This window comes from Phyllobates terribilis, unplaced genomic scaffold, assembly GCF_046119375.1.
Source record: "Phyllobates terribilis strain yellow unplaced genomic scaffold, ASM4611937v1 Scaffold_7__3_contigs__length_470593459, whole genome shotgun sequence".
NCBI classification, from domain to species: domain Eukaryota; kingdom Metazoa; phylum Chordata; class Amphibia; order Anura; family Dendrobatidae; genus Phyllobates; species Phyllobates terribilis.
In genome coordinates, this window is record NW_027362767.1 from 7,595,775 (window position 1) to 7,667,863 (window position 72,089).

The following is a 72,089-nucleotide window of genomic DNA, read 5'->3' on the forward strand; positions in this document are numbered from 1 at the left end:
GCCTTGTCCACCGCTCCGGCGGTTCCTCTCTGCTCTGCCTTGACCACCGCTCCGGCGGTTCCTCTCTGCTCTGCCTTGTCCATCGCTCCGGCGGTTCCACTCTGCTCTGCCTTGCCCACCGCACCGGCGGTTCCTCTCTGCTCTGCCTTGTTCTCTGCTCCGGCGGTTTCGCTTTACTCTGCTTGTCTACCGCATCTGCGGCTCTGTTCCTGTCTCCAAGTCTGTACTGGACCCTATCCAGCCTGCGCTCCAACCTGCTAGTACCTCCCTGTCTGCACTCCAGCCATGCTTGCCAGTATCTCCCTGTCTGCACTCCAGCCGTGCTTGCCAGTATCTCCCTGTCTGCACTCCAGCCGTGCTTGCCAGTGCCCACCTGTCTGCATACCAGCCATGCTTGCCAGTGCCCACCTGTCTGCATGCTTGCCAGTACCCACCTGTCTGCATACCAGCTGTGCCTGCTAATACCCACCTGCCTGTATGCCAGTCTAACCTGCCTGTTCCTGCATTCCCCGGTGTGGGTCAACAGCTGTGACCGGGGTCTGACCTGGAGTAGCACCTGGTCCCTCTGCTCGGTTCCACTTTGGTTCACGGAGTCGACTGAGCCGCCGTGCGACCTTGGTCGGATCGGGATGATACTTAGTTACGCCCCTCCAGGCACTCCTCGGTTCATGGTACAGTGGGATCACTAATCACGCTCACGCCAGTCAGTCCGGGCGCGAGCGTAACACTTTGCAACTTCTCTCATGTCATTATTGGTGGCCAACCATGTGAAAGGATATTGTGGAATTCGTCTCAGCTGGTCTCTCTGTTAGAACCCTCCTGTTAGTTTTTTCTATTTTTGCTGGTCACATGACTTTTTGCCTTTATATCCAGCTCCGCCCTCCTGGCCTTGCTGGACTTCAGTGTTACATTTACTCTTAAGCTAGCCAGGTGCCTTGTACCTTGCTCTGTAGTTTGCTTGGTCTTTTGACCACTAGTTCTTCTGTTTGTTTGTTTGTCTTTTCTCTGCTACAATTTCTGCTAGGAGGTGTCCAACTATATCTCAGTCCTTAGTTCTTGTAGGGACCCCTCCCTTATATCTATAGGTCTGCGTTCAGACTAGCCGAGGACTTAGGCGGGTCTGTTCACAAGGAACAGGTCCCCCGCTGCATCGTAGGGAATCAGCTTAGTCCTATTGTAGGGACAGTTTTCCTTTCTTTCCTTAGTGTTTGTAGCAGTTCATAACACTCTCCTGTGCTCGTAACAAGGCTCCCACGCAATGTCTGTATGGGCAGCTTTTACCATTTCCTGTGCCTTCAGCTCCCTGGCAGGACGTCACCATATACTTTATTACAGATCTCCCTGTGTCCTCTGGATGCTTCATTATCTGGGTGCTGGTGGACCGCTTTGCAAAGATGGCTCACTTTACTCCATTGTCTGGTCTTCCGTCTGCTCCAGAGCTTGCTGAGAGGTTTATTCAGCACGTCTTCCGTCTTTATGGGTTCCCACTTCATATTGTGTCCGATAGGGGCGTCCAGTTTGCATCCAGGTTCTGGAGAGCCACTTGTAAACTTTTAAATGTAATCTAGTACTTTTCGTCTGTTTATCATCCTCAATACAACTGTCAGGTGGAGTGAGTCAACCAGATTATGTCTAATTTTCTGCGGTATTTTATGAACGTGCACCATGATGACTGGGTCAAGCTTTTGCCTTGGGCGGAGTTCTCCTCTAATAATCATGTAAGTGAAGCCTCTGAAAAATCACCATTTTTCATTGTTTATGGTCACCAGCCTGGTATTTCTCTTCCAGTGTCGGCCGCTTCTGGCGTTCCTGCAGCTGATGCTCTCACGGAAGTTTTCTCCATGATCTGGAGGGATATCAAAGCCACTGAACGGATGAAAAGTCAGCAAAATACACTTGGACCCACCATGTTTTCAGCCAGGAGATAAGTTTTGGCTCTCTTCAAAATACATTTGTCTTAAGACGCCATCGTACAAGTTGGGCTCTTGCTTTATCGGTCCATTTGAGGTCCTCAAGCAAATCAACGCTGTGTCCTACAAGCCTCAGTACGCGTGCCCAACTCCTTCCACGTATCTCTCCTCAAGCTAGTCGTCTTAACCCTTTAACAAAAGGCTATACGCGTAAAAATGGCGGTCGCTAAGGGGCCTTATTCCCTCATCACCGTTTTAAAACAGCAATCGGTAATAAGAGAATAGTGCCCCCCAGAGTAAGAAAATCTCCGGTGTTTCAGCTACACGCCGTTTGTCCAAACAGAACTTTTTGACAACATGTGGGGTATCGCTGCACACGTAACAAAGTGGGTAACAAACTGTAAGGTCCATTTTTTGGTGTTACCTCTTGCAAAGTTAAAAAAATTGGGGCTAAAGGAACATTTTAGAGGTAACATTTAATTATTTTTTTCATTCCACTTTGCATTAATTCCTGAGAAGCACCTGAAGGGTTAAAACATTTCAAAATGATGCAGATGTAAAGTAGACATATGGGAGATGTTATTTATTAATTATTTTGTACAACAGGACAGGTGACAGGTAAAACCTTTTTCCTGGTGGATTGGAAGGGGTTCGGTCTGAAAGAGAGATCATGGGAGCCTAAGGAAAATATCCATGCCCAACTTCTTCTGGAGAGATTTCTTGTGGGCTCAAAGAAGAGGGGGCGTAAAGGGAGACTACTGTAACGCCGGCGTCCCTGCGTGGTTCCTCTCCATCCTCTCGGCATCAGCTGCGTCCTCTGCCTGAACCTGCCACCCTGTCCTGCCTGAACCCTGAGTCCGTTCTGTCTGAACCTGCCACCCTGTCCTGCCTGAACCCTGAGTCCGTTCTGTCTGAACCTGCCACCCTGTCCTGCCTGAACCCTGAGTCCATTCTGTCTGAACCTGCCACCCAGTCCTGCCTGAACCCTGAGTCCATTCTGTCTGGTCTGAACCTGCCACCCTGTCCTGCCTAAACTCTTAATCTACCCCATCTGAACCGGTTCTGATATCTTTTCTGTCCGCGATCCTGTTCTTGTCCTACCTGCTACTCCAAGTCCATATCTGCATCCCTGACCCTTGGAGTCAACTGCTGCAGCTCTGGGGACTGCCCTGGTGTGGTATCTGGTGACTACCTACAGCTTGAGGGTAACCCCACCATCAGGAGCTCTAGTGAAAACTTAGAGCTTAGTCATGGCCCTCCAGGGTACACCTGGCCCCGTGGCACAGTGGGTCCACGATCCACCAGCGTGACAGTATGCAATGATGAGTGTGAGGGAAAAATCATAACTCACAGAAAAATGTACTTACAAAGAGAAGAGACGTGAATGAATAAATTGAAGAAAACAAGGACAAGAGTGAAAATACAAGAAACAGCACAAAATGTAAAAAATTGCATAGGGACAATGAAAAAGACGTATAGGAAGAGAGAAACAAATACCGCACTATCCTTCATTCTGTGGAGGCCGGTCAGGAGTGTCTTTCGTTCTTCATCATGGTAACAGAACGAATATTATTCCAACAGGGGCTGTAAAAACTTCAAAAGCGAATAACAACAATTAGAAATATTAAAATAAATAAGAAAAAAAAGTCAGAGGGGAATGAAACAACAAGTGTGATTACAGGAAAGAGAACATAGATCACAGGAGAAAAGCAAAACTCAGGGCTTCATGACCATGAAGGTGGAACTGTTACTTCTGCTTTGTGGGGAAGCCGATGGTCATCTGTGCGGTCATCCATTATCGGACTGTGCATTACATGAGCGGTGACAGAGGCGCCTCCAGAGAAAGTGGCGCACAAATGGCTGCAGACTGGGAAACAAAGTGTCACCTGCTCTCTGGATAGCGGTTCAGTTTTCTAATCCTGGGTCCATTACAAAGCCCGACTGGTGTAGAAGTGCGGCCATCGACCACTGCGCCTGCTTGTGGGCTCATAGTTTCAAGCTTGAAGGTCGACATATGTCCATGGAGCTCATCCTACAGCCTCATATTGATCCAGAAGACACAGAACCTCCATGCTAATGGTCCCATATTAGGGGAATATTCCTTCCCGACTCCACGTGCGGCGATCAGACGAGGTCCCCGGATCCACGTCCATCACAGACTCCAGTGCCCACAACCTGTAATACCATAGTCAGACCTTCACTGAACATCAAAAAGGAGAACCAGGTGATGGCGCTGTCTTTGCCACAGAGTGAGATCAAGGTGCAGGAACTTCAGATTGCTTGTAAGTAAAATTGTTTTATTCACACTAATGTGAGCTGACGCGCCCCCAGGGCCGTGGGGTGCTCGCCAGCCGGGCCGCTGATTGCCGGGGGATATCACGGTGGCTGTCCCGGTCCGTGACCCAGGGCGGTCAGTAAAAAGGGGGGGAATTGTAAGGGATTTGGAAAGTTCGTGACGCCACCTGTGGATTGCGGCTAGAGGGAGCCGCCGCTGCGGAGCAGTCATTTGGAGCTGGTGTTACGGCAGCAGGGATGGTGTGGCTCTCCACAGGAAGAGCTAGCTCCAGGGCAGTGTAGAATGTGTAAGGTGGTTGAGCTGGGCGTTGTAGTGCAGGGAGGGAAAGATGGCGCAAACGACAGAGGCGGTGCAGTGAAGTCATCTGTGTCTTTACTCACAGTTCTTAAGGCAGTCCACAGGTGCACTGTACAGGTTAAGGCCTCCCGCGTCACGCTGCGTTCACTGGGCAGGGGTTCGGTCCTTCCTTAGGCAACTTGGGAATACCTGGCCGAACCCCACTTTCTCGTGTTCCTATTTTGACCGTCTTCACACTGGTCTTTCTCCCTCTTCCTCTGCGCTGCCCACTCTCAGTCCTGTTCAGGTACTCTGAAGTCCCTCCTGTCCTTCGGAGTTACACAGACTTGCTTGACCCTCAGGGGACTAGAATGCGGCTGCGATCCCTCTGTCTTCTGACTTGGCCCTACTTGTGGAGCAGATCTCCTAATGAGACTCTGCTCCCGGACTGTTCTTCTGAACTGTCCCGAGCTGTTCTTCTGAACTGCTCCCTAGAACTCAACCTGCCACCCTAAGATGGCTTCCCTATTTATACTCCTACTAAAGTGCTCCCTCTAACTACTTCCTCCTCCCACACCCACTACTGGTTCCCCCTACCTTTGGGTTCCCCCCACTCCAGCCAGGGTCAGGGCTCAGAAGCTGCGCTCTGCATGTTGCCCTTCCAGCCAGCCTGGAGTAGTGTAGTGTTGGATGCAGGTGTTTGGGGTTCCGTACAGCACTCCCTCCTTACCTGAGTGAAGGGAGGCACCACACCTCTGGGTGAGGTGCAGTACCTCTGTGGTGACTGAACCCTCAGGGGCGCCACATTCCCCCCCGGTAAAACACAGCACGTCCGCGGGCTGGAACAAAGCAAAACAGGGATATATGACATGCAAAAGTTTTAAGATGCATCTGCATATAAGATTATAAAAACATTCTTCCCTTTATGGGAGGCACATCACTTTGAACGTTACAGGTTACATTTTCAGAATATTATAAAACTTTCTTAATTAACATCTTTCTTTTTCAATAAGTGCAACAGGTAGCAGCATGGGGGACCCATCCGCAAACCCTCAACGTAGGCCCTGGGCGTGGCTGCAGGACATAGGTGATCCTGGTGATGGACCACGTCTTCCACCACGCCAAACGGGTTTTTCTTCTGAGGTCATGGTTGTTGATATGAAACCAATAGGGTGCACTTTAAGAAGTGCTGAACTATTTACAATTTCAACGTCCAGCTGTTCACAGTCTCCAGCCTGTATACCCTGACGGGTAATGATAGAAGCTTACACTCAAAACATTACTTTCAACTTTAACTATATAAGCAATGTCCAGTCCCACTTTCTGGATCAATAGTAGGGACCCCGCCTGGGGTACTCTTCATTCTTCCCTGACCCAGCCGGGTCACATGGGACTTCCTGCAGGAGTGTGTCCTCGCTGACACGATACACGTGCAGGGTGTACCAGCCACGTTCACCATGGTGCCGGGTGAACGTGACACGGTCTCCCGGAAACAGGTTCCGGTCGGGATGGCCTTCCTCCAGCTCGGGCTCCACATCCCGCCGGTTGACAAATATGTCCCTCTCAAAATCGGGACTGCGGATAAAGCCCCACCCAGCCATCAGGTTGAATTTAACTATGAGGCCTTCCTCACGAGGGCTGGGGTGGGCTGACTCCGCCTGGTGGACCTGCGCCTTGGCGGCCTTATCTCGGGCCTCCAGACGCTCACTGCGCGCCGCCCGCGCGCATCGCTCCCTCTCTACACTGTGTGCAGAATTATTAGGCAAGTTGTATTTTAGAGGATTATTTTTATTATTGATCAACAACTATGTTCTCAATCAACCCAAAAGACTCATAAATATTCAAGCTTAATATTTTTGGAAGTTGGAGTGGTTTTTTTTTTAGATTTGGCTATTTTAGGAGGATATCTGTTTGTGCAGGTAACTATTACTGTGCAGAATTATTAGGCAACTTAATAAAAACCAAATATAATCCCATCTCATTTGTTTATTTTCACCAGGTAAACCAATATCAGTGCACAAAATTTAGAAATAAACATTTCTGACATGCAAAAACAAAAAAAATTAGTGATCAATATAGCCACCTTTCTTTATGATGACACTCAGCAGCCTTCCATCCATAGATTCTGTCAGTTGCTTGATCTGTTTCCGATCAACATTGCGTGCATCAGCCACCACAACCTCCCAGACACTGTTCCGAGAGGTGTACTGTTTTCCCTCCCTGTAGATCTCACATTTTATGATGGACCACAGGTTCTCTATGGGGTTCAGATCAGGTGAACAAGGGGGCCATGTCATTATTTTTTCTTCTTTTAGACCTTTACTGGCCAGCCACGCTGTGGAGTAGTTGGATACATGTTATGGAGCATTGTCCTGCATGAAAATCATGTTTTTCTTGAACGATACCGACTTCTTCCTGTACCACTGCTTGAAGAAGTTGTCTTCCAGATACTGGCAGTAGGTCTGGGAGTTGAGCTTCACTCCATCCTCAACCCGAAAAGGTCCCACAAGTTCATCTTTGATGATACCAGCCCATACCAGTACCCCACCTCCACCTTGCTGGCGTCTGAGTCGGAGTGGAGCTCTCTGCCCTTTACTGATCCAGCCTCTGGCCCATCCATCTGGCCCATCAAGAGTCACGCTCATTTCATAAGTCCATAAAACCTTTGAAAAATCAGTCTTAAGATATTTCTTGGCCCATTCTTGACGTTTTATCTTATGTTTCTTGTTCATAGGTGGTGGTTTTTCAGCCTTCCTTACCTTGGTCATGTCCCTCAGTATTGCACACCTTGTCCTTTTTGATACTCCAGTAACGTTGCAGCTCTGAAATATGGCAAAACTGGTGGCGAATGGCATCTTGGCAGCTTCACGCTTGATTTTCTTCAATTCATGGGCAGTTATTTTGCGCCTTTTTTGGCCAACTCGCTTCTTGCGACCCTGTTGGCTATTTGCCATGAAACGCTTGATTGTTCGGTGATCACGCTTCAAAAATTTGGAAATTTCAAGACTGCTGCATCCCTCTGCAAGACATCTCACAATTTTGGACTTTTCAGAGCCGTCAAATCTCTCTTCTGACCCATTTTGCCAAAGGAAAGGAAATTGCCTAATAATTAAGCACACCTTATATAGGGTGTTGATGTCATTAGTCAACACCCCTCCTCATTACAGAGATGCACATCACCAGATTTACTTAAACTGGTAGTTGGCTCTCAAGCCTATACAGCTTGGAGTAGGACAACATGTATAAAAAGTATCGAAGTGATCAAAATACGCATTTGCCTAATAATTCTGCACGCGGTGTAGTTGCCGGAGCTCCCGCCTGCAGAACTCCTGCCTTTGTAGTGCTTCGGCCTCGGTCTCCCGCGGGAACCCCATCAGGTTCCCCCCCCCCGGTTGTCCCAGAAAAACTCCACTCTGCTGGTATAGGCGACCGGGGGCGCTGGTGTCGGGAGCAGCAGGTACGGCTGCTGGTCCTCCATCCGGGCGGACCAGTCGAAGGCCGGCGCGCCGCACACCCACTTGGGTGCCAGAGGTGGAGGTGGCGGGAGGGCTTCGAGTAGCAGGCCCGTGGCTTCAGCGCCCGGGATTAGAGGTTCCAGGAGGGCACAATAAGAGGGATCCTCTGGTTCAGCGCCCGGGGGTGGAGGTTCCGGGCAGCACAGCTGTTCCAGCCAGGGTACGGCAGCATACGGCAAAGGCTGGGGGAAGAGGCCCAGGAGCAGGTCGGCGCCTGCAGCGCCCGGGACTGGGGATTCTCTCCTACCTGCTCCTGTACTCCATCCGGCCTCCTGGTTCTCCACGGGCTCCGCCGGGGCTGGGGTGCGGCTGCTGGCATCCGGTGTCACTTTCCGCCATGCCGCCAACTTTTCCAGCAGCTCGCTTCTCCACCTTGCGACCGCTGCTTGCTGGGCTTGCTCCACCTGTTGGCCCAGCTGGAGGACCTCGCTCTGGAGGAACTCCACATCCTCCGGGGACAATTTTTCCACTTCTTCCTCTATGGTGAGGGGGGTCACTTGATGCTGCGGCAGGCCAGAGGCGTAGGCTGGACTTTTGCTTCCTTCCATCCTGGCTGCCGGGTGCGGTCTGTCTAGACGGGTTGAGACCACACCCTGTTTCCATTCCTTTTCTCCGCCTCCTTTCTTTCGGGGGCGGTCCCATGGCAATCTGCTGTCGGTCACTCCCTGTGACGGCCTCCCTGCCTTGACGGACACATCTATGCGGACAGTTGCAAGGGGCAGGGTATCCTTTTGGCGCCATTCTGTGACCCGGCCCACGATGAGAGGTTCCATATTGTTGTCTTTGATCACGCACATAATGGCGTCCTTTCTTCTGGGGCGGGTGCCACATTCAGTATCATAACACAACTCTTTAGGCACACTTCACCCGCCGGTACGGGCTGGTCACGCATCCTGTTCGTGACGCCAGAGCTGACGCACCCCCAGGACCGTGGGGTACTCGGCATCAGGGCCTCTGATTGCCGGGGGATATCACGGTGGCTGGCCTGGTCCATGACCCAGGGCGGTCAGTTAAAAGGGGGGGGAATTGTAGGGGATTTGGAAAATTCGTGACGCCACCTGTGGATTGCGGCTAGAGGGAGCCGCCGTTGCGGAGCAGTCCTCTGGAGCTGGTGTTACTGCAGCAGGGATGGTGTGGCTCTCCACAGGTAGAGCTTAGCTCCAGGGCAGTGTAGAATGTGTAAAGTGCTTGCGCTGGGCGTTGTAGTGCAGAGAGGGGATGATGGCACGAACGAAATAATTGGACAGAGGCCGTGCAGTGCAGTCATCCGTGTCTTTACTCACAGTTCTTAAAGCAGTCCACAGGTGCACTGTACAGGTTAAGGCCTCCCGCGTCACGCTGCGTTCACTGGGCAGGGGTTCGGTCCTTCCTCAGGCAACTTGGGAATACCTGGCAGAACCCCACTTTCTCGTGTTCCTATTTTGACCGTCTTCACACTGGTCTTTCTCCCTCCTGCCCTGCGCTGCCCACTCTCAGTCCTGTTCAGGTACTCTGAAGTCCCCCCTGTCCGTCGGAGTTACACAGACTTGCTTGACCCTCAGGGGACTAGAATGCGGCTGCGATCCCTCTGTCTTCTGGCAGATGCGGGGCGTACGGGTGCAGTCCTGCACGCGCCGTACCCCCTGGGATCCTTTCTTAGAACGGAGCCTACTCCCTGCTCCCCTCCTGTCTTGGCCCTACTTGTGGAGCAGAGCTCCAAATGAGACTCTGCTCCCGGACTGTTCTTCTGAACTGTCCAGAGCTGTTCTTCTGAACTGCTCCCTAGAACTCAACCTGCCACCTTAAGATGGCTTCCCTATTTATCCTCTTACTAAAGTGCTCCCTCTAACTACTTCATCCTCCCACACCCACTACTGGTTCCCCTTACCTCTGGGTTCCCCCCACTCCAGCCAGGGTCAGGGCTCAGCAGCTGCGCTCTGCATGTTGCCCTTCCAGCCGGCCTGGAGTAATGTAGTGTTGGATGCAGGTGTTGGGGTTCCGGGCAGCACTCCCTCCTTACCTGAGAGAAGGGAGGCACCACACCTCTGGGTGAGGTGCAGTACCTCTGTGGGGACTGAACCCTCAGGGGCACCACAAAACAAATAAAACCTATATACACAATGCATTTCGGCTGTTTGCAGCCTTCTTCAGGTGTATGGAAAAAATTAATTTGACCTTTCTTTTACAGCCCTTTGCAAGAGTGAGAGAGGGATGGGATACAGAAGAGGCAGAGGGGGAGTGCTTCATCCTGCATTATTCTCAGTTATTTTCATGTAAAATATATATTTTAACTTTTTTTTCCTCCAATTTTTTTCTCCAAAAATTGTTTATATTTTATTTTTTATCATATATAAATTTATTATTCAATATTATTTTTAATACAAAGAGAACAGATGTGTATTTTTATGCTGAAGCGACACATTTTAGCTTTCTAGAAAATGGGATGTTAATCAGATTGACATGTTTCTTACAATAAAGGGTTGTTATTTTATATATGATATTTATACGTTTTTATGTTTTTTTATATGAAAATAACTGAGGACAATGCAGGATGAAGCACTCCTCCTCCTCTTCCTCCTCCTCTTCCTCTGCCTCTTCTGTATCCCCTCCCTCTCTCACTCTGGCAAAGAGCTACAAAAGAAGGGTCACATTCATTTTTTCCATACACCTGAAGAAGGCTGCAGACAGCCGAAACGCGTTGTGTATATAGGTTTTATTTGTTTTATATTAGTGTGAATAAAACAATTTTTCTTACAAGTAATCTGAAGTTCCTGCACCTTGATCTCACTCGGTGGCAAAGACGGCGCCATCACCTGGTTCTCCTTTTTGACATCCTCGCTGTGGGATACTCCTGTCTCAGGATTCAATCCCACCTCACCAGATCGGCCGCAGTCTTTCGCAAATTCACCCATACTACAAGCGGGAGTGGTGCATCTGTTTGCACAACCGCATCAGAGGAGCAATTTCCTATAGATACTCACCCTTTCAATTGATCAAATCTTACTACGCTTAGGTAGCGCCACGTTTTTTTCTCCTTTAGGAAATCTATTACTCTTCACAGCACATCGCGATTCACACTATGTACTGCGCTACTGCTGTGCATCGAACAAGCAATCCGACGACCGCAGCTTCAAGCTACAGGGACTGAGACAAAATCCAAAAAGTTTAAAAAATATCAAAATTTTATTCACTTTGCCTTTGTCCCATTAAAAAATAAAAAACCCAATACACCCTCTTGCTGCCGCGTGCTCCCGATCCAGATGCCATACAGAAGTCAGTCAGCCACATTTGATGTGCCCATTATAGGCAGCCCATAGCTCTACAATTAACCACCACCCCAACATAAGGCTCTGTGAACCCCAACAATAAGCAACCCCAAGTGGCCGGAGATGTCACGACTAATAGTGACCTGGTCTACACAGACCTGCCCTAACACTATGAGGCACGACCTCTGCCCCAAGGGGTACGAAGAAGGCCCCCCCCCTGGGGGGTACAGAGTGGGCGCTCACACATACTGGGCAGCCCTAGGGGGTACACAGCGGGCACTCACACATACCGGGCAGGCCTGGCTGGTATAGCGTGGGCACTCACACATACTGGGCAGCCCTGGGGGGTACAGAGCGGGCACTCACATATACCGGGTTGCCCTGAGTGGTACAGAGCGGGCGCTCACATATACCGGGCAGCCCTGAGGGGTACAGAGCAGGCACTCACACATACCGGGCAGCCCTGGGGGGTACAGAGCGGGCACTCACATATACCGGGCTGCCCTGAGTGGTACAGAGCGGGCGCTCACATATACCGGGCAGCCCTGGGGGGTACAGAGCGGGCACTCACACATACCGGGCAGCCCTGGGTGGTACAGAGCAGGCACTCACACATACTGGGCAGCCCTGGGTGGTACAGAGCGGGCGCTCGCACATACTGGGCAGCCCTGGGTAGTACAGAGCGGGCACTCACACATACCGGGCAGCCCTGGGTGGTACAGAGTGGGCACTCACACATACCGGGCAGCCCTGGGTGGTACAGAGCGGGCACTCACACATACTAGGCAGGCCTGGGTGGTACAGAGCGGGCACTCACACATACCGGGCATCCCTGGGTGGTACAGAGCTTGCACTCACATATTCTGGGCAGCCCTGGGTGGTACAGAGCGGGCCTCACACATACCGGGAAGCCCTGGGGGGTAAAGAGCGGGAGCTCACATATACCGGGTAGCCCTGGGTGGTACAGAGCGGACACTCACACATACCGGGCAGCCCTGGGTGGTACAGAGCGGGAACTCACAAATACCGGGCAGGCCTGGGTGGTATAGAGCGGGCACTCACACATACCGGGCAGCCCTGGGTGGTAGAGAGCAGGCACTCACACATACCGGCCAGCCCTTAGTGGTACAGAGTGGGCACTCACACATACCAGGCAGCCCTGGGAGGTACAAAGCAGGCGCTCACATATACCGGACAGCCCTGGGTGGTACAGAGTGGGCACTCACACATACCGGGCAGACCTGAGTGGTACAGAGTGGGCACTCACACATACCGGGCAGCCCTGGGTGGTACAGAGCGGGCACTCACACATACCAGGCAGCCCTGGGTGGTGCAGAGCGGGAACTCACAAATACCGGGCAGGCCTGGGTGGTATAGAGCGGGCACTCACACATACCGGGCAGCCCTGGGTGGTAGAGAGCGGGCACTCACACATACCGGCCAGCCCTTGGTGGTACAGAGTGGGCACTCACACATACCAGGCAGCCCTGGGAGGTACAAAGCAGGCGCTCACATATACCGGACAGCCCTGGGTGGTACAGAGTGGGCACTCACACATACCGGGCAGACCTGAGTGGTACAGAGTGGGCACTCACACATACCGGGCAGCCCTGGGTGGTACAGAGCGGGCACTCACACATACCAGGCAGCCCTGGGTGGTGCAGAGCGGGAACTCACAAATACCGGGCAGGCCTGGGTGGTATAGAGCGGGCACTCACACATACCGGGCAGCCCTGGGTGGTAGAGAGCGGGCACTCACACATACCGGCCAGCCCTTGGTGGTACAGAGTGGGCACTCACACATACCAGGCAGCCCTGGGAGGTACAGAGCAGGCGCTCACATATACTGGACAGCCCTGGGTGGTACAGAGTGGGCACTCACACATACCGGGCAGACCTGAGTAGTACAGAGTGGGCACTCAGACATACCAGGCAGCCCTGGGTGGTACAGAGCGGGCACTCACACATACCAGGCAGCCCTGGGTGGTACAGAGCGGGCACTCACACATACCGGGCAGCCCTGGGTGGTACAGAGCGGGCACTCACACATACCGGGCAGCCCTGGGTGGTACAGAGCGGGCACTCACACATACCAGGCAGCCCTGGGCGGTACAGAGTGGGCACTCACACATACCGGGCAGCCCTGGGTGGTACAGAGCGGGCACTCACACATACCGGACAGCCCTGGGTGGTACAGAGCGGCCACTCACACATACCAGGCAGCCCTGGGTGGTACAGAGCGGGCGTTCACACATACCGGGCAGCACTGGGTGGTACAGATCGGGCACTCACACATACCAGGCAGGCCTGGGTGGTGCAGAGTGGGCACTCACACATACCGGGCAGCCCTGGGTGGTACAGATCAGGCACTCACACATACCGAGCAGCCCTGGGTGGTACAGATCAGGCACTCACACATACCGGGCAGCCCTGGGTGGTACAGATCAGGCACTCACATATACCGGGCATCCCTGGGTGGTGCAGAGCGGGCACTCACACATACCGGGCAGGCCTGGGTGGTGAAGAGCGGGCACTCACACATACCGGGCAGCCCTGGGTGGTACAGAGCGGACGCTCACATATACTGGGCAGCCCTGGGTGGTACAGAGCGGGCACTCACACATACCGGGCAGCCCTGGGTGGTAAAGATCAGGCACTCACACTTACCGGGCATCCCTGGGTGGTACAGAGTGGGTGCTCACATATACTGGGCAGCCCTGGGTGGTGCAGAGCGGGCAATCACACATACCGGGCAAGCCTGGGTGGTAAAGAGCGGGCACTCACACATACCGGGCATCCCTGGGTGGTACAGAACGGGCACTCACATATTCTGGGCAGCCCTGGGAGGTACAGAGAGGGCACTCACACATACCGGGCAGCCCTGAGGGGTACAGAGCGGGCACTCACATATACTGGGCAGCCCTGGGTGGTACAGAGTGGGCGCTCACACATACCGAGCAGCCCTGGGTGGTAAAGATCAGGCACTCACACATACCGGGCAGCCCTGGGTGGTACAGATCAGGCACTCACACATACCGGGCAGCCCTGGGTGGTACAGATCAGGCACTCACATATACCGGGCATCCCTGGGTGGTGCAGTGCGGGCACTCACACATACCGGGCAGGCCTGGGTGGTGAAGAGCGGGCACTCACACATACCGGGCAGCTCTGGGTGGTACAGAGCGGACGCTCACATATACTGGGCAGCCCTGGGTGGTACAGAGCGGGCACTCACACATACCGGGCAGCCCTGGGTGGTAAAGATCAGGCACTCACACTTACCGGGCATCCCTGGGTGGTACAGAGTGGGTGCTCACATATACTGGGCAGCCCTGGGTGGTGCAGAGCGGGCAATCACACATACCGGGCAAGCCTGGGTGGTAAAGAGCGGGCACTCACACATACCAGGCAGGCCTGGGTGGTGCAGAGCGGGCACTCACATATTCTGGGCAGCCCTGGGAGGTACAGAGAGGGCACTCACACATACCGGGCAGCCCTGAGGGGTACAGAGCGGGCACTCACATATACTGGGCAGCACTGGGTGGTACAGAGTGGGCGCTCACACATACAGGGCAGCCCTTGGTGGTATAGAGCGGGCGTTCACACATACAGGGCAGCCCTGGGTGGTACAGAGCGGGCGCTCACACATACCGGGCAGCCCTGGGTGGTACAGAGTGGGCGCTCACACATACAGGGCAGCCCTTGGTGGTATAGAGCGGGCGTTCACACATACCGGGCAGCCCTGGGTGGTACAGAGCGGGCACTCACAGATACCGGGCAGCCCTGGGTGGTACAGATCAGGCACTCACACATACCGGGCATCCCTGGGTGGTACAGAGCGGGTGCTCACATATACTGGGCAGCCCTGGGTGGTGCAGAGTGGTCAATCACACATACCAGGCAAGCCTGGGTGGTAAAGAGCGGGCACTCACACATACCGGGCATCCCTGGATGGTACAGAATGGGCACTCACATATTCTGGGCAGCCCTGAGTGGTACAGAGCGGGCACTCACACATACCGGGCAGCCCTGAGTGGTACAGAGCGGGCACTCACACATACCGGGCAGCCCTGGGTGGTACAGAGCGGGCACTCACACATACCGGGCAGCCCTGGGTGGTACAGAGCGGGCACTCACACATACCGGGCAGCCCTGGGTGGTACAGAGCGGGCACTCACACATACCGGGCTGCCCTGGGTGGTACAGAGAGGGCACTCACATATACCGGGCAGCCCTGGGTGGTATAGAGCGGGCATTCACACATACCAGTTAGCCCTGGGGGGTATAGAGCGGGCGCTCACACATACTGGGCAGCCCTGAGGGGTACAGAGCGGGCACTCACATATACTGGGCAGCACTGGGTGGTACACAGTGGGCGCTCACACATACAGGGCAGCCCTTGGTGGTATAGAGCGGGCGTTCACACATACAGGGCAGCCGTGGGTGGTACAGAGCGGGCGCTCACACATACCGGGCAGCCCTGGGTGGTACAGATCAGGCACTCACACATACTGTGCATCCCTGGGTGGTACAGAGCGGGTGCTCACATATACTGGGCAGCACTTGGTGGTACAGAGTGGGCGCTCAAACATACAGGGCAGCCCTTGGTGGTATAGAGCGGGCACTCACACATACCGGGCAGCCCTGAGGGGTACAGAGCGGGCACTCACGTATACTGGGCAGCACTGGGTGGTACAGAGTGGGCGCTCAAACATACAGGGCAGCCCTGGGTGGTACAGAGCGGGCACTCACACATACCGGGCAGGCCTGGGTGGTGCAGAGCGGGCACTCACACATACCGGGCAGCCCTGGGTGGTACAGATCAGGCACTCACACATACCGGGCATCCCTGGGTGGTACAGAGCGGGTGCTCACATATACTGGGCAGCCCTGGGTGGTGCAGAGCGGGCACTCACACATACCGGGCAGCCCTGGGTGGTACAGAGTGGGCACTCACACATACCGGGCAGCCCTGGGTGGTACAGAGCGGGCACTCACACATACCGGGCAGCCCTGGGTGGTACAGAGCGGGCACTCACACATACCGGGTAGCCCTGGGTGGTACAGAGAGGGCACTCACATACCGGGCAGCCCTGGGTGGTACAGAGAGGGCACTCACACATACCGAGCAGCCCTGGGGGGTACAGAGCGGGCGCTCACACATACCGGGCAGCCCTGAGGGGTACAGAGCGGGCACTCACATATACTGGGCAGCACTGGGTGGTACAGAGTGAGCGCTCACACATACTGGGCATCCCTGGGTGGTACAGAGCGGGTGCTCACATATACTGGGCAGCACTGGGTGGTACAGAGTGGGCGCCCAAACATACAGGGCAGCCCTTGGTGGTATAGAGTGGGCATTCACACAATACCGGGCAGCCCTGGGTGGTACAGAGCGGGCGCTCACACATACCGGGCATCCCTGGGTGGTACAGAGCGGGTGCTCACATATACTGGGCAGCCCTGGGTGGTGCAGAGCGGGCAATCACACATACCGGGCAGGCCTGGGTGGTACAAAGCGGCCACTCACACATACCAGGCAGCCCTGGGTGGTACAGAGCGGGCGTTCACACATACCGGTCAGCACTGGGTGGTACAGAGCGGGCACTCACACATACCAGGCAGGCCTGGGTGGTGCAGAGCGGGCACTCACACATACCGGGCAGCCCTGGGTGGTACAGATCAGGCACTCACACATACCGAGCAGCCCTGGGTGGTACAGATCAGGCACTCACACATACCGGGCAGCCCTGGGTGGTACAGATCAGGCACTCACACATACCGGGCAGCCCTGGGTGGTACAGATCAGGCACTCACATATACCGGGCATCCCTGGGTGGTGCAGAGCGGGCACTCACACATACCGGGCAGGCCTGGGTGGTGAAGAGCGGGCACTCACACATACCGGGCAGCCCTGGGTGGTACAGAGCGGACGCTCACATATACTGGGCAGCCCTGGGTGGTACAGAGCGGGCACTCACACATACCGGGCAGCCCTGGGTGGTAAAGATCAGGCACTCACACTTACCGGGCATCCCTGGGTGGTACAGAGTGGGTGCTCACATATACTGGGCAGCCCTGGGTGGTGCAGAGCGGGCAATCACACATACCGGGCAAGCCTGGGTGGTAAAGAGCGGGCACTCACACATACCAGGCATCCCTGGGTGGTACAGAACGGGCACTCACATATTCTGGGCAGCCCTGGGAGGTACAGAGAGGGCACTCACACATACCGGGCAGCCCTGAGGGGTACAGAGCGGGCACTCACATATACTGGGCAGCACTGGGTGGTACAGAGTGGGCGCTCACACATACCGAGCAGCCCTGGGTGGTAAAGATCAGGCACTCACACATACCGGGCAGCCCTGGGTGGTACAGATCAGGCACTCACACATACCGGGCAGCCCTGGATGGTACAGATCAGGCACTCACATATACCGGGCATCCCTGGGTGGTGCAGTGCGGGCACTCACACATACCGGGCAGGCCTGGGTGGTGAAGAGCGGGCACTCACACATACCGGGCAGCCCTGGGTGGTACAGAGCGGACGCTCACATATACTGGGCAGCCCTGGGTGGTACAGAGCGGGCACTCACACATACCGGGCAGCCCTGGGTGGTAAAGATCAGGCACTCACACTTACCGGGCATCCCTGGGTGGTACAGAGTGGGTGCTCACATATACTGGGCAGCCCTGGGTGGTGCAGAGCGGGCAATCACACATACCGGGCAAGCCTGGGTGGTAAAGAGCGGGCACTCACACATACCAGGCAGGCCTGGGTGGTGCAGAGCGGGCACTCACATATTCTGGGCAGCCCTGGGAGGTACAGAGAGGGCACTCACACATACCGGGCAGCCCTGAGGGGTACAGAGCGGGCACTCACATATACTGGGCAGCACTGGGTGGTACAGAGTGGGCGCTCACACATACAGGGCAGCCCTTGGTGGTATAGAGCGGGCGTTCACACATACAGGGCAGCCCTGGGTGGTACAGAGCGGGCGCTCACACATACCGGGCAGCCCTGGGTGGTACAGAGTGGGCGCTCACACATACAGGGCAGCCCTTGGTGGTATAGAGCGGGCGTTCACACATACCGGGCAGCCCTGGGTGGTACAGAGCGGGCACTCACAGATACCGGGCAGCCCTGGGTGGTACAGATCAGGCACTCACACATACCGGGCATCCCTGGGTGGTACAGAGCGGGTGCTCACATATACTGGGCAGCCCTGGGTGGTGCAGAGTGGTCAATCACACATACCAGGCAAGCCTGGGTGGTAAAGAGCGGGCACTCACACATACCGGGCATCCCTGGATGGTACAGAATGGGCACTCACATATTCTGGGCAGCCCTGGGTGGTACAGAGCGGGCACTCACACATACCGGGCAGCCCTGAGTGGTACAGAGCGGGCACTCACACATACCGGGCAGCCCTGGGTGGTACAGAGCGGGCACTCACACATACCGGGAAGCCCTGGGTGGTACAGAGCGGGCACTCACACATACCGGGCAGCCCTGGGTGGTACAGAGCGGGCACTCACACATACCGGGCTGCCCTGGGTGGTACAGAGAGGGCACTCACATATACCGGGCAGCCCTGGGTGGTATAGAGCGGGCATTCACACATACCAGTTAGCCCTGGGGGGTATAGAGCGGGCGCTCACACATACTGGGCAGCCCTGAGGGGTACAGAGCGGGCACTCACATATACTGGGCAGCACTGGGTGGTACACAGTGGGCGCTCACACATACAGGGCAGCCCTTGGTGGTATAGAGCGGGCGTTCACACATACAGGACAGCCGTGGGTGGTACAGAGCGGGCGCTCACACATACCGGGCAGCCCTGGGTGGTACAGATCAGGCACTCACACATACTGTGCATCCCTGGGTGGTACAGAGCGGGTGCTCACATATACTGGGCAGCACTGGGTGGTACAGAGTGGGCGCTCAAACATACAGGGCAGCCCTTGGTGGTATAGAGCGGGCACTCACACATACCGGGCAGCCCTGAGGGGTACAGAGCGGGCGCTCACATATACTGGGCAGCACTGGGTGGTACAGAGTGGGCGCTCAAACATACAGGGCAGCCCTGGGTGGTACAGAGCGGGCACTCACACATACCGGGCAGGCCTGGGTGGTGCAGAGCGGGCACTCACACATACCGGGCAGCCCTGGGTGGTACAGATCAGGCACTCACACATACCGGGCATCCCTGGGTGGTACAGAGCGGGTGCTCACATATACTGGGCAGCCCTGGGTGGTGCAGAGCGGGCACTCACACATACCGGGCAGCCCTGGGTGGTACAGAGCGGGCACTCACACATACCGGGTAGCCCTGGGTGGTACAGAGAGGGCACTCACATACCGGGCAGCCCTGGGTGGTACAGAGAGGGGCACACACACATACCGAGCAGCCCTGGGGGGTACAGAGCGGGCGCTCACACATACCGGGCAGCCCTGAGGGGTACAGAGCGGGCACTCACATATACTGGGCAGCACTGGGTGGTACAGAGTGAGCGCTCACACATACTGGGCATCCCTGGGTGGTACAGAGCGGGTGCTCACATATACTGGGCAGCACTGGGTGTTACAGAGTGGGCGCTCAAACATACAGGGCAGCCCTTGGTGGTATAGAGTGGGCATTCACACAATACCGGGCAGCCCTGGGTGGTACAGAGCGGGCGCTCACACATACCAGGCATCCCTGGGTGGTACAGAGCGGGTGCTCACATATACTGGGCAGCCCTGGGTGGTGCAGAGCGGGCAATCACACATACCGGGCAGGCCTGGGTGGTAAAGAGCGGGCACTCACATATTCTGGGCAGCCCTGGGTGGTGAGAGCGGGCACTCACACATACCGGGCAGCCCTGGGTGGTACAGAGCGGGCACTCACATATTCTGGGCAGCCCTGGGTGGTACAGAGCGGGCACTCACACATACCGGGCAGCCCTGGGTGGTACAGAGCGGGCACTCACATATTCTGGGCAGCCCTGGGTGGTACAGAGCGGGCACTCACACATACCGGGCAGCCCTGGGTGGTACAGAGAGGGCACTCACACATACCGGGCTGCCCTGGGTGGTACAGAGCGGGCACTCACACATACCAGGCAGCTCTGGGGGGTACAGAGAGTGCGCTCACACATACCGTGCAGCCCTGAGGGGTACAGAGCGGGCACTCACATATACTGGGCAGCACTGGGTGGTACAGAGCGGGCACTCACACATACAGGGTAGCCCTGGGTGGTACAGAGCGGGCACTCACACATACCAGGCAGCCCTGGATGGTAGAGCGGGCACTCACATATACCGGGCAGGCCTGGGGGGTACAGAGTGGGCACTCACACATACCAGGCAGCCCTGGGTGGAACAGAGCGGGCGATCACACATACCGGGCAGCCCTGGGTGGTACAGAGCGGGCACTCACACATACCGTGCAGCCATGGGTGGTACAGAGCGGGCACTCACACATACTGGGCAGCTCTGGGTGGTACAGAGCGGGCGCTCACACATACCTGGCAGCCCTGGGGGGTACAGAGCGGACGCTCACACATACCGGGCAGCCCTGGGTGGTATAGAGCGGGCGCTCCCACATACCGGGCAGCCCTGGGGGTACAGAGCAGGCACTCACACATACCGGGCAGCCCTGGGTGGTATAGAGCGGGCACTCACACATACCGGGCAGCCCTGAGGGGTACAGAGCGGGCACTCACATATACTGGGCAGCACTGGGTGGTACAGAGTGGGCGCTCAATCATACAGGGCAGCCCTGGGTGGTATAGAGCAGGCGTTCACACATATCGGGCAGCCCTGGGTGGTACAGAGCGGGCGCTCACACATAACGGGCAGGCCTGGGTGGTGCAGAGCGGGCACTCACACATACCAGGCATCCCTGGGTGGTACAGAGCGGGTGCTCACATAGTCTGGGCAGCCCTGGGTGGTACATAGCGGGCACTCACACATACTGGACAGCCCTGAGTGGTACAGAGCGGGCACTCACACATACCGGGCAGCCCTGGGTGGTACAGAGCGGGCACTCACACATACCTGGCAGCCCTGGGTGGTACAGAGCGGGCACTCACACATACCGGGAAGCCTTGGGTGGTACAGAGCGGGCACTCACACATATCGGGCAGCCCTGGGTGGTACAGGGAGGGCACTCACACATACCGGGCAGCCCTGGGTGGTACAGAGCGGACACTCACACATACCGGGCAGCCCTGGGGGGTACAGAGCGGGTGCTCACATATACCGGGCAGCCCTGGGTGGTACAGAGTGGGCACTCACACATACCGGGCAGGCCTGGGTGGTGCAGAGCGGGCACTCACACATACCAGGCATCCCTGGGTGGTACAGAGCGGGTGCTCACATATACTGTTTAGCCCTGGGTGGTGCAGAGCGGGCGCTCACACATACCTGGCAGCCCTGGGGGGTACAGAGCGGACGCTCACACATACCGGGCAGCCCTGGGTGGTATAGAGCGGGCGCTCCCACATACCGGGCAGCCCTGGGGGTACAGAGCAGGCACTCACACATACCGGGCAGCCCTGGGTGGTATAGAGCGGGCACACACACATACCGGGCAGCCCTGAGGGGTACAGAGCGGGCACTCACATATACTGGGCAGCACTGGGTGGTACAGAGTGGGCCCTCAATCATACAGGGCAGCCCTGGGTGGTATAGAGCAGGCGTTCACACATATCGGGCAGCCCTGGGTGGTACAGAGCGGGCGCTCACACATAACGGGCAGGCCTGGGTGGTGCAGAGCGGGCACTCACACATACCGGGCATCCCTGGGTGGTACAGAGCGGGTGCTCACATAGTCTGGGCAGCCCTGGGTGGTACATAGCGGGCACTCACACATACTGGACAGCCCTGAGTGGTACAGAGCGGGCACTCACACATACCGGGCAGCCCTGGGTGGTACAGAGCGGGCACTCACACATACCTGGCAGCCCTGGGTGGTACAGAGCGGGCACTCACACATACCGGGAAGCCTTGGGTGGTACAGAGCGGGCACTCACACATATCGGGCAGCCCTGGGTGGTACAGGGAGGGCACTCACACATACCGGGCAGCCCTGGGTGGTACAGAGCGGACACTCACACATACCGGGCAGCCCTGGGGGGTACAGAGCGGGTGCTCACATATACCGGGCAGCCCTGGGTGGTACAGAGTGGGCACTCACACATACCGGGCAGGCCTGGGTGGTGCAGAGCGGGCACTCACACATACCAGGCATCCCTGGGTGGTACAGAGCGGGTGCTCACATATACTGTTTAGCCCTGGGTGGTGCAGATCGGGCACTCACACATACCGGGCATCCCTGGATGGTACAGAGCGGGCACTCACACATAGTGAGGAAAAATGTATTTTTGGTCCCAGTTTTATAAAATGAAAGCTGTCTTAAATTTCCACCCCTGTCCATTTGTAAGACATAGAACTGCAGTGCTGGCCCCCACCCTAAGAATTTTTATTAGCGTCATAAACCCTCAGCGCAGAGCAGCGTCTAGTTTGAACTGGTCTCTCCCTCCAATTCTATTGTTTAGCTGGACAAACGTTTAATGTAAATTTTAATAACACACAGGACTGTCACAAACACAGGGACCACATTTTTGGAATGCTCACATTTTTCCCATTATAATAGTATATCTTGCATAACTGAGAAATGACCGGGAACTGGGATAATGGATTCTGAGCTTCTGAGCGTCATAGCGATTTCATATTTGATATCAATCTCCATGAATAGTGGCGACGGTCAAGATGATGTCTCCCTCTTGGATGTGGGACCCCCCCACACCAAGATATGAAATCTGAAGGATTTTTAGGTCTTCTGCAGCTGGGTGGGCTCGCAAAGCCGAGCCCCCTGGTGAGGTGATCAAAATGGGTGTTTCCTAATCGTTTGGCCCGTTAGTAAAAACCAGAACGGCCATTTTCCAGGTCATTCTTCTCAGGGACGTCAGACGCATGCACACCACGCTGCGTAGAAGAATCACCTCTAATTTCCGGGGAGCTGTCCCTCCCACAGAATCTGAGACCATCACCTTGTGAAGTAGGTTTTGCTATTACTTATCCTTTTTATTTTAATAACTGTTCATGCATATATGTAAATTGTCTCCTTTATAATATCTTGTATATATTTTGTAAACACTGCCCCCCTTTGGGAGTAAATCATTATTATTTACCAGTTTCGTTCTTCTTGTCCTATGTCGAGCAAACACTTTCCTCACCCGCTAATTCACGTTACCTAACGGGTACCCGATCCACCTGTTAAGCGATCGGCGGTGGCAGTATACCAGTATTTATGTGATATTGTGGTTTGAGGGTGGCTGGTCGGAGGTATATATACGTTCCTGGAAGGAACTGGTGGTATATATACGTCCTGTCACATCACGTGCCGCAATAGTCGACATAAATTAGAGCAGCTGCACCCGTGCTTATCCTCGGTCAATACCGTGTTTGACCAGCAGGATAAGGGGGCGCCAGAGAGCTACAAGGTCAGACCCAAAAGTGGGTGTCGTTTTCCTGACCAATTGGTGGCAAGCGGTGGGATCATAGGACATTAGTGATCGGGTTTGAGCAATCATTCCTCTCACTAAAAACTTGCACGGTTCTTACCTGGACCCTGCACAAAAGTTTTGAAGATCGAACTCAGTGTTTATTAGATCTGAGACAATATTGTATGTGTAGCAGTTACCCCTACCCTTCTTCGTTTTTTCTTTTATATTTTTATTTTGGTGATCATGGTCGTAGTTGGGGAGTCCTGGTACCGCCAGCAGAAAAAGGACACTCTTATTGGAATATGTATTTCCAGAGGCATTGACCCCCACGGCAAAAACAGAGAACAAATGATTGCTGAACTGTTACAAGGTGCTGCAGAGCCCGTCCGACAGCAGAGCCCTGATGATGGGGCGGCCAGCCAAGGCCCGGATGGCGCTGCTGCAGGGGTCCCACCTGTGATTGCCAGCCATACCCGCAACCAGGGTAGTGTGGACCCCCACCTGCAGATGGCCTTGGAGGAGCTCGCCGCAGACGATCGTGATGGACGACTGCAGCTGATCCTGAGATTCCAGGAGCGAGCAGAGCAACAGGCCCAAGCTGACCGAGAGGCTGCTGAGCGACAAGCCCAAGCTGACCGAGAGGCTGCTGAGCAACAAGCCCAAGCTGACCGAGAGGCTGCTGAGCAACAAGCTGACCGACAATACCAGCTGGAGCTAGCCCGGATTCAGAAGGAGTCGCCCTGTACGCAGACCCGTGAGTCCAACAGTGCCAGCTGCTTTAAACCTCGTCCTGAGCACTTCCCTGTGATGGAAAAGGATGGGGACTTGGACACATTTCTGCGAGGCTTTGAAAAGGCCTGCAGGCAGTATCAGCTGCCGAAAGACGAGTGGGCAAAATATTTAACCCCAGGACTCAGAGGAAAAGCTTTGGAGGTGTTTGCTTCCCTCCCTCAAGAGCAAGATGGAGACTATGAGGCCGTCAAGCAGGCCCTGATAAAAAAGTACCAACTGACTCCTGAGGTTTACCGGAAAAAGTTCAGAGCCCTCCAACGGGGACCACATGGCACCTACAGCGATGTGGTAGACGGGCACTGAACCAACTTTGAGCAGTGGATCCAAGGACTGTCAGCGACCACCTTTGAGCAGTTAAAGGATCTGATGGTGAAAGACCAGTTCCTGCCTCTGTGTCCGACTGAGGTACGGCAGTTCGTGATGGATCGGGAGCCACCAGATGCCAATAAAGCAGCGCAGATCGCAGACACCTACGAGGCCAACCGGAGACCAGAGGTGCGGAAGCCGGTCGTCGCCAGCTGGAAAGGGTGTAAGCCATTAACCACCATCCCTGCCAGCCGACCTTCCGGAGGCCTTTTTCCGGTTACCAATGCCCGGCCTGCATCTGATGCCTGCAGGTGTTATTTCTGCAACCAGACTGGTCATCTCAGCGCCACTTGCCCAGAGAAGCAGAGGAAGAACCCCCTATCCAAGGCCCCAGGGCCTAAAGCATCAGTTCTTTTGGTGGGTGGGCCGGTTGGGAGGGCCTGTGAAAACTTGCAGTCTGTCAGGGTGGGGGACACTCTCACTGTAGGCCTCAAGGACACTGGGGCCGAACGAACCCTCATCCGACCCGAAATGGTGTCCACTGAAGAGCTTATTCCGGGAAAGACCCTGACTGTCACCGGGATTGGGGGCGTCCGATGCCCCTTGCCCATGGCCCGGGTTTTTATTGATTGGGGTGCGGGGAGTGGGGTGAAGGAAGTGAGAATATCTGCAAACCTACCTGCAAATGTTTTGTTGGGAACTGATTTGGGGAGGTTGTTTGCTTATTATGCCCCTGACACCCCTCCCCGATCTGATACGGTTGGTAAGGTTAATACTGATACTGTGAATGTCAATGCTTTACCTGATGATGATGATGATGATGATGATGTTGTATTGGAAGGTGCAGGAGAACTCAGCCATGTCACTCTGCAGGGTGATGTTGCTGAGGATGCCCTAGCAGGAGCAAAGGTCAGTGCCAAGGGTAATAGGGAGAGGCACGAGGACCATGAAACAGTTGGTGCTGTGCCAGTGACCAGTGTCACAACAGAAGGTGACCTGGCTAATAGTCACTGTCCCATACGTAGCACTGTACCTGAGGTAATGGAGGATGATGGAGAAGTAGTTCTCATAGCCTCGCAGGCTAATGAGACGGTGTTATTCCCCGGGGAGACGGCCTATATAGCCGCTGTTACCCGCAGTCAGAGTGCCCAGAACGCAAGTAACGCCCTGCCTTCTGGACCCTCCTCGGACAGAGGAATAGCTGAAACAGGTATGGACCCAGAGCCGGTCCCAGAGGGTCCCAGTGAGGACGTGGCCTTAACCTCACTTCTGGCTTCCTCCAGCCAGGAGTTTCAGGCAGCTCTGCACTCCGATGCTAGCCTGGAGACGTTAAGGAGCCTCGCTGAGAAACCCACCTCCGAGTCGGATAAGGAGAGGGTATTCTGGGACCAAGGGAGGTTGTACCGGGAGACAGTTCCCTGTACACCCCAACAGGAGTGGCTGAGGGAAAGACAGCTGGTCGTCCCCTACCAATTCAGGGATGAGTTGTTGCGGATCGCCCATGAAATTCCACTCGCTGGACACTTGGGGGTCAGCAAAACCAAGGCCCGGCTGTCTCATCACTTTTATTGGCCCAAAATGAGGACAGATGTGGTGAACTACTGTCGCTCCTGTACCACGTGTCAAAGAGTGGGAAAGTCAGGGCCAGCTCCCAAAGCCCCCCTGATCTCTTTGCCAGTGATAGAGGAGCCTTTCCAGAGGATTGCTGTGGACATTGTGGGACCACTGGCCATACCCAGCAGCTCTGGAAAACGTTTCATCCTTACAGTGGTAGACTATGCTACCCAGTATCCGGAGGCAGTAGCCCTGTCCTCAATTAGGGCGGATAAGGTGGCGGACGTCCTCTTGGCCATCTTTTCGCGAGTAGGCTTCCCCAGGGAGACGCTTACTGACCAGGGGACTCAGTTCATGTCACGCTTAATGGAGGCCCTATGTAAGAAAATGCAGGTGCAGCATTTGGTATCGAGCGCGTATCATCCCCAAACCAATGGTTTGTGTGAGCGATTCAACGGTACCCTCAAACAGATGTTAAAAATGCTGGTTGAGACCCAGGGTCGCGATTGGGAGCGTTACCTCCCACACCTGCTATTTGCTTACAGAAAGGTTCCACAGGCCTCGACGGGGTTCTCCCCCTTTGAGCTCCTGTATGGCAGGCCTGTCCGAGGACCCCTTGGGTTGATAAGGGAATTTTGGGAAGAGCCGAGCTCCCCAGGAGTGTCCATCGTGGAATATGTCATGCGCTTCGTTGACAAGATGCAGACCTTGACGCAGTTGGTGCATGACAACATGGCGCAAGCCCAGGCTGACCAGAAGCATTGGTACGACCAGAACGCCCGAGAACGGACCTACCAGGTGGGTCAGAAGGTGTGGGTGCTGGTCCCCGTACCAAAGGACAAGCTTCAGGCGGCCTGAGAAGGCCCATACGTCATTCACCAACAGCTCAACCCGGTCACCTACGTGATCACACTTGACCACGAGCGGGGTAGGCGAAAGGCGTTTCACGTTAATATGATGAAGGCTCATCAAGAACGTGGAACCTGCGTCCTACCGGTCTGCAACCTCCCCGAGGATGGGGAGGATGACCCCCTCTTGGACATGCTCGCCCAAGCGAAGGCCAGCGGGTCCCTAGGGGATGTAGAGATAAGCGATTTGCTATCCGCAGACCAGAGGTCTCAGCTACGAGCAGTGCTGAAACCCTTCCAAGCAGTGTTCACCAACATGCCTGGCAGGACTGAGGCGGCGGTCCATGAAGTGGACACCGGGAATCATGCCCCACTCCGGCGGACAGCCTATCGAATCTCCGACGAGGTGCAGCATGTCATGCGCCAGGAGGTCGAGGAGATGCTTAAGCTGGGGGTAATTAAGCGGTCCAAGAGCACGTGGGCCTCACCTGTAGTCCTGGTGCCAAAGAAGGACCGGACCACCCGGTTCTGTGTGGACTACAGGGGGCTCAACGCTATCACAGCCTCTAATGCACAACCAATGCCACACATTGAGGAGCTGCTGGAGCGGTTAGCCAGTGCGAGCTATCTCTCCATTATGGATTTGAGTCGGGGATATTGGCAGATTCCCTTGAGCCCCGGGGCCCAGGAGAAGTCCGCCTTTATCACCCCCTTCGGATTGTATGAATCCACGGTCATGCCTTTCGGCATGAAAAATGCCCCTGCCACTTTCCAGCGAATGGTCAACCACCTGCTCCAGGGACTGGAGAGGTACGCAGTGGCGTACCTGGATGACATTGCCATCTTCAGTCCCACCTGGGAGGATCACCTTGAGCATCTGCTGCAGGTGCTCGGGCGCATTCACCAGGTGGGCTTGACCATCAAGCCGGGAAAGTGCCAGATGGGCATGAACGAGGTCCACTACCTGGGGCACCGGGTAGGTGGGGGTACTCTGAAGCCAGAGTCTGGAAAGGTGGGCGCTATCGTGTCCTGGCCCACCCCCAGGACCAAGAAGCAGGTGCAGTCCTTCTTGGGCACCGCAGGGTACTATAGGCGCTTTGTACAAAACTATAGTAGCCTTGCGAAGCCCTTGACAGATCTCACCAGGAGGAGCCTACCCCATTCAGTTAAGTGGACAGATGAATGCGAGGTGGCCTTCCGGGCTTTGAAGACTGCCCTGAGCAGCTCTCCTGTACTAAAGGCGGTCAACGGCGCACGACCACTCTTAGTACAGACCGACGCCAGCAAATTTAGCCTCGGTGCTGTACTCAGCCAGGTCGACTCGGGGAACCAAGAACACCCCGTGTTGTACCTAAGCCGGAAACTGCTGCCGAGGGAAGTGGCCTATTCCACCATAGAGAAGGAGTGCCTGGCCATTGTATGGGCCCTCAACCGCTTACAGCCTTACTTGTACGGGCGCCCCTTCACTGTCGTGACTGACCACAACCCCCGGAGTTGGCTGCACACCATGTCAGGTGCCAACGGAAGGCTGTTACGCTGGAGCCTCACCCTCCAACAGTACGAATTTACCGTTCAACACCGCAAAGGCAGCGAGCATGGCAATGCCGATGGGTTGTCCCGGCGAGGGGAGCCTCCAGACATACGCTTGGAGGAATACCAGAAGGTCCTACTTCCATAGCGCAGTCTAAAAGGGGGAGGTGTCAGGCAAAATGTATTTTTGGTCCCAGTTTTAAAAAATGAAAACTGTCTTAAATTTCCACCCGTCCATTTGTAAGACATAGAACTGCAGTGCTGGCCCCCACCCTAAGAATTTTTATTAGCGTCATAAACCCTCAGCGCAGAGCAGCGTCTAGTTTGAACTGGTCTCTCCCTCCAATTCTATTGTTTAGCTGGACAAACGTTTAATGTCAATTTTAATAACACACAGGACTGTCACAAACACAGGGACCACATTTTTGGAATGCTCACATTTTCCCCATTATAATAGTATATCTTGCATAACTGAGAAATGACCGGGAACTGGGATAATGGATTCTGAGCTTCTGAGCGTCATAGCGATTTCATATTTGATATCAATCTCCATGAATAGTGGTGACGGTCAAGATGATGTCTCCCTCTTGGATGTGGGACCCCCCCACACCAAGATATGAAATCTGAAGGATTTTTAGGTCTTCTGCAGCTGGGTGGGCTCGCAAAGCCGAGCCCCCTGGTGAGGTGATCAAAATGGGTGTTTCCTAATCGCTTGGCCCGTTAGTAAAAACCAGAATGGCCATTTTCCAGGTCATTCTTCTCAGGGACGTCAGACGCATGCACACCACGCTGCGTAGAAGAATCACCTCTAATTTCCGGGGAGCTGTCCTCCCCACAGAATCTGAGACCATCACCTTGTGAAGCAGGTTTTGCTATTACTTATCCCTTTTATTTTAATAACTGTTTATGCATATATGTAAATTGTCTCCTTTATAATATCTTGTATATATTTTGTAAACACTGCCCCCCTTTGGGAGTAAATCATTATTATTTACCAGTTTCGTTCTTCTAGTCCTATGTCGAGCAAACACGTTCCTCACCCGCTAATTCACGTTACCTACCAGGTACCCGATCCACCTGTTAAGCGATCAGTGGTGGCAGTATACCAGTATTTATGTGATATTGTGGTTTGAGGGTGGCTGGTCGGAGGTATATATACGATCCTGGAAGGAACTGGTGGAATATATACGTCCTGTCACATCACGTGCCGCAATAGTCGACATAAACTAGAGCAGCTGCACCCGTGCTTATCCTCGGTCAATACCGTGTTTGACCTGCAGGATAAGGGGGCGCCAGAGAGCTGCAAGGTCTGACCCAAAAGTGGGTGTCGTTTTCCTGACACCGGGCAGCCGTAGGTGGTACAGAGCTGGCACTCACACATACCGGGCAGCCCTGGGTGGTACAGAGCGGGCACTCACACACACCAGTCAGCCCTGGGGGGTACAGAGCGGGTGCTCACATATACCGGGCAGCCCTGGGTGGTACAGAGCGGGCGCTCACACATACCGGGCAGCCCTCGGTGGTATAGAGCGGGCACTCACACATACCGGGCAGCCCTGGGTGGTACAGAGCGGGCACTCACACATACCGGGCAGGCCTGGGGGGTACAGAGCGGGCACTCACACATACCGGGCAGCCCTGGGGGGTACAGAGCGGGAGCTCACATATACCGGGCAGCCCTGGGGGGTACAGAGTGGACACATATCGGGCAGGCCTAGGGGGTACAGAGCGGGCACTCACACATACAAAGCAGCCCTGGGTGGTACAGAGTGGACACATATCGGGCAGGCCTGGGGGTTACAGAGCGGGCACTCACACATACCGGGCAGCCCTGGGTGGTATAGAGCGGGCACTCACACATACCAGGCAGCCCTGGGTGGTACAGAGCGGGCACTCACACATACCAGGCAGCCCTGGGTGGTACAGAGCGGGCACTCACACACACTGGGCAGCCCTGGGTGGTACAGAGTGGGCGCTCACACATATCGGGCAGCCCTGGATGGTACAGAGCGGGCACTCACATATACCGGGCAGGCCTGGGGGGTACAGAGTGGGCACTCACACATACAAAGCAGCCCTGGGTGGTACAGAGCGGGCGCTCACACATACAGGTCAGCCCTGGGTGGTATAGAGCGGGCGCTCACACATACCGGGCAGCCCTGGGTGGTACAGAGAGGGCACTCGCACATACCGGGCAGCCCTGAGGGGTACAGAGCGGGCGCTCGCATGTCTCAGGCGGCTCCTCTGAGTGCTATGGAGAGGAAGTTGACAGCTCCGGGTGCAGGGAGACCTTTCGCTGCCATCATTACTGACTCTATATTTAGTGCAGTCTGAGAGCAACGACTATTCCTGGCTCACACTGCGGGGTCTGACCTGAATCCTCGCAGCCCCAGCCAGCTGTGCGCCTTGTATATACATGTATCTAATCCTATCCCATGTGATGCCGTCTGCTCTGCTGTATCTAATCCTATCCCATGTGATGCCGTCTGCTCTGCTGTATCTAATCCTATGCCATGTGATGCCGTCTGCCCTGCTGTATCTAATCCTATCCCATGTGATGCCGTCTGCTCTGCTGTATCTAATCCTATCCCATGTGATGCCGTCTGCCCTGCTGTATCTAATCCTATCCCATGTGATGCCGTCTGCTCTGCTGTATCTAATCCTATCCCATGTGATGCCGTCTGCTCTGCTGTATCTAATCCTATCCCATGTGATGCCGTCTGCCCTGCTGTATCTAATCCTATCCCATGTGAAGCCGTCTGCTCTGCTGTATCTAATCCTATGCCATGTGATGCCGTCTGCTCTGCTGTATCTAATCCTATCCCATGTGATGCCGTCTGCTCTGCTGTATCTAATCCTATGCCATGTGATGCCGTCTGCCCTGCTGTATCTAATCCTATCCCATGTGATGCCGTCTGCCCTGCTGTATCTAATCCTATCCCATGTGATGCCGTCTGCCCTGCTGTATCTAATCCTATCCCATGTGATGCCGTCTGCCCTGCTGTATCTAATCCTATCCCATGTGATGCCGTCTGCTCTGCTGTATCTAATCCTATCCCATGTGATGCCGTCTGCTCTGCTGTATCTAATCCTATCCCATGTGATGCCGTCTGCTCTGCTGTATCTAATCCTATGCCATGTGATGCCGTCTGCTCTGCTGTATCTAATCCTATCCCATGTGATGCCGTCTGCTCTGCTGTATCTAATCCTATCCCATGTGATGCCGTCTGCTCTGCTGTATCTAATCCTATCCCATGTGATGCCGTCTGCTCTGCTGTATCTAATCCTATCCCATGTGATGCCGTCTGCTCTGCTGTATCTAATCCTATCCCATGTGATGCCGTCTGCTCTGCTGTATCTAATCCTATCCCATGTGATGCCGTCTGCTCTGCTGTATCTAATCCTATCCCATGTGATGCCGTCTGCTCTGCTGTATCTAATCCTATCCCATGTGATGCCGTCTGCTCTGCTGTATCTAATCCTATCCCATGTGATGCCGTCTGCTCTGCTGTATCTAATCCTATCCCATGTGATGCCGTCTTCTCTGCTGTATCTAATCCTATCCCATGTGATGCCGTCTGCTCTGCTGTATCTAATCCTATCCCATGTGATGCCGTCTGCTCTGCTGTATCTAATCCTATCCCATGTGATGCCGTCTGCTCTGCTGTATCTAATCCTATCCCATGTGATGCCGTCTGCTCTGCTGTATCTAATCCTATCCCATGTGATGCCGTCTGCCCTGCTGTATCTAATCCTATCCCATGTGATGCCGTCTGCTCTGCTGTATCTAATCCTATCCCATGTGATGCCGTCTGCTCTGCTGTATCTAATCCTATCCCATGTGATGCCGTCTGCCCTGCTGTATCTAATCCTATCCCATGTGATGCCGTCTGCTCTGCTGTATCAAATCCTATGCCATGTGATGCCGTCTGCTCTGCTGTATCTAATCCTATCCCATGTGATGCCGTCTGCTCTGCTGTATCTAATCCTATGCCATGTGATGCCGTCTGCCCTGCTGTATCTAATCCTATCCCATGTGATGCCGTCTGCTCTGCTGTATCTAATCCTATCTCATGTGATGCCGTCTGCCCTGCTGTATCTAATCCTATCCCATGTGATGCCGTCTGCCCTGCTGTATCTAATCCTATCCCATGTGATGCCGTCTGCTCTGCTGTATCTAATCCTATCCCATGTGATGCCGTCTGCTCTGCTGTATCTAATCCTATCCCATGTGATGCCGTCTGCTCTGCTGTATCTAATCCTATCCCATGTGATGCCGTCTGCTCTGCTGTATCTAATCCTATCCCATGTGATGCCGTCTGCTCTGCTGTATCTAATCCTATCCCATGTGATGCCGTCTGCTCTGCTGTATCTAATCCTATCCCATGTGATGCCGTCTGCCCTGCTGTATCTAATCCTATCCCATGTGATGCCGTCTGCTCTGCTGTATCTAATCCTATCCCATGTGATGCCATCTGCTCTGCTGTATCTAATCCTATCCCATGTGATGCCGTCTGCCCTGCTGTATCTAATCCTATCCCATGTGATGCCGTCTGCTCTGCTGTATCTAATCCTATGCCATGTGATGCCGTCTGCTCTGCTGTATCTAATCCTATCCCATGTGATGCCGTCTGCTCTGCTGTATCTAATCCTATGCCATGTGATGCTGTCTGCCCTGCTGTATCTAATCCTATCCAATGTGATGCCGTCTGCTCTGCTGTATCTAATCCTATCCCATGTGATGCCGTCTGCCCTGCTGTATCTAATCCTATCCCATGTGATGCCGTCTGCCCTGCTGTATCTAATCCTATCCCATGTGATGCCGTCTGCTCTGCTGTATCTAATCCTATCCCATGTGATGCCGTCTGCTCTGCTGTATCTAATCCTATCCCATGTGATGCCGTCTGCTCTGCTGTATCTAATCCTATGCCATGTGATGCCGTCTGCTCTGCTGTATCTAATCCTATCCCATGTGATGCCGTCTGCTCTGCTGTATCTAATCCTATGCCATGTGATGCTGTCTGCCCTGCTGTATCTAATCCTATCCAATGTGATGCCGTCTGCTCTGCTGTATCTAATCCTATCCCATGTGATGCCGTCTGCCCTGCTGTATCTAATCCTATCCCATGTGATGCCGTCTGCCCTGCTGTATCTAATCCTATCCCATGTGATGCCGTCTGCTCTGCTGTATCTAATCCTATCCCATGTGATGCCGTCTGCTCTGCTGTATCTAATCCTATCCCATGTGATGCCGTCTGCTCTGCTGTATCTAATCCTATGCCATGTGATGCCGTCTGCTCTGCTGTATCTAATCCTATCCCATGTGATGCCGTCTGCTCTGCTGTATCTAATCCTATCCCATGTGATGCCGTCTGCTCTGCTGTATCTAATCCTATCCCATGTGATGCCGTCTGCTCTGCTGTATCTAATCCTATCCCATGTGATGCCGTCTGCTCTGCTGTATCTAATCCTATCCCATGTGATGCCGTCTGCTCTGCTGTATCTAATCCTATCCCATGTGATGCCGTCTGCTCTGCTGTATCTAATCCTATCCCATGTGATGCTGTCTGCTCTGCTGTATCTAATCCTATCCCATGTGATGCCGTCTGCTCTGCTGTATCTAATCCTATCCCATGTGATGCCGTCTGCTCTGCTGTATCTAATCCTATCCCATGTGATGCCGTCTGCTCTGCTGTATCTAATCCTATCCCATGTGATGCCGTCTTCTCTGCTGTATCTAATCCTATCCCATGTGATGCCGTCTGCTCTGCTGTATCTAATCCTATCCCATGTGATGCCCTCTGCTCTGCTGTATCTAATCCTATCCCATGTGATGCCGTCTGCTCTGCTGTATCTAATCCTATCCCATGTGATGCCGTCTGCTGTATCTAATCTTATCCCACATGATACCACAGCTCTGCTATAGCTAATCCTGACCCGGCCGATGCCGTATCTAATCCTAACTAACAAATAAAGTTGCACCCTGCAGCGCTATAGCATGCAAACATGAAATATATGAACTATGAATTGCATTACTGCTCCAGATAAGGAAAAATGGAGATGCTTAGCACATACAGATGAAACCTGAAGTTTCCATCCACTATATAATAAGACACATCTGCAGGTTTTTCTCAATATCCGACATGAAATTAGAATAAACCTTTCCTGTTTTAGGACAATTAGGATTATACTGTAATTTTTAATATTTGCCAAATGCCAGAATAATGAGAGAGAGAGAGAATGTTTTAAGGCATTTTTATTACTTACTGCAAAGTCAGAAGTTTACATACACTACGATTACTATGCCTTTAAACAATTCTGGACGGCCCATATGATGATGTCATGTGTTTGGAAGCTTCTGATAGGTTGTTTGGCAACATCTGAGTTAATTAGAGACACACATGTGGATGTATTTTAATGCACACCTGAAACACACTGCTTCTTTGTGTAGCATCATGGGAAAGTCTAAAGAAATCAGCCAAGATATCAGGAACAGAATTGTGGACTTGCACAAGTCTGGCTCATCCTTGGATACAATTTCAAGATACCTGAAGTTGCCTCGTTCCTTCTGTACAACAATTATACGCAAGTACAAACAAGATGGGAATGTCCAGCCATCATACCGCTCAGTAAGGAGACGGGTTCTGTGTCCCAGAGATGAACGTGCTTTGGTCCGACATGTGCATATCAACCCAAGGACTAAAGCAAAAGACCTTGTGAAGAGGATAGCGGAAGCTGGTAAGATTTTGTCAATATCCTGTCATGGGTGTGTCAGATGTGACAGACAATCGCCCTGCAGTTGCTTACAGAAGATCTCTTCGTTTGGCATTACAGACACCTTCTTGAATCTGTCTCACTCTAGGACCCAGCGGCTACCTCCCTCCTGCTAATTGACACCCAGGCCTGGGTGTTTAAATACTTTCCGTTTGCAGCAGGGTGGTGCTGGTGATATTCACATGTTTCCTTGTGAAGGCTTAGAGCTAGTGCAGTCTGCTTACTTCCTCCCTGATGCTTTGAGGACGTTTGGTCTAATCTCTGTGAAGTCGGCTCAAGCTAAGTTACTTTTACCTGTGTTTGTCATCCTTGTTGTCTTTAGTTGCTAGTGGGGACTGACTAGTGCTCACCCCCCCCTTCCCTATCCAGGGCCTAGTGCTAGGGAAATACAGGGCTTAAGTTCCTGTGCGGCGATTGGTGAGGAATCAATATAGGGACGATAGGGGAGTCAGGGTGATATCAAATCAGCCTAGGAGGTCTCCACTCCCCCTTACCCTAGCGTCTGGGCTCCCTTCCCCTCCTCCCTTCGTGTTGCACTTAGTCTTTCCCACACCTTGCATGACATATCTACAGTGAAACGAGTACTGTATCAACATGGGCCGAAAGGCCACTCTGCCAGGAAGAAGCCATTACTCCAAAAGAAACATAAAAAAGCCAGATTAATGTTTGCAAATGCACACAGGAACCAAGACCTTAATTTTTGGAGACATGTCCTGAGGTCTGATGAAACTGAAAAATTAACTTTTTGGGCATAATGACCATCGTTACGTTAGGAGGAAAAAGGGAGAAGCTTGGACACCTAAGAACACCATCCCAACTGTGAAACACGGGGGTGGCAGCATCACGTTGTGGGGTTGTTTTGCTGCAGGAGGGACTGGTGCACTTCACAAAATAGATGGCTTCATGAGAAAAGAAGATCATGTGGCAATGCTGAAGCAACATCTCAAGACATCAGCCAGGAGGTTAAAGCTTGGGCGGAAATGGGTCTTCCAAATGGACAATGACCCTAAGCATACTGCCAAAATGGTAACAAAGTGGCTTAAGGATAACAAAGTCAATGTTTTGGAGCGGCCATCACAAAGCCCTGATCTCAATCCTATTGAAAATCTATAGGCAAAGCTGAAAAGGCTGCGAGCGCTGAGCAAGGCGACCTACAACTGGATCAGTTACACCAGTTCTGTCAGGAGGAATGCCAAAAGAAGAGATCTTCTGCAACCAACTGCAGGGCGATTGTCTGTCACATCTGACACACCCATGACAGGATATTGGCACAATCTTACCAGCTTCCGTCATCATCTTCACAAGGTCTTTCGCTTTTGTCCTTAGTTTGATATGCACATGTCGGACCAAAGCACGTTCATCTCTGGGACACAGAACCCGTCTCCTTCCCATCTTGTTTGTACTTGCGTATAATTGTTTGCACAGATGAAGGAGGCACCTTCAGGTATCTTCAAATTGTACCCAAGGATGAGCCAGACTTGTGCAAGTCCACAATTCTCTTCCTGATATCTTGGCTGATTTCTTTAGACTTTCCCATGATGCTACACAAAGAAGCAGTGTGTTTTCAGGTGTGCATTAAAATACATCCACAGGTGTGTCTCTAATTAACCCAGATGTTGCCAAAAACACTATCAGAAGCTTCCAAACACATGACATCATCATATGGGCCGTCCAGAATTGTCTAAAGGCATACACTTTGTGTATGTAAACTTCTGACTTTGCAGTAAGTAATAAAAATGCATTAAAACATTCTCTCTCTCTCTCATTATTCTGGCATTTGGCAAATATTAAACATTACGGTATAATCCTAATTGTCCTAAAACGGGAAAGGTTTATTCTGATTTCATGTCGGATATTGAGAAAAACCTGCAGATGTGTCTTATTATAGTGGATGGAAACTTCAGGTTTCATCTGTAATTTGGCCAATTGATGCCCAGCAGACAAGGCGATCTCCGGGTGCCGGGGACCGATCCTGATGGGAATCCTCTCCTAGCACCCGGAGATCGCCTTGTCTGCTGGGCATCAATTGGCCAAATTATGGGCTGAGTGTCTCCATTTTTTCTTATCTGGAACAGTAATGCAATGCACATTTCATATATTCCCTGTTTCCAGTGCTGCAGCGGCCACGTTACTGGTCTGTAACCTATCGAGATTCTCTTAGTTTGCACCTGCACACAACAGCATTCTGTTTGGAAATGACAGGCAGTATTGTGTTATTAGCCGTATCTAATCCTGTCCCAGATGATGCCGTATCTAATCTCGCCTCAGGTGATGCCGTATCTAATCTCGTCCCGCGTGATGCCGTAGCTAATCCCGTCCAGGGTGATGCCGTATCCAATCCCGTCCCGGGTGATGCCGTATCTAATCCCGTCCCGGGTGATGCAGTATCTAATCTCGCCCCGGGTGATGCCGTATCCAATCCCATCCCGGGTGATGCCGTAGCTAATCCCGTCCGGGTTGATGCCGTATCTAATCCCGTCCAGGGTGATGCCGTATCTAATCCCGTCCCGGGTGATGCCGTATCTAATCTCGCCCCGGGTGATGCCGTATCTAATCCCGTCCTGGGTGATGCCGTAGCTAATCCCGTCCGGGTTGATGCCGTAGCTAATCCCGTCCAGGGTGATACCGTATCCAATCCCGTCCCGGGTGATGCCGTATCCAATCCCGTCCCGGGTGATGCCGTATCTAATCCCGTCCCGGGTGATGCCGTATCTAATCCCGTCCCGGGTGATGCCATATCTAATCCCGTCCCGGGTGATGCCGTATCTAATCCTGTCCCAGATGATGCCTTATCTAATCTAGCCTCAGGTGATGCCGTATCTAATCCCGTCCCAGGTGATGCCGTATCTAATCCCGTCCCGGGTGATGCCGTAGCTAATCCCGTCCGGGTTGATGCCGTAGCTAATCCCGTCCAGGGTGATGCCGTATCTAATCCCGTCCCGGGTGATGCCGTATCTAATCTCGCCCCGGGTGATGCCGTATCTAATCCCGTCCCTGGTGATGCCGTAGCTAATCCCGTCCGGGTTGATGCCGTATCTAATCCCGTCCAGGGTGATACCGTATCCAATCCCGTCCCGGGTGATGCCGTATCCAATCCCGCCCCGGGTGATGCCGTATCCAGTCCCGTCCCGGGTGAGGCCGTAGCTAATCCCGTCCGGGTTGATGCCGTATCTAATCCCGTCCAGGGTGATACCGTATCCAATCCCGTCCCGGGTGATGCCGTATCCAATCCCGTCCCGGGTGATGCCGTATGTAATCCCGTCCGGGGTGATGCCGTATCTAATCCCGTCCGGGGTGATGCCGTATCTAATCCCGCCCTGGGTGATGCCGTATCTAATCCCGTCTCGGGTGATGCCGTATCTAATCCCATCCAGGGTGATGCCATATCTAATCCCATCCAGGGTGATGCCTTATCTAATCCCGTCCGGGGTGATGCCGTATCTAATCCCGCCCCGGGTGATGCCGTATCTAATCCCACCCCGGGTGATGCCGTATCTAATCTCGTCCGGGGTGATGCCGTATCTAATCCCGCCCCGGGTGATGCCGTACCTAATCTCGTCAAGGGTGATGCCGTATCTAATCCCGCCCTGGGTGATGCCGTATCTAATCCCGCCCTGGGTGATGCCGTATCTAATCCCGCCCTGGGTGATGCCGTATCTAATCCCGCCCCGGGTGATGCCGTATCTAATCCCGCCCCAGGTGATGCCGTATCTAATCCCGCCCCGGGTGATGCCGTATCTAATCTCGTCCCGGGTGATGCCGTATCTAATCCCGCCTCGGGTGATGCCGTATCTAATCCCGCCCCGGGTGATGCCGTATCTAATCCCGCCCCGGGTGATGCCGTATCTAATCCCGCCCCGGGTGATGCAGTATCTAATCCCGCCTCGGGTGATGCCGTATCCAATCCCGTCCCGGGTGATGCCGTATCTAATCCCGCCCCGGGTGATGCCGTATCTAATCCCACCCCGGGTGATGCCGTATCTAGTCTCGTCCGGGGTGATGCCGTATCTAATCCCGCCCCGGGTGATGCCGTATCTAATCTCGTCCCGGGTGATGCCGTATCTAATCCCGCCTCGGGTGATGCCGTATCTAATCCCGCCCCGGGTGATGCCGTATCTAATCCCGCCCCGGGTGATGCCGTATCTAATCCCGCCTCGGGTGATGCCGTATCTAATCCCGCCCCGGGTGATGCAGTATCTAATCCCGCCTCGGGTGATGCCGTATCTAATCCCGCCCCGGGTGATGCAGTATCTAATCCCGCCTCGGGTGATGCCGTATCTAATCCCGCCCCGGGTGATGCAGTATCTAATCCCGCCTCGGGTGATGCCGTATCTAATCTCGTCAAGAGTGATGCTGTATCTAATCCTGTCCTCCTTTTCTCACAGGCCCCGCCCCCACCTGCAGCCCCTTGCAGTTGGTGTGGGAGACCCTGGGTCAGGGTTAACCATCCCTCTCCCGGAGGAGACTCACTGACAGCACAGCAGAGGAGCTCAGGGGGAGGAGCTGCCTCTTTACTTTACGGCTCTTGGGCGGGGTTTATCTCACGTGGTCAGATCTACGCTGATGACGTACACTGAGGCCGTTCCCACGGTGACGCGAAATGGCAGCAGTAATCGCCTGACAACCAAATATTTCCCTGTTACTATAATAACACGAGCAGGAACATCTGCCCCTGGCAACAGCGCGCCCATTGGCTGACAGAACTCCCGCCTCTTTCCATAGCAACCAACACTGGCCGCAAATGTTTGTCGTAATGTTAGTCACTACGAGAGACAGTGGTCTATACAGTATATATATATATATATACCTCATATACTGACAGTGAGAGGTGTATACAGTGTATATATATATACCTCATATACTGACAATGAGAGGTGTATACAGTGTATATATATATATATACCTCATATACTGACAGTGAGAGGTGTATACAGTGTATATATATTCCTCATATACTGACAGTGAGAGGTGTATACAGTGTATATATATATATACCTCATATACTGACAATGAGAGGTGTATACAGTGTATATATATATATATATATACCTCATATACTGACAGTGAGAGGTGTATACAGTGTATATATATATATATATATATACCTCATATACTGACAGTGAGAGGTGTATACAGTGTATATATATACCTCATATACTGACAGTGAGAGGTGTATACAGTGTATATATATATATATATACCTCATATACTGACAGTGAGAGGTGTATACAGTGTATATATATATATATATACCTCATATACTGACAGTGAGAGGTGTATACAGTATATATATATACCTCATATACTGACAGAGAGGTGTATACAGTGTATATATATATATATATACCTCATATACTGACAGTGAGAGGTGTATACAGTATATATATATACCTCATATACTGACAGTGAGAGGTGTATACAGTGTGTATATATATATATATATATATACCTCATATACTGACAGTGAGAGGTGTATACAGTGTATATATATATATACCTCATATACTGACAGTGAGAGGTGTATACAGTGTATATATATATATATACCTCATATACTGACAGTGAGAGGTGTATACAGTGTATATATATACCTCATATACTGACAGTGAGAGGTGTATACAGTGTATATATATATATACCTCATATACTGACAGTGAGAGGTGTATACAGTGTATATATATATATACCTCATATACTGACAGTGAGAGATGTATACAGTGTATATATATACCTCATATACCGACAGTGAGAGGTGTATACAGTGTATATATATATATATATACCTCATATACGGACAGTCAGAGGTGTATACAGTGTGTATATATATATATATATATATATATATACTGACAGTGAGAGGTGTATACAGTGTATATATATATATATATATACCTCATATACTGACAGTGAGAGGTGTATACAGTGTATATATATATATATACCTCATATACTGACAGTGAGAGGTGTATACAGTGTATATATATATATATATATATACCTCATACTGACAGTGAGAGGTGTATGCAGTGTATATATATATATATACCTCATATACTGACAGTGAGAGGTGTATACAGTATATATATATATATATATACCTCATATACTGACAGTGAGAGGTGTATACAGTGTATATATATATATATATATACCTCATATACTGACAGTGAGAAGTGTATATATATATATATATACCTCATATACTGACAGTGAGAGGTGTATACAGTGTATATATATATATATATACCTCATATACTGATAGTGAGAGGTGTATACAGTGTATATATATATACCTCATATACTGACAGTGAGAGGTGTATACAGTGTATATATATATATATACCTCATATAATGACAGTGAGAGGTGTATACAGTGTGTATATATATATATATACCTCATATACTGACAGTGAGAGGTGTATACAGTGTATATATATATATATACCTCATATACTGACAGTGAGAGGTGTATACAGTGTGTATATATATATACCTCATATACTGACAGTGAGAGGTGTATACAGTGTATATATATACCTCATATACTGACAATGAGAGGTGTATACAGTGTATATATATATATATATATACCTCATATACTGACAGTGAGAGGTGTATACAGTGTATATATATATATATATATATATACCTCATATACTGACAGTGAGAGGTGTATACAGTATATATATATATACCTCATATACTGACAGTGAGAGGTGTATACAGTGTATATATATATATATATACCTCATATACTGACAGTGAGAGGTGTACACAGTGTATATATATATATATATATATACCTCATATACTGACAGTGAGAGGTGTATACAGTGTACATATATATATATACCTCATATACTGACAGTGAGAGGTGTATACAGTGTATATATATATATATATATATATATATATATACATATACCTCATATACTGACAGTGAGAGGTGTATACAGTGTATATATATATATATATACCTCATATACTGACAGTGAGAGGTGTATACAGTGTATATATATATATATATATATACCTCATATACTGACAGTGAGAGGTGTATATATATATACCTCATATACTGACAGTGAGAGGAGTATACAGTGTATATATACAGTGTATATATATATATATATATATATACTAGATGATGGCCTGATTGTAACGCATCGGGTATTCTAGAATATGTATGCGGCCGACCGGGCGTAATCAGCAGAATGTTGTTGAAATTTGGCGCCAATCTCGCTGATTGGTCGCGGTCGGCCGGCAGCCACGACCAATCAGCAGAGTGTTGTTTAAAGTTGGCGCCAATCTCGCTGATTGGTTGCGGCCGGCGGTCGCGACCAATCAGCAGAGCGGTGTTTAAATTTTGCCCCATATATACCCCATATACTGACAGTGAGAGGTGTATACAGTGTATATATATATATATACCTCATATACTGACAGTGAGAGGTGTATACAGTGTATATATATATATATATACCTCATATACTGACAGTGAGAGGTGTATACAGTGTATATATATATATATATATACCTCATATACTGACAGTGAGAGGTGTATACAGTGTATATATATATATATATATATATATATATATATATATATACCTCATATACTGACAGGGAGAGGTGTATACAGTGTATATATATATATATTTACCTCATATACTGACAGGGAGAGGTGTATACAGTGTATATATATATATATTTACCTCATATACTGACAGTGAGAGGTGTATACAGTGTATATATATATATATACCTCATATACTGACAGTGAGAGGTGTATACAGTGTATATATATATATATATATACCTCATATACTGACAGTGAGAGGAGTATACAGTGTATATATATATATATATATATATATATATATATATATATATATATATATATATATATACTAGATGGTGGCCTGATTGTAACGCATCGGGTATTCTAGAATATGTATGCGGCCGACCGGGTTCAATCAGCAGAATGTTGTTGAAATTTGGCGCCAATCTCGCTGATTGGTCGCGGCCGGCCGGCAGCCACGACCAATCAGCAGAGCGGTTTAAATTTGGCGCCAATCTCGCTGATTGGTCGCGGCCGGCCGGCAGCCACGACCAATCAGCAGAGCGTTGTTTAAATTTGGCACCAATCTCGCTGATTGGTCGCGGTCGGCCGGCAGCCACGACCAATCAGCAGAGTGTTGTTTAAAGTTGGCGCCAATCTCGCTGATTGGTCGGCCGGCGGCCGTGATCAATCAGCAGAACGGTGTTTAAATTTGGCGCCAATGTCGCTGATTGATCGCGGCTGGCGGTCGCGACGAATCAGCAGAGCGGTGTTTAAATTTGGCCCCAATAATGCAGATTGGTCGCGGCCGGCGGTCGCGACCAATCAGCAGAACGGTGTTTAAATTTTGCACCAAAATCGCTGATTGGTCGCGGCCGGCGGCCTCGACCAATCAGCAGAGGGGTGTTTAAATTTGGCGCCAATGTCGCTGATTGATCGCGGCTGGCGGTCGCGACGAATCAGCAGAGCGGTGTTTAAATTTGGCCCCAATAATGCAAATTGGTCGCGGCCGGCGGTCGCGACCAATCAGCAGAGGGGTGTTTAAATTTGGCGCCAATATCGCTGATTGGTCGCGGCCGGCAACCGTGACCAATCAGCAGAGGGGTGTTTAAATTTGGCGCCAATAATGCAGATTGGTCGCGGCCGGCGACCGCGACCAATCAGCAGAGCGTTGTTTAAATTTGGCGCCAATCTCGCTGATTGGCCGCGGCTGGCGTCCGCGACCAATCAGCAGAGCGTTGTTTAAATTTGGCGCCAATGTCGCTGATTGATCGCAGCTGGCGGTCGCGACGAATCAGCAGAGCGGTGTTTAAATTTGGCGCCAATAATGCAGATTGGACGCGGCCGGCGGTCGCGACCAATCTGTAGAGGGGTGTTTAAATTTGGCGCCAATATCGCTGATTGGCCGCAGCCGGCAACCGCGACCAATCAGCAGAGGGGTGTTTAAATTTGGCGCCAATAATGCAGATTGGTCGCGGCCGGCGGTCGCGACCAATCAGCAAAGCGGTGTTTAAATTTGGCGCCAATAATGCTGATTGGTCGCGGCCGGCGACCGCAACCAATCAGCAGAGCGTTGTTTAAATTTGGCGCCAATCTCGCTGATTGGTCGCGGTCGGCCGGCGGCAGCGACCGATCAGCAGAGTGTTGTTTAAATTTGGCGCCAATCTCGCTGATTGGTCACGGCTGGCGGCCGCGACCAATCAGCTGAGTGGTGTTTAAATTTGGCGCCTATCTCGCTGATTGGTCGCTGCTGGCGGCCGCGACCAATCAGCAGAGCGTGGTTTAAATTTGGCGCCAATCTCACTGATTGGTCGCGGCCGGCCGACAGCCATGACCAATCAGCAGAGTGTTGTTTAAATTTGGCGGCAATCTCGGTGATTAGTCGCGGTCGGCCGGCAACCGCGACCAATCAGCAGAGTGTTTAAATTTGGCGCCAATCAGCAGAGCGTTGTTTAAATTTGCCGCCAATCTCGCTGATTGGTCGTGGCTGGCGGCCGCGATTTATCAGCAGAGCATTGTTTAAATTTTGCGCCAAAATCGCTGATTGGTCGCGGCTGGCGGCCTCGACCAATCAGCACAGTGGTGTTTAAATTTGGCGCCAAAATCGCTGATTGGTCGCGGCCGGCGGCCTCGACCAATCAGCAGAGCGGTGTTTAAATTTGGCGCCAATCTCGCTGACTGGTCGCGGTCGGTCGGCGGCCGCGACCAATCAGCAGAGCGTTGTTTAATTTTTGCGCCAATATCGCTGATTGGTCGCGGCCGGCCGGCAGCCATGACCAATCAGCAGAGTGTTGCTTAAATTTGGCGCCAATCAGCAGAGGTTTTAAATTTGGCGCCAATCTCGCTGATTGGTCGCGGCTGGCGGCCGCGATTTATCAGCAGAGCGTTGTTTAAGTTTTGCGCCAAAATCGCTGGTTGTTCGCGGCCGGCCGGCAGCCATGACCAATCAGCAGAGTGTTGTTTAAATTTGGCGGCTAACGGCCGCCATCTTTTTTTTTAAATCCCGCGTCGCTGATTGGCCGCGGCCGGACCAATGAGCGACGCGGGATTTCCTGGACAGACAGACAGACAGAAAGACAGACAGATGGGATAAGACAATAATATATATAGATACTGAGAGTGAGAGGTGTATATATAGATATACCTCATATACTGACAGTGAGAGGTGTATACAGTGTATGTATACAGTACAGACCAAAAGTTTGGACACACCTTCTCATTTAAAGATTTTTCTGTATTTTCATGACTGAAAATTGTACATTCACACTGAAGGCATCAAAACTATGAATTACCACATGTGGAATTATATACTTAACAAAAAAGTGTGAAACAACTGAAAATATGTCTTATATTCTAGGTTCTTCAAAGTAGCCACCTTTTGCTTTGATGACTGCTTTGCACACTCTTGGCATTCTCTTCATGAGCTTCAAGAGGTAGTCACCGGAAATGGTAAAAAAATCTTTAAATGAGAAGGTGTGTCCAAACTTTTGGTCTGTACTGTATACCTCATATACTGACAGTGAGAGGTGTATACAGTGTATATATATATATATATATACCTCATATACTGACAGTGAGAGGTGTATACAGTGTATATATATATATATATATATATACCTCATATACTGACAATGAGGTGTATACAGCGTATATATATATATATATATATATATATATATATCTCATATACTGACAGTGAGAGGTGTATACACCTGTGGCAAGTAACAGGTGTGGGCAATATGAAGATTACACAGAAACCAGATAACAATGGGAGAAGTTGCCTCAATCTTTGCATTGTGTGTCTGTGTGTGCCACACTAAGCATGGAGAACAGAAAGAAGAGAAGAGAACTGTCTGAGGAGTTGAGAACCAAAATTGTTGAACAATATCTTACAAGTAGGGCAGCACGGTGGCCCAGTGGTTAGCACTATATGGTGGCTCAGTGGTTAGCACTGAAGCCTTGCAGCGCTGGGGTCCTGGGTTCAAATCCCACCAAGGACAACTGTCACAGGTGTGTCAGATCTCTACGTTTGGCATGACAGACATCTTCTTAGAGGCTGTCTCTAGGACCCAGCGGCCACCTTCCTCTGGCTTATTAACACCCTGGCCTGGGTGTATAAATACCTGCTGTGTTCCAGAGGGAGGTGCCGGCGATATTCATTACTCCTTGTGAAGGCTTTAGCAAGAGCAATGCTTCTTCCTCTCTGGAGCTTGAGGATGTGTGTGCATTTGTCTGGAGTCATCTAAAGCTAAGCTATTTTCCCCTGTTTGTCCTCCCTTGTTGTCTTTAGTGTTCAGTGAGGATCGACTAGTGCTCATCTCCTCCCTTCACTAGCCTTAGCCATACGCCAGGGAAAGACAGGGCGAGGCATGCGTGCGGAGATTGGTGAAGAGCCAATATAGGGTCAATAGGGGAGACAGTGTGACACTTGACCAGACTAGGAGGTCTCCACTCCCCCTTTCACTAGAGTCTGGGCTCCCTTTCCCTCTTCCCTTTGTGTTGCACTAAGTCTTTCCCACACCTTACGTGACAACAACATCTGCAAGGAGTTTGTAAGTTCTCCCCGTGTTTGCGTGGGTTCCTCTGGGTTTTTTGGCTTGTTAGAGAGGGATTTAATTTTGGGGTTTTCCCCTTTTGGTTACTTTTGGCCACGGTGTGCAGCATAATCAAGAAGTTTACAACCCATGCCACTGCAGCTAATCTCCCTGTACGTGGACGGCAGAGAAAAATTGATGAAAGATTGTAACACAGGTTAGTCCGGATGGTGGATAAGCCCCAATCAAGGTCCAAAGAAATTCCAGCTGTCCTGCAGGCTCTGGGCGCATCAGTGTCAGCACGAACTATCCGTCCACATGTGAATAAAATGAAACGCTATGGCAGGAGACCCAGGAGGACCCCACTGCTGACACAGAGACATAAAAAAGCTAGACTGCTGTTTGCCAAAATGTACGTGAGTAGCCAAAATCCTTCTGGGAAAGTGTCTTGTGCACAGATGAGGCCAAGATAGAGCATTTTGGTAGCAAACATCATTCTAGTGTTTACCAAAAACGGAATGAGGCCTACAAAGAAAAGAATACAGCACCTACAGTCAAATATGGTGGAGGATCACAGATGTTCTGGGGTTGTTCTGTTGCCTCTGGCACTGGGTGTGTTGACTGTGTGCAAGGCATCATGAAATCTGAAGATTACCAAAAGATTTTGGGTCACAATGTAGTGCTCAGTGTCAGAAAGCTGGGTGTGCGTTCTAGGTCATGTGGTCTTCCAGCAGTACAATGACCCCAAACATACTGCAAGAAGCCCTCAGAAATGGATGGAAATGAAGTGCTGGAGAGTTCTGAAGTGGCAGAAATGAGTCCTGATCTACACTGTGTGCAGAATTATTAGGCAAATTATTTTGCTCACATGATACTTTTTATACATGTTGTCCTCCTCCAAGCTGCATAGGCTTGAGAGTCAACTACCAATTAAGTAAATCTGGTGATGTGCATTTCTGTAATGAGGAGGGGTGTTGACTAATGACATCAACACCCTATATAAGGTGTGCTTAATTATTAGGCAACTTCCTTTCCTTTGGCAAAATGGGTCAGAAGAGAGATTTGACGGGCTCTGAAAAGTCCAAAATTGTGAAATGTCTTGCAGAGGGATGCAGCAGTCTTGAAATTTCCAAACTTTTGAAGCGTGATCACCGAACAATCAAGCGTTTCATGGCAAATAGCCAACAGGGTCGCAAGAAGCGTGTTGGCCAAAAAAGGCGTGAAATAACTGCCCATGAATTGAGGAAAATCAAGCGTGAAGCTGCCAAGATGCCATTCGCCACCAGTTTTGCCATATTTCTGAGCTGCAACGTTACTTTAGTATCAAAGAGCACAATGTGTGTGATACTCAGGGACACGGCCAAGGTAAGGAAGGCTGAAAAACCACCACCTATGAACAAGAAACATAAGATAAAACGTCAGGAATGGGCCAAGAAATATCTTAAGACTGATTTTTCAAAGGTTTTATGGACTGATGAAATGAGAGTGACTCTTGATGGGCCAGATGGATGGGCCAGAGGCTGGATCAGTAAAGGGCAGAGAGCTCCACTCAGACTCAGACGCCAGCAAGGTGGAGGTGGGGTACTGGTATGGGCTGGTATCATCAAAGATGAACTTGTGGGACCTTTTCGGGTTGAGGATGGGGTGAAGCTCAACTCCCAGACTTAGGCTATGTGCCCACGTTGCGGACCTGAAGCATATTTTTTACGCTTCTCCCTGGCGGGAAAATCGCATGCGGATATTACATGCGGTTTTCCCGCCAGGTAGAAGCGTTTGTGAGGCGTCTTTGCATGCATTTCAGCATGCGGGTTATCAAGCACTTCTCCAAGCATCACTTGGAAAAGTGCTTGACAACTTGTTCAGAATGGTAAAAAATAAAAAAATAAACTTTATACTCACCTTCTGATGCATCCTCTGCCCCGTCCGGAGTCTTGAGCGGCTCACGCTGTTGTGTGCAGGACCTGCGGTGACGTCATTGAGTCATGTGGTGGGTCACATGACTCAATGATGTGGCAGGTCCTTCAGACAACAGCGCGACGGAGGGAAAACATCAGAAGATAAGTATAAACTTTATTTTATTCTTTTTTTTACAGGTTCTTTGGTACCCAGGTCTGGATGAGAGTCTCCTCTCATCCAGACTTGGGTACCATCCGCACATTGATTCCGCTGCGCTTCCGCAAAATTAATGAACATGCTGCGGATTTTTGACCGCAGTATATACGCTGCGGAAAAATCCGCAGCATGGGCATTGACATTGCGGAATGCCATTGGGGACCATGGGGTGCGGATATACATGCGTTTTTCAAGCGTTTACGCTGCGGAAATTCCACAGTATATACGCTTGAAAAACGCTACGTGGGCACACAGCCTTACTGCCAGTTTCTGGAAGACAACTTCTTCAAGCAGTGGTACAAGAAGAAGTCGGTATCGTTCAAGAAAAACATGATTTTCATGCAGGACAATGCTCCATCACATGCATCCAACTACTTCACAGCGTTGCTGGCCCGTAAAGGTCTAAAAGAAGAATCAATAATGACATGGCCCCCTTGTTCACCTGATCTGAACCCCATAGAGAACCTGTGGTCCATCATAAAATGTGAGATCTACAGGGAGGGAAAACAGTACACCTCTGGGAGCAGTGTCTGGGAGGCTGTGGTGAGATCTACAGGGAGGGAAAACAGTACACCTCTGGGAACAGTGTCTGGGAGGCTGTGGTGGCTGCTGCACGCAATGTTGATAGAAAACAGATCAAACAACTGACAGAATCTATGGATGGAAGGCTGCTGAGTGTCATCATAAAGAAAGGTGGCTATATTCATCACTAATTTTTTGGGGTTTTGTTTTTGCATGTCAGAAATGTTTATTTCTAAATTTTGTGCACTGATATTTGTTTACCTGGTGAAAATAAACAAGTGAGATGGGATTATATTTGGTTTTTATTAAGTTGCCTAATAATTCTGCACAGTAATAGTTACCTGCACAAACAGATATCCTCCTAAGATAGCCAAATCTAAAAAACCCCACTCCAACTTCCAAAAATATTAAGCTTGGATATTTATGAGTCTTTTGGGTTGATTGAGAACATAGTTGTTGATCGGGGGAGGAAGCAGAAGACAATACAGACATTACAGCCGGGGATCACAGCTGATTCTTTTTGATAGGTAAAAAATTGTTTAAAAACAGGCAGGGAAATGTTTTACCCCACAAAATGAATCCTCTGCAATCCCTGGCTGTAATCTCTGTATTGTCTTCTGCTTCCCCCCCTGCCAGGAGATGTGGTATGTTCCCTACATGGTCAGACACAGACAATTATTAAAATGAACTTTCGTTCGTGGGAAATCCCCTCGAATATATATATTTTGTAATTTTTTACGTTTTAAAAATTGCATAAAGGAAAATGGGCTGATGCAAAAGTGTGTGCACCCTGCATGGTTAGTACCTAGTAGCGCCCCCTTTTGAATGTATCACAGCTTGTAAACGCTTTCTGTAGCCAGACAAGAGTCTTTCAATTCTTGTTTGAAGGATTTTCATCCGTTCTTCCTTGGAGAATTCTTCCGGTTCTGTGAGATTCCTGGGGCGTCTTGCATGTTCTGCTATTTTGAGGTCTAGCCACAGATTTTCAATGATGTTCAGATCAGGGGACTGTGAGGGCCATTGTAAAACCTTAAAGGGAACCTGTCATGTCCTGTGTAGTATCTAAGCTGCCCCCATTGCGTTGTTAGTGATGCAATGTGCAATGTGCATCACTAACACGCTTTTTTCATTAAAATCGGCGCTAATATCATGTGTAAAAACCACTTTCCATGTTTTTATCATACCTGCTCGTTTAGTCATAGGGCTGTGATTCCTCGCATTTAGTTAGGGTTGGCGCCACCCACACCATTTGAATTCTGTTCCTGGTTTGCGCTGACATCACTATGCCGTGCTTGCGCAGTATGTCATGGCCTGCTGTGCTTGTTGCTCTGGGAGCTGCGCCTGCGCTGTAACGATTCTCTGGTGACGGCAATTTGCATACATGCGGTCACATGCCGACTAGACATGCGTGGCCTCATTCAGTGAAAATTAATTGAGTGAGGCTGGACACGTCTAGCCGGGCCAGAAGTATATAAATTGCATACTTGTGCTGGCATGACCACCCATTTTTGCCACCAGCAGGGAGCGAGCTTACTGCCCGACCCTGTATATAGCCGTGTACCGCAGGTAGCGAGGTTACGGTCTGGACTCTGTATACACCTGTGTACCGCAGATAGCGAGATTACAGCCTGACCCTGTATATACCCGTGTACTGCAGGTAGCGAGGTCACGGCCCGGACTCTGTATACACCCGTGTATTGCAGGTAGCGAGGTCACAGCCCGACTCTGTATACACCCGTGTGCCGCAGGGAACCAGGTCACGGCCCGGACTCTATATACACCCATGTGCCGCAGGGAACCAGGTCACGGCCCGGACTCTATATACACCCATGTGCCGCAGGGAACCAGGTCACGGCCTGGACTCTGTATACACCCATGTACTGCAGGGAGCGAGGTCACGGCCCGGACTCTGTATACACCCATGTACTGCAGGGTGTGAGATCATGTCGTGGACTCTGTATACACCCGTGTGCCGCAGGGAACCAGGTCACGGCCTGGACTCTATATACACCCATGTGTCACAGGGAACCAGGTCACGGCCTGGACTCTGTATACACCCATGTACTGCAGGGAGCGAGGTCACGGCCCGGACTCTGTATACACCCGTGTACTGCAGGGTGTGAGATCATGTCGTGGACTCTGCATACACCCGTGTGCCGCAGGGAACCAGGTCACGGCCTGGACTCTATATATACCCATGTGCCGCAGGGAACCAGGTTATGGCCTGGACTCTGTATACACCCGTGTACTGCAGGGAGTGAGATCATGGCCTTGACTCTGTATACACCCATGTATCGCAGGGAGCGAGGTCACGTCCAAGGCTTCCTCATTGGACTCGGCACTGCCGCCCTTCACAGGATGCTGTCTGACTCTCGCCCGCCGTCTCTCCCAGATTTAACGTGAGTTGCCTTAGTCTTGAGAAGCAGTTTTTCCCACATGGCTGTTGCAGGAGAAGCTCCTTGTACCCATGCCCATCAATTGTTGGAAACCGCTGCATGAATCCCAGTCACTTAGTGGGACATGGTGCCTTTAATACCGGTCCGGGGCCTGTTGAGCCTTCTTTTGTCCTTCATCAGACCCCTTTGTGCTGTAGGGATTGTACTCATTCAAGTGCAATGAGAGGCAAACAGGAGGCATGTTCCTTTAAATGTCCATAGTGGTTTATTGGCTTCATAAACTGTCAAAAGCAAAATGCAAACAAACAGCCTTTAGTGCAGGCAAAAACAAAGAAAACAGTCCTCTTAGAAAAGTCTCTGGTTAGCCAGCGCTGTGGTCACACAGACTGGTAGGCATCCAGTACACGGCCTAGTCTGGAGACAACACACAGGAGGCCTTCTCCCTCCAGACACACAGACCATGTGCCAACAACAGCCTCCATTAAATAGGCTGTTAACCACACCCAGAGGTGAGGTATGTGGGTAGCAAGACCTGCCCATCTCTCACAGCTACCCATAACCCGGTCCCAGGTGCACCAATTAGTCCTCTTAGTGCGTGTGTGCACTAGAGGAAATACTCCGGGTTGCATCACAGAGACCAGCCATCTCTGTGATACATACCTTCCATCGACTACGGAACCATTAGCCACGACCTTAAATACCCCCCTCCCCCTCCGCCTAAAGCCGTGGAGCTTGGCACCTTCTACTACCAGTCAGAGGATTCTCGAGAGGGCATCAGCATTACCATGTAGCTTCCCTGCTCTATGTTCTACATGGAAGTTGAAGTACTGTAGGGCTAAAAACCAGCGGGTGACCCTGGCATTTTTTCCCTTTTTTTCCCTCATCCATCTGAGTTGGGCATGGTCGGATACTAATCTAAATTTTCGACCTAACAGAGTGTACCGTAACGTGTCCCTAGCCTACTTTATGGCCAAGCACTCCTTCTCTATGATCGAATAATTTTTCTCGTAGCAAGACGGCTTTCTACTCAAGTAGAGGACAGGGTGCTCCTCCCCGTATATCTCCTGGGAAAGGACTGCTCCTAAACAAACATTTGAGGCATCTGTCTGGAGTATAAACTCTTTCTTGAAGTCGGGGGGCAACCAGGATCGGTTGCCTACACAGAGCCACTTTCATCTCTTGAAAGGTCGTCTCTGCCTCTGCAGTCCACTTGGCCATGGCTGATTTTGTCCCCTTAAGAAGGTCAGTCAGGGGTGCGGCCAACATGGAAAAGTTTGGGATGAACCTCCTGTAGTATCCCACGATTCCCAGGAAGGCTCTAATTTGCTTTTTCGACAGCGGTCTCTGCCAAGTTTGGATTGCTGCCACTTTAGTAATTTGGGGTTTGATCTCGCCTCTACCAGTTACGGATCCAGGTGGTGGATCCTCTGTGCTGCGGTGCAAGGAGGGACCAGAGGGGCGTAACTAGGTATCAACTCGGACCAACCAAGGTCGTGTGGCGGCTCAATCGACTCCGTGACCAGGGAGGGACCGAGCAGAGGTACCAGGTGCTACTCTGGGGACCGACCTTATATGAGAGCAGGTGACTCCCACGGGTCAGAAGGCAGGGACTGACCGGTACAGCAGATGAGCACGGCATGCAGGCTGACGGGTGATCCGGGCAGACGGACTGGCAGGCACGGCAGGTAACAGGCAGGAGCCTCCAGGTAGGCTGGCTGGTAGGCACGGCAGGTAACAGGCAGGAGCCTCCAGGTAGGCTGGCTGGTAGGCACGGCAGGTAACAGGTAGGTGCTTCTAGGTAAGCGGACTGGCAGGCACAGCAGGTAACGGGCAGGTGCTTCCAGGTAAGCAGGCGGACAGAGCCCATAGACAGACTGGCGGACTGGCAGTAGGCAGACTGTCGGGCTGGAGAATAGACAAGCAGACGGACTGGACTAGTAGTCCGGATGGCGGACTGGACTTGTAGTCTGGCTGGCGGGCTGGACTTGTAGTCTGGCTGGCGGGCTGGACTTGTAGTCTGGTTGGCGGGCTGGACTTGTAGTCTGGCTGGCGGGCTGGACTTGTAGTCTGGCTGGCGGGCTGGACTTGTAGTCTGGTTGGCGGGCTGGACTTGTAGTCTGGCTGGCGGGCTGGACTTGTAGTCTGGCTGGCGGGCTGGACTTGTAGTCTGGCTGGCAGGCTGGACTTGTAGTCTGGCTGGCGGGCTGGACTGGTAGTCAGGCTAGCAGCGGGACCTGAGGGCTGAAGCAGAGTATAACACACAAAGCTACAACCTTGCACGGGCACCTCCATATTGGAGGAGGTGCCTTTTATAGGGGAAGTCCTCCGGCCATTGGCCGCGGACTTTTTAGGATGGCGCGCGCGGCTCCTTTAAGAGGGAGGGAGCGCGCACGCGCCCTAAGCACAGAGCCAGGGAAGCTGCGTGCACCAGCAGCAGCTGCAGCAGGGAGGCCAGAAGACGCCGGAGGAGGACCGCGGTGGTAAGGGGGACGGCGTCTCTGCCGGGCAGGAGGCAGAGACGCTGATGCTACACTACCCACAACATATTCGACGTACTTGGCTTCTTCTTTTCCAATGGCACATTTCTTTGGGTTTATTGAAAACCCCGCCTTCCTCAAAGCATCAAACACCGCCTGGACCTTTTCCAGATGACTCTCCCAGTCTGGGCTGAAGATAACAATATTGTCCAGGTATGCTGCGGCATATTTCTTATGGGATGCAAGGATGCAATCCATGGCTCTCTGGAAGGTTGCAGGGACCAAACGGCATCCGGACATACTAGCATCCGTCCAGCGTAGAAAACGCAGTCTTCTCTTTGGCTCCCTGTGCCATGGGGATCTGCCAATATCCCTTCGTTAAATCCAAGGTGGTTATGTATCTTGCTGGCCCAAGCCTCTCGATCAGCTAGTCGACGCGTGGCATGGAATATGCGTCAAATTTGGATACTTCATTCAACTTCCGAAAGTCGTTGCAAAATCTCCACTCACCATCGGCCTTTGGTACCAAGACGATTGGGCTCGACCATCCGCTCTTGGATTCTTCAATGACACCGAGTTTCAGCATACGAGCCACATCTTTGGAGATCAACTCTCGTCGGGCCACAGGTATCCGATAGGGCTTCAAGTTCACCCTGACATGTGGCTCCGTCAGAACCTCGTGTTCTATGACCCTTGTGCAGCTCACTAATTCCGAGAACAGATCCCGTTTCTTCTGCAGTAACTCCCTACACTGCTGTTTCTGGGCCTTCGTTATCGTTTCTGTTATTGCGACTCCTCCAATATCACCTTCTGGCTTGCCCAGCAAGCATGGAACTTCCACAGCCTCTCTGTCTTGCCACGGCTTGATGAGGTTGACGTGGTATATCTGATACAGCTTTCGTCGTCCTGGTTGATGAACTTTGTAGTTCACTTCACCAACTTTTTCCACCACGTCATACTGCCCTTGCCATTTTGCCAAGAACTTACTCTCCACCGTTGCAATTAGCACGAGGATTCGGTCTCCCGGACTGAATTGCCTCACTCTGGCTGACCGGTTGTAGACCCTTGCCTGAGCTTCTTGTGCCTGGAGGAGATGTTCTTTTACGATGGGCATCAACTTCGCCATGCTGTCATGCTCGATGACGCTCCTGTGGGGCGTGACCTCGGCTTAACCGGTTTCCTTTGCGACATCCAAGAAACCCTGCGGATGTCGGCCATACAGGAGTTCGAATGGCGAGAACCCCGTAGAAGCCTGTGGAGGCTCTCGGATAGAGAACAACAGATACGCTAACAGGCAGTCCCATTCTCTACCGTCCTTTTCTATGGCCTTCCTCGGCATGGTCTTCAGAGTCTTGTTAAACCTTTCCACAAGGCTATCTGTCTGAGGATGATATACTGATGTCCTCAGTTGGGAGATTTGCAGGACTTTGCATAACTCTCTCATCACCTTACTCATAAAAGGAGTTCCCTGGTCGGTCAGGATCTCCTTTGGTAAGCCTGTTCGGGAAAAAACGTGGACCAACTCGTGGGCTGTACTCTTTGCGGAGGAGTTTTTCAGTGGAATCGCTTCAGGATAGTGGGTGGCATAATTCAGGATAACCAATATATATTGATGCCCACGAGCAGATTTAACCAGGGGACCTTCCAAGTCCATAGCAATTCTCTCAAACGACACCTCAATAATGGGCAATGGCACAAGGGGACTTCGAAAGCGAGAGGTGGGAGCGGTTAACTAGCACGTAGGGCAAGACCTGCAATACTTCAATATTTCCAGGTGACATCTGGGCCAATAGAACCTTTGCACTATCCATTCCTGTGTTTTTTCCACTTCCAGATGTCCCCCCAAGACATGTGAATGGGCCATGTCCAACACCTTCTGTCTATAGGGGCCCGGCACTATTAACTGCCCTACACGCCCTACACGCTCCTCCCTCTCTTTCGCGACCTGGTACAACAACTCCCCACTCATCATAAAATGCGGAAACCTTGTGTCAGCCCCCAGATCCTGTGCAACCCCATTTATAACAGTGACATTATTGAAGGCTTTCTTCAGAGTTAGGTCCCTACGTTGGGCGGTTATAGGAAGTTTCGCCCCCAGCAGTTCGCCCCCAGCAATTTGCCCACAGCAGTTCGCCCCCAGGTACATTTCGCCCCTGAACATTTCACCCCTATCTGGGGGCGATATGTGCGGGGGTGAAATATGCGGGGGCAAAACATCCTGGGGGCCAAATGCTGGGGACGAAATGTGCGGGGGCAAAATGTAACCGGGGCGAATTGGGGGTGAAACATCCAATTCCCATGTTGGGCAGACCCAAAATTCTCACTGGTCACCCCTAACTCTGGAATGTCAGACTCAGGGGGCACTACCTCCTCATCCCCCCACAAGGACACAAAGGGGAAACCCGTCTGGCTCTGGGTGTGGTGATAACTCATCAGGGTTAACTGGTTTCTTATTCGAGCCAGTGAACCCGGAACCCTTCCCTCACAGCTCTCAGAATAAACAAAAGTCCCAGACTATAATGATGGGGTGCAGCAAGTCCTGAACGATGCTAATCTCGTGGGAATCAGTACCGTGGGCCGTTTCAATGTCCACTCTGGCCATGGGATAGTCCTTCGCATCACCATAAATGCACCGTACGCCGACTCTTTTCCCCAGAATCAGTTGTAGAGGAAGGGTGGCCCTCACAAGGGTCACCAGACTCCCGGAGTCTAGCAGTGCCATTACCTGCTGCCCGTTCACCTTCACCTTCACGGGACACGCTTGTGGCCCCTCGCTGGGTGGACAGTTCATACTGCAGGCCAGATATGCGTAATATGAACACTGGCGTCCTATGCCGCAATCCATCTGCTCGGGGGTCAGGGGACAACGGGCGGCAATATGGCCAGCAAATAACATCAGCCATCGGGAACTTGGGCACCACCTCCCCCGTCATTTGGACCTGGGCAACCCAATTCTGTATTAGCCTCAGCAGGGAGTGCAGAAACCTGTCCATTACCACTCGCTCTACCATCTGCGCAGGAGTAGAGGACTCTGGCTGCAGCCACTTCTGGACCAGGTGCAACAGGTCAAACATTTGGGAGCGAGATGGTTTGTCCCGGTGATATGCCCAGCAGTGAACCCACTGCGCCCTGATAGTCATTGTCACCCCCAAGCACGCGAGAATCTCAGTTTTTAGTTTACCATACTCTTTGGCGTCCTGTAAAGCTAAATCATAGTACGCCTTCTGGGGCTCTCCCGTCAAGTATGGTGCCAGTACCTCTGCTCACTGCTCTGGTGGAAGTTTTTCCCTCTCGGCGACCCTTTCAAACACCGTCAGGAAGGCCTCAACATCATCCCCCTGGGTCATTTTCTGCAAGGCCTGTCTTTGCGCCTTCCGGATGTGGGTGTCATCAGCCGGACCTGGGGTTGGGGCACTCGTCTTGCCCTGGATGGCGGTTGCCAGAAGCTGCATCTGCTGCCGTTGTGCCTGCTGGATCTGCTGTAACAACAGCCTGCTGGTCTCCTGATGCTGCAACTGGACCAAGTGTTTCAGCAGGTCCTCTATTTTGTCTGGCGATTCTTGCTGGCTTGCGACAGATTTGACCCAGGACATGCAGTCCTTCCTGTAGCAGTCACACTGCTGGGAATGCTGCCTGCACGTCTAACACCAATTGTAGTGATTGTACTCACTCAGGTGCGATGAGAGGCAAACAGGAGGCATGTTCCTTTAAATATCTATAGCGGTTTATTGGCTTCATAAACCATCAAGAGCAAAATGCAAACAAACAGTTTTAAGTGCAGGTAAAAACAAAGAAAACAGTCCTTTTAGCAAAGTCTCTGGTGGTCACACAGGCTGGTAAGCATCCAGTACACGGCCCAGTCTGGAGACAACCCCACACAGGAGGCCTTCTCCCTCCAGACACACAGAAACAAGTGCCAAACAACAGCCTCCATTAAATAGGCTGTTAACCACACCCAGAGGTGAGGTATAAGGGTGGCAAGACCCGCCCATCTCTCACAGCTACCCGTAACCTGGTCCCAGGTGCTCCAATTAGTCCTCTTAGTGCGTGTGTGCACTAGAGAAAATACTCCGGGTTACATCCCAGAGACCAGCCGCCTCTGCGATACATACCTCCCATCGACTACGCGACCATTAGCCACCTTACAGTGCATTTTGGCTGCATGCTCTGCATGTTGCACCCTGTGTTGAATCAGTGGTGGGATTCACATTGCCATGTTTCTCAGTGCGAGGAGGATTCACGTTGTATGGATTGGATGCGGTTCTCCTTCCACAGACTCTTCAAAGTCACACGTGAGGTCATTGAGGTCGGGGCAGGAGACTCGCATCCATACATGATGAAGTCTTCTGGCACTGCGAAACGCGGAAATGTGAATCCGGCCTAATTCTGGTTTGGAAAAATAATAAAAATAATCTTAAAGACAACCTATCAGCTGATTCCTGCTGCCCAAACCACGGGCAGCATAAACCGGGGAGCGGACCCTGCACCACTGACAGGTATGTGTCACCAGATACACATGATGAGAGTGCGGCCAGGGACCAGGTAACGAGTCCAAAAGGCCAGGACCCTTCTGGGTGACTGGAACGTGCTGCTGGCTCCAGTGCTGAGCCGCCATTAATTACTTCTCTGGCTGCAGATTTTCCCAGAATATGAGCCCCATCCCAGCAGTGGCGTGAAATTGGCTGCACACGTGGAGGAGGAGGCTTGTCCTCCCATGATGTCACTGCAGGGAATCCCTCTCCAGACTGGAATCCCTGCCCGGCCTCATGTGGGAGGAGGTTTCCCTGCTGCTGAGGGGGGGGATGAAAGTGGAGCTGTCAGAGCACAAGGCTGAGACCATCCAGGAAAGACAAAAATAACCCACCAGGCGCTACCACATCCACAACTCTCACCCAAACCGCCTCCAAAAAAAAAAAAAAAATGCTTCATATACATAAAGCTGCAACCTTTACAGTGGTGCAGTGGAGAAATGTCGCCAACGTCAACCAATCAGGTCTCTTCTTTCATCTTACAAATGTCTTCTGACTGCTCCGAGGGTCCAGGGGTGGAGGGAGGGTCCGTGCCTGCGATATATTCTGTAGTGTATGTAGCGTGCTGTGTCCATGGCACTGCGTTCTTCTGTTTGTGTTATAGGGGTTTCGGCGCTCTGGGAGCCGCTTGGATTATCACCGACACAGGGTGTTTATAATCTTTTATCAAAACAGAACAAAGATTATTATTCTTCAAAAACTTTACAACTCCAAAAAGAAAACAGCCTCCATAGATAAGGCAAAGTACGAGAATTACACCAATTTGGTATTCCAGGCACTTCTCAGTCCCTAGCATAGACTGTCCACCATTAATGGTCTTTCTCCAGCTCCAGCACAACACACCCTGTTGGGATAACCCAGCTGTCTGTTACTAGGCCTGTAGGACCTGGACTGGCGTATGGGAGCGACCTTTCCCACACAGGCTCTTTTGGTCGATCCTAAATCCTGGACCCAAAATCCAGTCAAGCAAAAACTCTCTCAGTAACCTATTGTTACTGGTTCACTTTACCTTGGTGACATAACCCTGCCATCCAGGACCTTACCTCCTGCTTTCTTACAGTGTATATACTGTTTTGTATGGATATAGTATATTGTGTGTATATATTATATAGTGATTGTGTATATGCATATAATATATATATATGCACACACACACATATACAGTGCTCAGCATAAATGAATATACCCCCACATATGTATCAGAAAAACTTTAGTTTCCTTTCAGGATGAACATTTTCTATGGGTCATCGTACTGCAAATTACTGCCACAAGTATCCATTGATTGCAAACAAGATTTGTTATTTTGCACCCAAAAAGTAATTTCCCTAACAAATTAATTCAAATCCATATTGCAAAGAAAGAGTACACTGGTGTATATATATATATATATATATATATATATATATATATATATATATATATATATGCACTGTGTATATATTAGAGGTGTGTATATATATCTATGGGCTGTATATATATTAGGGGTGTGTGTATATATATATCTATGGGCTGTATATATATTAGGGGTGTGTGTATATATATATATATATGTAAGCTGTATATACAGTACAGACCAAAAGTTTGGACACACCTTCTCATTTAAAGATTTTTCTGTATTTTCATGACTATGAAAATTGTACATTCACACTGAAGGCATCAAAACTATGAATTAACACATGTGGAATTATATACTTAACAAAAAAGTGTGAAACCACTGAAAATATGTCTTATATTCTAGGGTCTTCAAAGTAGCCACCTTTTGCTTTGATGACTGCTTTGCACACTCTTGGCATTCTCTTGATGAGCTTCAAGAGGTAGTCACCGGAAATGCTCTTCCAACAATCTTGAAGGAGTTCCCAGAGATGCTTAGCACTTGTTGGCCCTTTTGCCTTCACTCTGCGGTCCAGCTCACCCCAAACCATCTCGATTGGGTTCAGGTCTGGTGACTGTGGAGGCCAGGTCATCTGGCGTAGCCCCCCATCACTCTCCTTCTTGGTCAAATAGCCCTTACACAGCCTGGAGGTGTGTTTGGGGTCATTGTCCTGTTGAAAAATAAATGATGGTCCAACTAAAAGCAAACCGGATGGAATAGCATGCCGCTGCAAGATGCTGTGGTAGCCATGCTGGTTCAGTATGCCTTCAATTTTTAATAAATCCCCAACAGTGTCACCAGCAAAGCCCCCCACACCATCACACCTTCTCCTCCATGCTTCACGGTGGGAACCAGGCATGTAGAGTCCATCCGTTCACCTTTTCTGCGTCGCACAAAGACACGGTGGTTGGAACCAAAGATCTCAAATTTGGACTCATCAGACCAAAGCACAGATTTCCACTGGTCTAATGTCCATTCCTTGTGTTCTTTAGCCCAAACAAGTCTCTTCTGCTTGTTGCCTGTCCTTAGCAGTGGTTTCCTAGCAGCTATTTTACCATGAAGGCCTGCTGCACAAAGTCTCCTCTTAACAGTTGTTGTAGAGATGTGTCTGCTGCTAGAACTCTGTGTGGCATTGACCTGGTCTCTAATCTGAGCTGCTGTTAACCTGCGATTTCTGAGACTGGTGACTCGGATAAACTTATCCTCAGAAGCAGAGGTGACTCTTGGTCTTCCTTTCCTGGGGCTGTCCTCATGTGAGCCAGTTTCTTTGTAGCGCTTGATGGTTTTTGCAACTGCACTTGGGGACACTTTCAAAGTTTGCACAATTTTTTGGACTGACTGACCTTCATTTCTTAAAGTAATGATGGCCACTCGTTTTTCTTTACTTAGCTGCTTTTTTCTTGCCATAATACAAATTCTAACAGTCTATTCAGTAGGACTATCAGCTGTGTATCCACCTGACTTCTGCACAACACAACTAATGGTCCCAACCCCATTTATAAGGCAAGAAATCCCACTTATTAAACCTGACAGGGCACACCTGTGAAGTGAAAACCATTTCCGGTGACTACCTCTTGAAGCTCATCAAGAGAATGCCAAGAGTGTGCGAAGCAGTCATCAAAGCAAAAGGTGGCTACTGTGAAGAACCTAGAATATAAGACATATTTTCAGTTGTTTCACACTTTTTTGTTAAGTATATAATTCCACATGTGGTAATTCATAGTTTTGATGCCTTCAGTGTGAATGTACAATTTTCAAAGTCATGAAAATACTGAAAAATCTTTAAATGAAAAGGTGTGTCCAAACTTTTGGTCTGTACTGTATATATGGGGTGTATATATATTAGGGGTGTGTATATATATATGGGCAGTATATATATTAGGGGTGTGTATATATATCTATGGGCTGTGTATATATTAGGGGTGTATATATATATATATATATATATATATATGGGCTGTATATATATTAGGGGTGTGTGTATATATATGGGCTGTATATATATTAGGGGTGTGTATATATCTATGGGCTGTATATATATTAGGGGTGTGTATATATATGGGCGGTATATATATTAGGGGTGTGTATATATATATGGGCTGTATATATATTAGGGGTGTGTATATATATCTATGGGCTGTGTATATATTAGGGGTGTGTATACATATATGGGCTGTATATATATTAGGGGTGTGTATATATATATATATATATATATGGGTTGTATATATATTAGGGGTGTGTATATATATCTATGGGCTGTATATATATTAGGGGTGTGTATATATCTATGTGCTGTATATATATTAGGGGTGTGTATATATATGGGCTATATATATATATTAGGGGTGTATATATATATATATGGGCTGTATATATATTAGGGGTGTGTATATATATGGGCTGTATATATATTAGGGGTGTGTATATATCTATGGGCTGTATATATATTAGGGGTGTGTATATATATGGGCTGTATATATATTAGGGGTGTGTATATATCTATGGGCTGTATATATATTAGGGGTGTGTATATATATATATGGGCTGTGTATATATTAGGGGTGTGTATATATATGGGCTGTATATATATTAGGGGTGTGTATATATATATGGGCTGTGTATATATTAGGGGTGTGTATATATATATGGGCTGTATATATATTAGGGGTGTGCATATATATATGGGCTGTGTATATATTAGGGGTGTGTATATATATATGGGCTGTATATATATATATATTAGGGGTGTGTATATATATATGGGCTGTATATATGGGCTGTATATATATATTAGGGGTGTATATATATATATGGGCTGTGTATATATTAGGGGTGTGTATATATATATGGGCTGTATATATATTAGGGGTGTGTGTATATATATGGGCTGTGTATATATTAGGGGTGTGTATATATCTATGGGCTGTATATATATTAGGGGTGTGTATATATATGGGCTATATATATATATATTAGGGGTGTGTATATATATATGGGCTGTATATATATATATATATTAGGGGTGTGTATATATATATGGGCTGTATATATATATTAGGGGTGTGTTTATATATGTGGGCTGTATATATATTAGGGGTGTGTATATATATGGGCTGTATATATATTAGGGGTGTGTGTATATATATATATTAGGAGTGTGTGTATATATTAGGGGTGTGTATATATATGGGCTGTGTATATATTAGGGGTGTGTTTATATATATTGGCTGTATATATATATTAGGGGTGTGTTTATATATATGGGCTGTATATATATATTAGGGGTGTGTGTATATATATATATTAGGAGTGTGTGTATATATTAGGGGTGTGTATATATATGGGCTGTATATATATTAGGGGTGTGTATATATATATTGGCTGTGTATATATTAGGGGTGTGTATATATATATGGGCTGTATATATATTAGGGGTGTGTATATATATGGGCTGTGTATATATTAGGGGTGTGTATATATATATATGGGCTGTATATATATTAGGGGTGTGTATATATATATGGGCTGTATATATATATTAGGGGTGTGTGTATATATGTGGGCTGTGTTTATATTAGGGGTGTATATATATATATATATATATATATATATATATATATGGGCTGTATATATATTAGGGGTGTGTATATATATATATGGGCTGTATATATATTAGGGGTGTGTATATATATGGGCTGTATATATATTAGGGGTGTATATATATATGGGCTGTATATATATATTAGGGGTGTGTGTATATATGTGGGCTGTGTATATATTAGGGGTGTGTATATATATATATATGGGCTGTATATATATTAGGGGTGTGTATATATTTATGGGCTGTATATATATTAGGGGTGTGTATATATATATATATGGGCTGTGTATATATTAGGGGTGTGTATATATATGGGCTGTATATATATTAGGGGTGTGTGTATATATATATATGGGCTGTGTATATATTAGGGGTGTGTATATATATACGGGCTGTGTATATATTAGGGGTGTGTATATATATATGGGTTGTATATATATTAGGGGTGTGTATATATATATGGGCTGTGTATATATTAGGGGTGTGTGTATATATATATGGGCTGTATATATATTAGGGGTGTGTATATATATGGGCTGTATATATATTAGGGGTGTGTATATATATATGGGCTGTGTATATATTAGGGGTGTGTATATATATGGGCTGTATATATATTAGGGGTGTATATATATATATATGGGCTGTATATATATTAGGGGTGTGTATACATATATGGGCTGTATATATATTAGGGGTGTGTATATATAAATAGGCTGTGTATATATTAGGGGTGTGTATATATAAATGGGCTGTATATATATTAGGGGTGTGTATATATATATATGGGCTGTATATATATTAGGGGGGTGTGTATATATTAGGGGTGTGTATATATAAATGGGCTGTGTATATATTAGGGGTGTGTATACATATATGGGCTGTATATATATTAGGGGTGTGTGTATATATATATATATTAGGGGTGTGTATATATATTAGGGGTGTGTATATATATGGGCTGTATATATATTAGGGGTGTATATATATGGGCTGTATATATATTAGGGGTGTGTATATATATATGAGCTGTGTATATATTACGGGTGTGTATATATATATATGGGCTGTATATATATTAGGGGTGTGTATATATATGGGCTGTATATATATTAGGGGTGTGTGTATATATCTATGGACTGTGTATATATTAGAGGTGTGCATATATATCTATGGGCTGTATATATATTAGGGGTGTGTATATATATATATGGGCTGTATATATATTAGGGGTGTGTATATATATGGGCTGTATATATATTAGGGGTGTGTGTATATATCTATGGACTGTGTATATATTAGAGGTGTGCATATATATCTATGGGCTGTATATATATTAGAGGTGTGTATATATATATATATATGGGCTGTATATATATTAGGGGTGTGTATATATATGGGCTGTATATATATTAGGGGTGTGTGTATATATCTATGGACTGTGTATATATTAGAGGTGTGCATATATATCTATGGGCTGTATATATATTAGAGGTGTGTATATATATATATGGGCTGTATATATATTAGGGGTGTGTGTATATATGTGGGCTCTGTATATATTAGGGGTGTGTATATATATATATGGGCTGTATATATATTAGGGGTGTGTATATATTTATGGGCTGTGTATATATTAGGGGTGTGTATATATATTAGGGGTGTATATATATATATATATATATATATATATATATATATATATATGGGGTGTATATATATTAGGGGTGTGTATATATTAGGGGTGTGTATATGACGCGCCCCCTGGGCCAGTGCTGTTTGGGGATTACCCGGAGCCGGATCAGATGGGGGTTGTAGTCTCCGAGTGGCGGTGACCCGGTCCGTGCCCAGGGTGTCAAACTCAGTGTGTGGCAGTCTTTACAGATGTTGTTAAATGTTCTTAGTGTCGACTACGCCACCCGTTGATTTGCGGTCAAAAGGCCGCCGCTGCAGCAGGGTCCGCTGAGGCTGTTGGTATATGTGCAGCTGTGGTAGTATAACCCCCAATGGGAGGGGTATAGCCTCAGGGGGTCAGATGTAGAGGATGGTGGTTGTGAAGGTGCAGGATGATCAAGCAAGAAGACTCAGAGTCGGGCTGTGCAGTTCAGGGGTTTTTACTTACGGGTGTTCTTATGGTCACTCTGGCCTGAAGCGACCACCCGAGCCGTGCTGCGTCCACCAGGTCCTGGACTCGGCCAACCCCCAAGCAATTCTGGAGCGTGGTCCTGAGCTCCTGTCTGACTTTCCCTCTCTTCTGGCCGTTCTCACTAGGGATCCACTTATGTCCGGCTCCCTCGGGCCTCTTGGTGGGTGCACCTCTTCTGGGTTCCCTGACCCTATACTTGGTCTGCCTTCCTGGTGGATTTAGTGAGGGTCGTGGCAGATCCTGCCCACGACCTCCGGTCTCTGGCTGAGGATTAGTGGCCTCCACCAGCTTGGGATCCGGTACCCTGGGTGCCAACCCTTCACCCTGCTGTTTGTATTCTGGGGTCTTAGGGTTCCTTCTTCTTCTCTCTGGGTCCTTCTGACTCCTCTCTCTCTCTCAGACTTGGCCTTGGAGCTGGGCCCAGCCGGAACCACAACTCCCTGTCAGCCCTTCTGGCTGAGCTTCTCTGCTCTGCTCCTCAGGCTAAACTCTGACAGACTGACTCACTCTACAAAAGACAGACTGACCCTGATCTAAGATGGTGCCCACCTTATATACTCCCTCTATGTGTGAGCTCAGGTGACCAGCACCCAATGAGCTCCTAGCCTTACCCAGACTGCTCCCCCTATCTGCCCCTACACTACTGGGATGTTCCACCCCCCTCCCACTCCAGCCAGGGACAGACACTGTCGTACCTGCACATATACTGGTGGGAGTACCGTCGATCTGTCCCCCGCAAATGGGATGTATGTAGTGTATGCAGCCTACTGAGCTCAGTCCCACACTCCATCCTTACCCGGGAGTGGAATACCACACCTCTGGCTTGAGGTGTAATACCCCTGTAGCAGCCGAGTCCTCAGGGTGCTACATATATATATGGGCTGTATATATATTAGGGGTGTGTATATATTAGGGGTGTGTATATATATGGGCTGTATATATATTAGGGGTGTGTGTATATATACAGTACAGACCAAAAGTTTGGACACATCTTCTCATTTAAAGATTTTTCTGTATTTTCATGACTATGAAAATTGTACATTCACACTGAAGGCATCAAAACTATGAATTAACACATGTGGAATTATATACTTAACAAAAAAGTGTGAAACAACTGAAAATATGTCTTATATTCTAGGTTCTTCAAAGTAGCCACCTTTTGCTTTGATGACTGCTTTGTACACTCTTGGCATTCTCTTGATGAGATTCAAGAGGTAGTCACCGGAAATGGTCTTCCAACAATCTTGAAGGAGTTCCCAGAGATGCTTAGCACTTGTTGGCCCTTTTGCCTTCACTCTGCGGTCCAGCTCACCCCAAACCATCTCGATTGGGTTCAGGTCTGGTGACTGTGGAGGCCAGGTCATCTGGCGTAGCCCCCCATCACTCTCCTTCTTGGTCAAATAGCCCTTACACAGCCTGGAGGTGTGTTTTGGGTTATTATCTTGTTGAAAAATAAATGATGGTCCAACTAAACGCAAACCGGATGGAATAGCATGCCGCTGCAAGATGCTGTGGTAGCCATGCTGGTTCAGTATGCCTTCAATTTTGAATAAATTCCCAACAGTGTCAACAGCAAAGCACCCCCACACCATCACACCTCCTCCTCCATGCTTCACGGTGGGAACCAGGCATGTAGAGTCCATCCGTTCACCTTTTCTCTGTGGCACAAAGACACGGTGGTTGGAACCAAAGATCTCAAATTTGGACTCATCAGACCAAAGCACAGATTTCCACTGGTCTAATGTCCATTCCTTGTGTTCTTTAGCCCAAACAAGTCTCTTCTGCTTGTTGCCTGTCCTTAGCAGTGGTTTCCTAGCAGCTATTTTACCATGAAGGCCTGCTGCACAAAGTCTCCTCTTAACAGTTGTTGTAGAGATGTGTCTGCTGCTAGAACTATGTGTGGCACTGACCTGGTCTCTAATCTGAGCTGCTGTTAACCTGCGATTTCTGAGGCTGGTGACTCGGATAAACTTATCCTCAGAAGCAGAGGTGACTCTTGGTCTTCCTTTCCTGGGGCGGTCCTCATGTGAGCCAGTTTCTTTGTAGCGCTTGATGGTTTTTGCAACTGCACTTGAGGACACTTTCAAAGTTTTCCCAATTTTTCGGACTGACTGACCTTCATTTCTTAAAGTAATGATGGCCACTCGTTTTTCTTTACTTAGCTGCTTTTTTCTTGCCATAATACAAATTCTAACAGTCTATTCAGTAGGACTATCAGCTGTGTATCCACCAGACTTCTGCACAACACAACTGATGGTCCCAACCCCATTTATAAGGCAAGAAATCCCACTTTTTAAACCTGACAGGGCACACCTGTGAAGTGAAAACCATTTCCGGTGACTACCTTTTGAAGCTCATCAAGAGAATGCCAAGAGTGTGCGAAGCAGTCATCAAAGCAAAAGGTGGCTACTTTGAAGAACCTAGAATATAAGACATATTTTCAGCTGTTTCACACCTTTTTGTTAAGTATATAATTCCACATGTGTTAATTTATAGTTTTGATGCCTTCAGTGTGAATGTACAATTTTCATAGTCATGAAAATACAGAAAAATCTTTAAATGATAAGGTGTGTCCAAACTTTTGGTCTGTACTGTATATTAGGGGTGTGTATATATATTAGGGGTGTATATATATTAGGGATGTGTATATATATATGGGCTGTATATATATTAGGGGTGTGTGTATATATGGGCTGTATATATATTAGGGGTGTGTGTATATATATATATGGGCTGTGTATATATTAGGGGTGTGTATATATATACGGGCTGTATATATATTAGGGGTGTGTATATATATATGGGCTGTATATATATTAGGGGTGTATATATATATTAGGGGTGTGTATATATAAATGGGCTGTATATATATTAGGGGTGTGTATATATATGGGCTGTATATATATTAGGGGTGTGTATATATATATATATATGGGCAGTGTATATATTAGGGGTGTGTATATATATACGGGCTGTATATATATTAGGGGTGTGTATATATATATGGGCTGTGTATATATTAGGGGTGTGTATATATATGGGCTGTATATATATTAGGGGTGTGTATATATATATATATGGGCTGTATATATATTAGGGGTGTGTATATATAAATGGGCTGTATATATATTAGGGGTGTGTATATATATGGGCTGTATATATATTAGGGGTGTATATATATGGGCTGTATATATATTAGGGGTGTGTATATATATATGGGCTGTGTATATATTAGGGGTGTGTATATATATGGGCTGTATTTATATTAGGCGTGTATATATATATGGGCTGTATATATATTAGGGGTGTGTATATATATATATGGGCTGTATATATATTAGGGGTGTGTATATATATGGGCTGTATATATATTAGGGGTGTGTATATATGTGGGCTGTATATATATTAGGGGTGTGTATATATATGGGCTGTATATATATTAGGGGTGTGTATATATATATATATGGGCTGTATATATCTTAGGGGTGTGCATATATATGGGCTGTGTATATATTAGGGGTGTGTATATATGGGCTGTATATATATTAGGGGTGTGTATATATATGGGCTGTATATATATTAGGGGTGTGTATATATATGGGCTGTATATATATTAGGGGTGTGTATATATATATGGGCTGTGTATATATTAGGGGTGTGTATATATTAGGGCTGTGTATATATATATGGGCTGTATATATATTAGGGGTGTGTATATATTAGGGGTGTGTATATATATATATATGGGCTGTATATATATTAGGGGTGTGTATATATATATGGGCTGTATATATATTAGGGGTGTGTATATATATGGGCTGTATATATATTAGGGGTGTGTATATATATATATATATATATATATATGGGCTGTGTATATATTAGGGGTGTGTGTATATATATGGGCTGTATATATATTAGGGGTATATATATATATATATATGGGCTGTATATATATTAGGGGTGTGTATATATATGGGCTGTATATATATTAGGGGTGTGTGTATTTATATGGGCTGTGTATATATTAAGGATGTGTATATATTAGGGGTGTGTGTATATTAGGGGTGTGTATATATATGGGCTGTATATATATTAGGGGTGTGTACATCTATGGGCTGTATACAGTTATATGAAAAAGTTTGGGCACCCCTATTAATCTTAAGCTTAATGTTTTATAAAAATTGGTGTTTTTGCAACAGCTATTTCAGTTTGATATATGTAATAACTGTTGGACACAGTAATGTTTCTGCCTTGAAATGAGGTTTATTGTACTAACAGAAAATGTGCAATCTGCATTCAAACAAAATTTGACAGGTGCATAAGTATGGGCACCCTTATCATTTTCTTGTTTTAAATACTCCTACCTACTTTTTCCTGACTTACTAAAGCACTTTTTTTTGTTTTGTAACCTCATTCAGCTTTGAACTTCATAGCCAGGTGTATGCAATCATGAGAAAAGCTACTTAAAGTTGCCACTTGCAAGTTGTTCTCCTGTTTGAATCTCCTCTGAAGAGTGGCATCATGGGCTCCTCAAAACAACTGTCAAATGATCTGAAAACAAAGATTATTCAACATAGTTGTTCAGGGGAAGGATACAAAAAGCTGTCTCAGCGATTTAACCTGTCAGTTTCCACTGTGAGGAACATAGTAAGGAAATGGAAGAACACAGGGACAGTTCTTGTTAAGGCCAGAAGTGGCAGGCCAAGAAAAGCATCAGAAAGGCAGAGAAGAAGAATGGTGAGATCAGTCAAGGACAATCCTCAGACCACCTCCAGAGAGCTGCAGCATCAACTTGCTGCAGATCGTGTCACTGTGCATCGGTCAACTATACAACGCACTTTGCACAAGGAGAAGCTGTATGGGAGAGTGATGCGAAAGAAGCCGTTTCTGCAAGCACGCCTCAAACAGAGTCGGCTGAGGTATGCAAAAGCACATTTGGAGAAGCCAATTTCTTTTTGGAAGAAGGTCCTGTGGACTGATGAAACCAAGATTGAGTTGTTTGGTCATACAAAAAGGCGTTATGCATGGCGGCAAAAAAACACAGCATTCCAAGAAAAACACTTGCCACCCACAGTAAAATTTGGTGGAGGTTCCATCATGCTTTGGGGCTGTGTGGTCAATGCTGGCACTGGGAATCTTGTTAAAGTTGAGGGACGCATGGATTCCACTCAGTATCAGCAGATTCTTGACAATAATGTTCAAGAATCAGTGATAAAGTTGAAGTTACGCAGGGGATGGATCTTTCAGCAAGACAATGATCCAAAACACCGCTCCAAATCTACTCAGGCATTCATGCAGAGGAACAATTACAATGTTCTGGAATGGCCATCCCAGTCCCCAGACCTGAATATCATTGAACATCTGTGGGATCATTTGAAGAGGGCTGTCCATGCTCGGCGACCATCAAACTTAATTGAACTGGAATTGTTTTGTAAAGAGGAATGGTCAAAAATACCTTCATCCAGGATCCAGGAAATCATCAAAAGCTACAGGAAGCGACTAGAGGCAAAAGGAGGATCTACTAAATATTAATGTCACTTTTCTGGTGAGGTGCCCATACTTATGCACCTGTCAAATTTTGTTTGAATGCAGATTGCACATTTTCTGTTACTACAATAAACCTCATTTCAAGGCAGAAACATTACTGTGTCCAACAGTTATTACATATATCAAACTGAAATAGCTGTTGCAAAAACACCAATTTTTATAAAACATTAAGCTTAAGATTAATAGGGGTGCCCAAACTTTTTCATATAACTGTATATATTAGGGGTGTGTATATCTATGGGCTG